Genomic DNA, 72,089 nt, shown 5'->3' on the forward strand with positions numbered 1-72,089 from the left:
TTATAGATTATAAATTATATATATATATATTATTTTTATATTTTAAGTGGGTAGTAGGTATATGTCAATTATTCTATGTAATATAACAATAGTTTTAGGATTAAAAGTATTAAATTTTAAAATATAATTACGAACAAAAATAACAAGGAAAAATACTATAGAATTATTCCTCTATCCGTAACTTTTATCTATTTTTTTTTAAATTAATTTGATTGTTTGAATAACCTAGCTGTTAATTAACCAGTATAAACAAATAAGGCAAAATTCCCCACATCGAAACAATTTTCAATTAATCATCATTTTGTCCAAAAATAAAATACCCGGTTATTCTTGTTCTTGTTCTTCTTCCCCTTTTCTACCCTTTTCAAAATTGGGCCACATGAAAGCGTAACTGTCCCTGGAGTTTTTTCTTTCTGACCTCCAACATGGTACACCTTCATTCTTTCCTCCTACGTTGTTGATGCGCATAAAAAATTGACATTTTTTTATTTAATTTTAATTTTTAGGATAAAATCAGTGGCGGAGACAAGTACAACATTGAAACCGCGGAAATCTTGGCAAACGAGGCTCAGGTTCGGATGCAATTCCCAAGTTCATATTTTTTGCATACCCTTTAGCTCATTCATCTTGTTTCTGTGCTGTTCAGCATTTACCGGTTGCGGAGGCCACACCCATATACGAGCAGCTTCTGCTATTGTTTCCAACTGCTGTAAGTGTTCTTATTGAGTACTTTGGTGGTTGTTATTGGAATCAATTTATGGTTTTGATTGTGTATTGTGATTTAAATTATGTCGCTTCTTCTGTGCTATGGGACTGATTTTTGCTGATACTTGTTTGTGCCCAGGCCAAGTTTTGGAGGCAATATGTGGAGGCACATATGGCTACTAATAATGATGATGCTACAAAACAGATATTTAGTCGGTGTTTGTTGCATTGTCTTCAGATTCCTCTATGGTATATTATTTGCTTAATCTTGTTTATGGCATTGGCTTATGTACTTTTTTTTTACTGTCTCTTTTGGATGATTTTCAGCTGGGGGTGGGGATAGAGAGGTTTCTGGGAAGTGTACAGGCTACGAAATTACTGCTTTTGTATAGCTGCATTTCTGTTTCATCAACTAATATTAGTAAACTTATTTTCAGATGGGTATCTTGTAAGGTTTTATTGGTTTGCTTACTTGAGGGCACCTATCCAATTGTTATTCATAGATATTCTTGCAAGGGTATCTTTAAAATATGGGACATTTTACTTATAACAGTTAGAAATTGTTCAAAGTAGAAGAGAGTTTTCAGGAAGAAAAGTAATCTGATTTTATTTCTTAAAGATCAGAGGTTACACTGCAATATTTATAGGATCAGTACATTGTCATAGTGACAGCTGTAGTTAGTTGAGTAACTGACTTAACAGCGTATGTGTAACTGACTTAACTACTTTGCTAACAACTGAGTGCCCAAGAGATAGTGAATAACTGCTCTTCGAATACAGTATTCACACAGAAATAGTTAAATCATAGAAGGTCTTGAAAAATACTCAATTCTCTGAATGTGACCCATCTTCTCTATCCTAAGTTATGTTTGATGTTAAATTTGTATAAGATTGCTTTTCTTGTGAAAATGGATGAAGCAGCCTGTTTATTTGGCTGGTCTTTTGGTACATGCAAATGATGTTTTTGTTTCAATCTATCCTTTGGTATATAGGCGGTGCTACATTCGTTTCATTAGAAAGGTCAATGACAAGAAGGGCATGGAGGGTCAGGAAGAGACAAGAAAAGCTTTTGAGTTTATGCTTAACTGTGTTGGTAAGTTGTTTTTCTTTGTCCTGTGCGAATTATCTTAGTTGTTTTGTTGGATTGAAGTAGCAACTATTTCGGAAATGAGGGAAACTCACAAGATGATTTGTTCATCCGAGAAGCAACTAGTGAAGACTTTGGTGAAAAGAAGATTGATTAGAAATAAAGGCCCCTAGTTGGAGAAGTGGACACTAAAATTGGTCTGTTGGATGGGTAGAGAAAGACAAAAGATATTTGGAGACACAAATACACAAATATATTGCTTTTAGTTGTTTGATTGGAAACATGCTTTCTAGTGGAGCTTCTTTGATATAAACCCACTTGTCTGTCATCATCCAATAATTTAAGCTGTTAGGTAATTGGTTTCTAACTTGATATTAGAGTTCTATACCAAATATCTATAGTTCAATCATTGTTGCGCCCATTCTACTAAATTAAACTTGGATTTCAGCACATAGTAGGGTTAGTCCATGCATTGCCCATGCTTCAAGGTCAAAGAGTTGTTGTTTGACATTGTATTAGGGCTTCAATGGTTGTGTGGTCTAGAATTTGATACTTGTTACCTCTATTCATTTTGTATGTGGATTTCAATGTAGGGTTGGGCTGTTTATTGTCTGCAATTCAAGCCTAAGGGGCTTTGTACGAGGAGTGTTACATAGGAAACCATTTATGTGCCTTGAAGCCATGACATATGCTTTTGTGATAACTGGAAATTATATGTAGATTGCATATATATATATATATATTTAAATATAGGAAACTATGAAAATAGAAGTTTTAAAAAATATTTAATGGAAGATTGTTTTATTGGTGAAATATTATTTGTATTTGTTAAAATGTAATGTTATTTTTGATTATTTTTCTTTTGTGTACTCAACTTTAGGGTTGGGTTTTAGGCAAATGCCTTGCCTCTTCTTTGTATACTATATATACATCAATAAAAGTCCAACAATGTAGGTTTAATACACTAATTTTTTAGTCGTCTCATCTGTTCAAGTTGGTATCAGAATGAGTACGATCCTGCTCTGTCTTCTTCGCTGCTCAAGGAGTGCGACCCAACCTCAGTAGTTGTGCTACCAACCGATCAGCCATGTGCCGATGCACAAGTATCCTGTTTGTGGCGTGTGTCCTCCACATGCTGTCTTCCAATCATCAGAGTCTCTCAACGACACCTTCGTTTGATTCATCTAACTCTTTTGTATTTGTTTCTGACTTCCTTTTACGGTTCTAATGTGCCTTTGTGTTGGGGCACATGCACTCTCACAATTTTTAGGGTTTCTCTTCTTTATCTCAGGTTTGGTCATTGTTCTTCCTCTTTGAAATGGCTTCAATAGGTTCTGGTCCTTTCTTCTCGGCTACTCCGACCATTACAAGTGCAAGGCTTAATTGGAAGAATTATTTGTCTTGGTTTGCCGCCGTAGAATTATGGTTTATTGGTCAAGGATACCATGATTACTTAGAAACAAAAATTAGCACTATTTCTGAGGCAGACAGATCCCAGTGGCAAAATATTGATTTCCAACTATGTGCTGTTTTATGGCGATCAGTTGAGTATGATGTTTTAGAGATGCACAATCCGTCAAAATACGTTTCCCTTTTCGGAAGAATGTACAAGAAATTTTTGCTAACGATATCAATGTCTCTTTGATGCAATTGAAAGAGTAACTTCTATCAACTAGACCAACCATAATATGATCTCACATTTGGCAAAGGCTAGGGTTGCAGTAGAAGTTGAAAGATTCCTAGTGACAGACTCATTAGAGGATCTTAACAAGAAACTGGATAGATATTATATGGTTTTGATTGTGAGAAGCTTACATTCAGATTTTGATCACCTTCATGATCAAGTTATAGTTGGTGACCAAATCCCTTCTTTGGATGGTTTAATGACTAAAGTTTTTCTAGTGCCTAATCTGAAGAAAGATGACAATCAAATTGAACTTATTGAAAGTCTGCAATGGCAGTCCCTTGTGGAAAAGGAGGAGTTGGTTGGACTATACGAGGAGGACGTGGTGGTAGAAGTGGGTGTCCTCAATGCTCATATTGCAAGAGAATGGGTCATACCTAAAAATTTTGTTTTTGCTTCCATGGTTTTCTAGATAAAGCTACTCATTGTTTTTGCTTCCATGGTTTTCTAGATAAAGCTACTCAAGTGGAAAGAAATAGATGAAATATATTTCTGAGATCTCTTACAAATGTGATTACAGTCTCTATTTATAGACTCTTTTACAACCTAATTAAAGAAAGAAATAATAGGCAATGAAAGCCGAAATAATGAGTGTTTAAAGCTGTACAAATCAAATAAAATCAAATCACTAACAAATCTGTTCTAATAAATATAAAATGGAATCTGCACTTAATTATAACATAATTCTCCTGATTATGCAACACTCCCCCTCAAGTTGGTGAATGTATATCTATCATTCCCAACTTGCAAGTAAGATCTTTGAATTGTTTTGTGGGAAGTCCCTTAGTAAACATATCTGCCAATTGGAGTCTTGAAGGGATGTACTCAGTGGCTATAAGACCATCATCCAACTTCTCTTTAATAAAGTGTCGGTCTATCTCTACGTGCTTTGTTCGATCATGTTGAACCGGATTGTGTGCAATACTGATAGTGGACTTATTATCACATGCCAAACCCATAGGAGCTTCATATTTTATTTTTAGGTCATCAAGTATGATCGTCATCCATAAGAGTTCACACACCCCTTGAGCCATGGCTCTAAATTCTGCCTCTGCACTTGATCTTGCAACTACATTTTGCTTCGTGCTCCTCCATGTCACCAGATTTCCACCCAAGAACATGCAGTAGCCTGTGGTGGATCTCCTATCAACAATCGATCCTGCATAGTCAGCATCAGTATATACTTTCATGGATAAGTTTTCCCCCTTTTTGAATAGCAATCCTTTTCCTGGAGAGGCTTTTAAGTACTGAATAATTTTATCTACTGCCTGCAAGTGTCTTTCTCTTGGATCATGCATAAATTGACTAACCACACTAACTGCATAGGCTATATCTGGCCTAGTGTGTGAAAGATAAATGAGTTTTCCCACAAGTCTTTGATATTGTGTCTTCTCCACTTTTGGGTTTTCCTCATCATTCCCAATCCTATGATTTTGCTCTATTGGCACTCTAGTGGGCTTACAACCCAACTTACCAATCTCTTTGAGAAGATCAAGGATGTGTTTCCTTTGAGAAATAAAGATGTCCTGTCTTGAGTAAGCAACCTCTATCCCAAGGAAGTACTTCAGCTTCCCAAGATCCTTCATTTCAAATTGAGCAGCTAGTCTCTCCCTCAAATTTTGTTTTTCAATCTCATCATCACCTGTAATAATCATATCATCTACATAGACCAAAAGTAGAGTGAGTTTACCATTATGAGAATGTTTTATAAACAGAGTATGGTCACCTTGGCTTTGTCGGTACCCCAAAGATACCATAGCTTGAGTAAACCTTCCAAACCAAGCACGAGGTGATTGTTTAAGACCATATAGGGCCTTCTTAAGTCTGCACGCCTTATTCCCTTCATTAATAATACCATAACCAGGTGGAATCTCCATGTCTACTTCTTCCTCCAAGCTTCCATGCAAGAAGGCATTTTTAACATCAAATTGATGCATTGCCCAACCAAAGTGTGCTGCCAGGGAGAGAATAATCCTGACGGTATTCATTTTTGCCACTGGAGCAAAAGTCTCCTCATAATCGATCCCATAGGTTTGAGTGTACCCTTTTGCAACCAACCTTGCTTTATACCGATCGAGTGTGCCATCAGACTTATACTTAACTGTGTATATCCACCTACAACCCACTGCTTTCTTATCTTTTGGTCTCTCTACAATCTCCCAAGTCTCATTCCTTTCTAACGCGCTCATTTCTTCATTCATGGCTCGAATCCAGTTCTCATCTTTTAAGGCTTCTTGTACCGATGAAGGGATTTTGATAGAATCAATAGCTGAAAGAAAACTCTGGTGCTGCATAGAAAGTTTTTCTGTAGACACAAATTGGGATATAGGATATTTGGCACAAGATCTTTTTTCTTTCCTCAAGGCAATAGGTAAATCATTCAGGGTAGGTTCAAAAGCAGTATTTAAGGTGTCCTCAAGAGTCTCACTGGTATGAGTTCTTACCTCCGGTTCAGACAATTGAAGTTGCTGTTCGACCAGGACGGGTTCTTGTTGCCTTCGCTGATATTGTTTTCCAAAATATTTGTCTTCATTATTCTTCTCTGGTAATGATGTTGGTGCAGGGTCTTTGTCATCCTCCCTAAGAACGAAATCCTGCAACAAAGGAAAAGGTGGCAACTCAAGGTCCTCAGCTTCTTGAATACTCTCCCCCTGAAGCTGAGAACTAGGAAAGAAAGACTCTGTTTCGTGGAAGGTGACATCTTTGGAAATATACACTTTACGACTTTGAGGATGATAACATTTGTACCCCTTTTTGTTGGGGGCATAACCGACGAAGACACATTTGATGGCACGAGGATCTAACTTACCCCCGATAAGGACTATGAACATGGACAAAAGCAGGACAACTAAAGACACGATTCTGAAGACTATTCAACATGGGAATAGAAGGATAGAATGTGGTCATAACCTGAATAGGAGTAACACCCTCTAAAACCCGAGAGGGTAATTTATTAATCAAATAAGTGGCAGTCAGGACTGCTTCCCCCAGTAAGATCTAGGAACAGATGTTTGGAAAAGTAAAGCTCGAGTAACCTCAAGGAGATGACGATTTTTCCTTTCAGCAACTCCATTTTGTTGAGGAGTGTCCACACAGGTGAATTCATGAACAACTCCATTTTCCTCAAGGAACTTGGAAAGGTTTTGGTTCACATATTCTCTTCCATTATCAGAACACAATCTCTTAATTGGACTTTCAAATTTTGTTTGAATCATTCTGTAAAACTTTACAAACAAGTGAAAAACTTCAGACTTATCTTTCATGAGGAATATCCAAGTAACCCGAGTACAATCATCAATAAATGAAACAAACCATTTTGCACCCGAGATATTACCATTGGGAGGAAAAGTTGTCCGATGGTGTTTAGCAAACTGACAAACATCACAATGAAATGACTCAGCAGACACTTTTGTAAATAAAACAGGAAATAAGGACTTTAGGGTACTAAATGGAGGATGACCAAGACGTCTGTGTTGAAGCCATATCTGAGAGGATGACCAAGATTCACGACCTTGCTGAAGATTAGAAGTGTGTGCCTGTAGTCTAGCAGCCTTTTTACTTTCTTCATGCTGTAAATAATATAACCCGCCCTGCTCTTTAGCAATTCCAATAGTCTTCCCCGTGGCAAGATCCTGAAAAACACAATGGGAAGGGAAAAATACCACTGCACAATTTAAATCTTGGGTAATCTTTTGAATAGACAAGAGGTTATTGGATAGTTTGGGAACATGAAGCACATTTTTTAAAGGAAATGAAGGTTGAAGGTGAATGTTACCACAACCATTAGTGGGGGTAGTGGAACCATCAGCAACAGTAATGTAGTGTAGGATGAAAAAAAAGAGGAATGAGGTGTCATATGATCAGTAGCACCAGAGTCTATAATCCAGATATTTTCAGTACTAGAAGCATTAAAGGATAAAAAACTAGAACTCTTACCACTCATAGTAAAGGAACAATAGCTAGATGGCTTACTAAGGGAGTCCATGAGAGTTCAAAACCAACTTTTTTCAGATTGGCAAAATTTGATCCTGTTCACCGGAAAAATTTTCCGGTGGCGGTTTCCGGCGGCCGGCGGCGGTTTCCGGCGAGCAGTGGCAGTTCCGGCGAGCGGTGCAGTTTCCGGCGAGCGACGACAGTGGTGGTCGGCGGTGGTCAATGGCGGTGGCAGTAACGGTCAATGGTGCAAGGTGGTGGTGGTGGTTAATGGAGAAAGGATAAGGAAAATAAAAAGTTGCAGCAATGAAGGCTGTCCAAAAAAAAAAAATAATTGCAGCAATGAAGGCTGTCAAGGAAAATGATTACAGCAATGAAGGCTGTCAAGGAAAATGATTACAGCAATGAAGGCTAAAAAAAAATTGCAGAAGCAGAGTCTCCTAGATCAGGAGCTCTGATACCAAGTGGAAAGAAATAGATGAAATATATTTCTGAGATTTCTTACAAATGTGATTACAGTCTCTATTTATAGACTGTTTTACAACCTAATTAAAGAAAGAAATAATAGGCAATGAAAGCCAGAAATAATGAGTGTTTAAAGCTGTACAAATCAAATAAAATCAAATCACTAACAAATCTGTCCTAATAAATATAAAATGGAATCTGCACTTAATTATAACATAATTCTCCTGATTATGCAACATAAAGCTACTCATGTGTCTAAATCTGAAAAATCATAATCTAAACATTTTGATAGAGTACCAAGAATTTTTGAGGTAAAAGTTTGAGAAATCAATCAATCAAGGTCAACCGTATTCAATGCTAAGTGTGTCAATTGCATGCTTTTCTCAATCTGTGGAGGGTCATAATCTATGGATTCTTGATTCAGGTGCCTCATACCATATCTTCATTTTCTTCTATTTCTTACCGAAAATTTCCTCATCTTGTTATTGTTGCCAGTGGATCCAAAGAGGCATCTCAAGGAGTTGGCTAAGTTTCTTTATCTCCTTCTCTAAATTTAAATTCTGTCTTGTTAGTTCCTCATTGTCCTTACAATTTAATTTCTTTGAGTCAAGTGACTCTTTCTTTAAGCTATTTTGTGACCTGTACTACTAATTCCTTTGTTATAAAGGAACATGATATGGGTCGTTTGATTGGAGAAGGACATGATTCACGTGGTCTTTATTATTTAAAACGTGAGTCTTTCAATATCTTGTTTTGCAACTCTAGCCCCAAAACTTTTGCATGATTGTTTAGGTCACCCAAGTTTGTCAAAATTGAAGATCATGATTCCTAGTTTCAAACACATTCAAGCTTTCGATTGTGAATCTTGTCAGTTAGGAAAACATGTTAGGTCTTCTTTTCTTAAAGAGTCTGAAACATGATGTAATTTTGTTTTCTTTCTAATATTCATTATGATATTTGGGGACAAGTCGTCTCATTCTTTTGGTTTAAATTATTTTGTAGCCTTTTTGATGAATTCTCTTGATGTACTTGGGTTTATTTAATGAAAGACAAATATGAAATTATTATTCATATTTATGTCTTTCTTCAATGGAATTAAAATCCAATTTGGGAAGACAATTAAAATTCTCTCAATTAATAATGTTAAAGAATATTTTTATGGTGCGTTTTCTTCATTCTTATCGTCCGAGGGAATACTAATGTTGAACTTGCATGCTTTCTAATGTTGAACACTGATGTTCTTGTTCATAATTGGCGAGATGCAGTTTTCCCTGCATTTTTCCTAATCAATAGGATGCCTTGTGCCTCTATTGAAAATAATGTTCCTCACTCTATAATTTTTCTAAATGAACCGCTATATGATGTCTCTCCCCGTATGTTTGGGTATACTTGTTTTTGTTCATAATGTCTCTCCAAGTCTTGATAAGCTTTCTGCAAAGGCCGTTAAGTGTGTCTTCTTGGGATATTCTTCCTCTTTTTAGTGGTCCTTCCTGTGATCCATTGATTATTTCTTCTTCCTCTCAAACATAAGGTCATAGTGTAGATGACATTCTTCCAACACCTCATCTCATACCAGCGTCGGGCACAAATCACTCCATCCTTGCTTGAAGATACCCGTGACTTAGATCCTCCACCACTAGATTCCCATACCATTGATCCTTCATCCTCATCACCTTCTCTTGATTGTGATCATATTTGGTTTGATGCTCTTAGAAAATCTATTTGCTCTACTTGTAATCGTTTGTCTCTTCCGTATTCCTCTTGTGTTTTCTCCCTGTCCACCATTATTGTTCCTAACAATATTATTCTTGTGTTCACAAAGAAGGAACTTGATTACACTGGATGGTGACAAGGGGTGATTGATGAAATGCATGCACTAGAACAAAGTGGTACTTGGGAGCCTGTACCTCTTCCTCCTGGTACAAAGCTTGTGGGTTGTAGATGGGTTTATGTTGTTTAGGTAGGTCATACTAGTGAAGTAGATCGTCTCAAAGCTTGTCTAGTAACCTAGGGATACACTTAGATTTATGGTCTCAAACTGTTGTGATACTTTTTCTCTTGTGTCTAAGATCAATAATGTTCGTGTTTTTCTTGCTATGGCTCCATTTGCCACTGGCCTCTACACTAGCTTAACATTAAGAATGCCTTTCTTCAAGGTGATATGGAGGGGGAGATTTACATGGAGCAACCTCTTGGATTTGTTGCTTAGGGGGAGTCTGGTTTAGTTTGTAAATTACATCGGTCTCTCTATGACTTGAAGCAATCACCTCAAGCCTAGTTTGGTAAATCTAGTCATACTGTGCAGATTTTTGGATTGAAATAGAGTGAGGCAGATCATTGTACTTCTTATGGAAAGTGTGTTTGTCTTATGGTCTATGTTGAGGATATTGTCATTATAGTAAATGATATCCTTAGAATTAGTCAATTAAAAAAGCATTTATTCAATCACTTTCAGACCAAAGATATGGGCTATCTAAAAGATTTCCTTGGTATTTAAGTCACACAATCAGAAAAAGGTGTTATCATTTCACAAAGAAATATGTTCTTGATATTTTGGAGGAGCCATGCATGGAAAATTGCAAGCCTATTGATAGTCCTATGGACTCAAATCATAAGTTAATGAGAGACCAAGGTAAACTTTTCTCAAATCCAGAGAGATATAGAAGGTTGGTTGGAAAACTATCTTACTATAACAAGACTTGATCTTTCTTATTCAATGGGAGTTGTGAGTCAATTTATGCAAATCCCCACATTGATCACTGGCATGTTGTGATTCACATTCTCAAAGTTGTAAAAGGGAACTCGGGACATGGAATGTTATATGAGAACAAGTGAAGTACTCAAGTCTTAGGGTATTGTGATGTAGAATGGGCTAATTGTCCCATTGATCGGAGATCTACCACAAGATATTGTCTATTAGTTGAAGGGAACCTTGTATCTTGGAAAAGTAAGAAATAAAGTGTAATTGCTCGATCTAGTGCAAAAGTTGAATATCAATCTATGGCCCTCTACATGTGAACATGTGTGGAATAAGCAACTCCTTCAAGAGTTGAAATTTTGTGAAAATGAGCAAATGAAGTTGTATTGTGACAACCAGGCAGCTCTTCATGTTGCCTTCAATATGGTGTTTCATGAGAGAACTAAACATATAGATATTGATTAGCATTTTGTTAGAGGGAAGCTGCTGTCCAAGGATCTTATTATTGAGTTTGTTAGCTCTAATGAGCAACTTGCAAACATTCTAATTAAATCTGTAAGAGGACCTAAGATTCAATTTATATGTTCCAATGCATATGATCTATATGCTGAGTTTGAGGGGAAGTGTTGGAATATAATGTTATTGTTGATTATTTTTCTTGTGTACCCAACATTAGGGTTAGGGATGCCTTGCCTTTTCTTTGTATCCTATATATGCATCAATAAAAGTCCAACATTGTAGGTTGAATACACTATTTCTTTCAGTTCTCTCATCTGTACAAGTGTATTATTTTTTGTGTGCAAATATTTCATTTTAATGTTGACTGAAAGAAATTTGAGTATTAAGGAAACTAAAAATCTTTCTTGGTTGAATAGATAATTAAGGGGAAAAATATTGATTTGATATATAAACTCAGAAGACATGTGCCATAAGCTCTCGAAAGACACATGACTACTTGTAAAGAATAGTACATAAAAAGGCTTCTTGTTGTTTAGAGTAACGACTTTAATATGAGTTGATTGGTTCATGTCAGAGCCTATTGGCAATGACAAATCTGTGTTGCATATTCCACCTTATCAGATAAGGCTTTGTTGCTGCTTTTGAATGTTAAATGTATTGTTGAATATGTCAGTGGCTTTTGTGTTTTTACTGATCGGTGCATGTCTGAAATCCTATTTATTGCAGAGTTCAAAGTAAAAGAAAATATGAATCTTAAAAGATTGATTGAAGTTTAACTGGTCTGATGTAGGCATGGGGCTATTGGGGAATTGCATAAATTTTGAATTTTAAGAAATTATTGTTAATTTTATAATTTTTCTTAATAAGAATACTATAATTGTAAATTTCTTGTGTAATTTGATGAACCATTTGGTAGATCTATTCACTAGAAATTTTAAATTCTTTAGTCTAGTTGAAGCCAATTTCTTATATAAATAGTTGTGTCCTAGTTAATGCTTAACCTTCTGACTTAGATTTCACTTATATTTTATGTTTGAAAGCCTTCTGCTACTAAATTTTTTGCCAGAACTCACTATTAATGCTAAAATTCACTATTTTCAGTTGATGTTATTTGTTAATTTCGAGGGAAAGGGGAGGATGTCTGTTATATATATGTATGAATAAATGTATCTATTCTTTATATATATACATATATACCTTGACACTTAATGATGTGATAACAGGAGCAGACATAGCATCTGGTCCAGTGTGGATGGAGTACATAGCCTTTCTAAAATCATTGCCGGTTTGTTTGGTTAACCTTTTGTGTTTTCTGCAATTCTTGGTGCATAATTAGGTATTATTTTATATATTTTGGGGTCAAATTCAATGATCTCTTTCAGGCTATAAACGGTCAAGAAGAGTCACACCGGATGACTACTGTGAGGAAAGTCTATCAGAAGGCTATTGTTACTCCTACACATCACATTGAACAACTTTGGAAGGACTATGAAAACTTTGAAAATTCTGTTAGTCGTCAGTTGGTAAGATATTGATTATGGTAAAATGCTTGCTCTGCTAATTTGTATTAATTAGTCTTTAGTTCTTCTTTGGTTGCATGCAATTTGATGAGGTGTTCTGCAGGCTAAAGGACTAATATCTGAATATCAACCCAAATATAATAGTGCTAGGGCAGTTTACCGGGAGAGGAAGAAGTATGTTGATGAAATTGATTGGAATATGCTTGCTGTACCACCAAGTGGATCCTACAAGGTAACTTTCTTTTTCTTATCAGCAATAATTGTTGCAGGATTGTTGCGTAATTAAGGAAATAATTATTCCATAATTAGTGCAGATTCTGTTTTCTATTTATTGGGACAAATTTGATATCTTTTGGAGATTTGAGGTGATTTTGTTTAGCTTTAATTACCTATTATTTATTTTCTTAATTAGGTTTGTAAATAACCTATAAATTCAGACTTTCACATTTGTAAAAACATTCAGAAATACATACAATCTTTTTCTTTCAACTAGGATAATTTCCCATATTAAAGCATGCAACTATGGATCTCTAAAATATGTAATTTGGGTGATGAAAGTATAGGAAAGAGGGCTTTGCCTTTTGAAATGTTGATAAAATAGCAACTTGATGTTCTTTTTGTCTTTTGATATTGATTTCATGGTCCTGTCTGCAGTAGTTGGGTGTGTTTGAGTTTCAATCATTGACATATAGGCCTGTCTTGTGCTGAAATTCAATTTTATTTCGAAGAACAGAGGTGATAAGGATTTAGTTCTAGACCACTTGGTTAGAAAGTATCTTAGATCATTCCATGAACTAACTATTCTAAAACAAGGTGTTAAGTGAAGCTACATACATGATCTATGCTTGTTATGTGTCTAAAATCATGATTAGTTTTAATTCTGAGTTACTTCTGACAGGAAGAAATGCAGTGGATTGCATGGAAGAGGCTTTTATCTTTTGAAAAGTAAGAAGCATGTTTTTTTTTTTTTCTTTTTCAGCAATTGGCTTGTATTATATAAACATTTTCACTAATTTTTTTTATTAGATCAAACTGATGAAGAGATTGAGGCAAAGTACTGAATTTATCTAGGATTTAGGGTTTCTTTTGCAGCAATTTGCTTTTATTTAATCTGCATTTTCACTGATAAATTTTTTTATTAGATCTTTGCCGCTTGATTGCTTTCTATTTAATGTGCATTTTCACTGATAATTTTTTTTTATTAGATCTTTGCCGCCTGATATTTGATCAAACTGAAGAAGCAATTTAGACAAAGTATTGAATTTATACTGTTGCATAATTAGGAGATAATTATTCCATAATTAGTGCAGTTTCTGTTTTCTATTTATTAGGACAGATTTAATATCTTTTGGAGATTAGATTTGATTGATATAGCTTTAATTACCTATTATTTCATGCTTCAATTGCCTATTATTTCTTTCCTTAATTAGGTTGTAAATAGTCTATAAATTTAGACTCTAACTCACATTTGTATAGACATTCAGAAATACATTCAATCTTTTTCTTTCAACTTACATAATCACTATATAAGAAAATTATTTCTTTTGTTTTGTCTATTGAAATTTTCATTGTAAATGATTTGTTACAGTTTTTCCTTTGTGCATGCTCATACTTGTATGATTACACCTATACGAATGTAGGAGAAACATGTGATGTGCATAAAACTTTTTGTTGTTGTAACGTATAATTCATATTGTAATTATGATAGTAGACCAGTGGTTAAGAGAGTGTATGTATGGGTTAATAGACGGGAAACACAACTGTAACTGAATAGCTCACAAATCCCATCTCACCACCTATGATGAATCCATACCAGCAAATGAATGTTAACAATGGATATAGATTAATGTTCAATGGTGCTATGTTTCAAATGCACTATCCACAACTCATTCAAACTTATTTTCCTTCCTCATAAGACATGTGCATTAGTTTGGAGTGAGGCTCATGCCTTCTATACCGATGACACCCAATGTCTTTATAGTGTATGCCAAGAAATTTTGACATTGTTTGCTCCACGACGATTTGATGACCCATGTCTATTGTCTTGGGCAAATTCATGTTGCCTTACATGATGTTAATGAGCTTTAGATATGAAGAAGGAACTTGAGAACTACATTACTTTTTTTATGACTTTACCCCTGTATGCTTGCCTCGAGTATGCTACTTAATGTGCTCCAAATGTAAAGAAGGCTATTGATGCAGTACTTTTTTATGCTTTAGTCTTTTATGCTTGCCTCATGATGAGTATGTTGCCACATGTGACTTGAAAGGATTAATCTTAATGAAAGAAGATTTTTTTATTCAATTGAATTATTTGAAACATTATATCAACCTCTATATATAGAGATCTCTAGAATCTTCCTACAATTTCTAACAACTCACGACGCACTTGTGCCGAGACAAATATCATGCCAAAGATAAAAAAAGGCTCTAATATCATGCCAACGATCATAAAGCTTAACTTGTTAAGTGGGGCTTCTAGAATGGTCTTGTATGTTAACTAAATATTTCATTTCTATTCTCTTGATCAAAAGTTTTAAATGCATTTGTTATAAAATAAAGATGTAAAACCATTCTTTAGACTCCATTTAGGATTTAAATGTTATAAGCTTCTAGGTGTCATCTTTGGCCAAACTTATGATTTGGAATGACGGCAACATGGATATAGTGCCTTTGGTCATTATGTCTTTATATCCTCTTCTTGGTATATGTTATGATGCTTAATTAGTATTTTCTATCTAACTTAATCGTTATTTTTATTTCAGAGGAAATCCACAGAGAATAGATACCGCTTCCTCCAACAAACGAATTATATTTACTTATGAGCAGGTATCAGGAAATATATTTTATTGTTTTTTAATTTCTTATCCTTTAGTTGAAAGAAATAGATGGATTGTATTTTTGAGATGTGTTTACAATTGTGATTATATTTGAATTTATACACTATTTACGACCTAATTAAGGAAAGAAATAATAGTTAATTAAAGCTATACAAATCAAATCAAATAACTAAAAGATATCAAATCTGTCCTAATAAATAGAGAATGAAATCTACACTTAATTACGGAATAATTCTCCTGATTATGCAACACTCCCCCAAGCTGGTGAATGTATATCTATCATTCCCAGCTTGCAAGTAAGATCTTTGAATTGTTTTGTGGGAAGTCCCTTAGTAAAGATATTTGCCAATTGGAGTCTTGAAGGGATGTACTACTACTCGGTGACTATAAGACCATTATCCAACTTCTCCTTAATGAAGTGTCGGTCTATCTCTACATGCTTTGTTCGATCATGTTGTACTGGATTGTGTGCAATATTGATGGCAGACGTATTATCACTCGCCAAACTCATAGGAGCTTCATATTTTATTTTGAGGTCATCAAGTATGATCTTCATCCATAATAGTTCACAAACCCCTTGAGCCATGACTTTAAATTCTGCCTTTGCACTGGATATTGCAACTACATTTTGTTTCTTGCTCCTCCATGTCTCCAGATTTCCACCCAAGAACATGCAATAGCCTATAGTGGATCTCCTATCAACAATTGATCCTGCATAGTCAGCATCCATATATACTTTCATGGATAAGTTTTCTCCTTTTTTGAATAACAATCCTTTCCCTGGAGAGGCTTTTAAGTACTGAATAATTCTATTTACTGCCTGCAAGTGTCTTTCTCTTGGATTATGCATAAATTGGCTAGCCACACTGACTGCATAGGCTATGTTTGGCCTACTATGTGATAGATAAATGAGTTTTTCCACAAGTCTTTGATATTGTGTCTTCTCCACCTTTGGGTTTTCCTCATCATTCCCAATCCTATGATTTTTCTCTATTAGCACTCTAGTGGTCTTACCACCCAACTTACCAGTCTCTTTTAGAAGATCAAAGATGTATTTCCTTTGAGAAATAAAGATGCCTTGTCTAGAGTAAACAACCTCTATCCCAAGGATGTACTTCAACTTTCCAAGATCCTTCATCTCAAATTGAGCAGCCAGTCTCTCCCTCAAAGTTTGTTTTTCAATCTTATCATCACCTGCAATAATCATATCATCTACATAGACCAAAAGTAGAATGAGTTTACTATTTTGAGAATGTTTTATAAACAGAGTATGGTCACCTTGGCTTTGTTGGTACCCAAAGATACCATAGCTTGAGTAAACCTTCCAAACCAAGCATGATGTGATTGTTTAAGACCATATAGGCCCTTCTTAAGTCTGCACACCTTATTTCCCTTCATTAATAGCACCATAACCAGGTGGAATCTCCATGCAAGAAGACATTTTTAACATCAAATTGATGCATCTCCCAACCAAAGTGCGTTGCCAGGGAGAGGAGAATTCTGACTGTATTCATTTTTGCCACTGGAGCAAAAGTCTCTTCATAATCGATCCCATAGGTTTGAGTGTATCCTTTTGAAACCATCCTAAGAATGAAATCCTGCAACAAAGGAAAAGGTGACAACTCAAGGACCTCAGCTTCTTGAATACTTTCCCTCTGAAGATGAGAACTAGGAAAGAAAGACTTTGTTTCATGGAAGGTGACATCTTTAGAAACATAGACTTTACGACTTTGAGGGTGATAACATTTGTACCCCTTTTTGTTGGAGGCATAACCGATGAAGACACATTTGATGGCTCGAGGGTCTAACTTACCCCAATAAGGACTATGAACATGGACAAAAATAGGACAACCAAAGACACGACTTTGAAGACTAGTCATAATGGGAATATAAGGATAGAATGTGGTCATAATCTGAACATGGATAACACCCTCTAGAACCCAAAAGGGTAATCTATTGATCAAATAAGTGGCAGTTAGGACTGCTTCCCCGATAAGATCTAGGAACAAACGTTTGGAAGAGTAAAGCTCTAGTAACCTCATGGAGATGACGATTTTTCCTTTCAGCAACCCCATTTTGTTGAGGAGTGTCCACACAAGTTAATTCATGAACAACTCCATTTTCCTTAAGGAACTTGAAAAGGTTTTGGTTCACATATTCTCTTCCATTATCTGAACGCAATCTCTTAATTGGACTTTCAAATTGTGTTTGAACCCTTCAATAAAAATTTACAAACAAGTGAAAAACTTCATACTTATCTTTCATGATGAACATCCAGGTAACCCGAGTACAGTCATCAATAAATGAAACAAACTATTTTGCACCCGAGATATTACGATAGGTGAAGGTCCCTACACATAATGAATAAGATCGAAAGGTTTAGAACTTCTATTATTATTCAGAAGAAAAGTTGTTCTATGGTGTTTAGCAAACTAACAAACATCACGATGAAAAGACTCAACCGATAATTTTGTAAATAAAATAGGAAATAAGGACTTTAGGGTGATAAAAGGAGGATGACCAAGACGTCTGTGTTGAAGTCATATTTGAGAGGATGTCCAAGATTTAGGGCCTTGTTGAAGATTAGAAGTGTGTGCCTGCAGTCTAACACACTTTTTATTTTCTTCCTACTGTAAGTAATATAACCCACTCTGCTCTTTAGCAATTCCAATTGTCCTCCCCTTGGTAAGATCTTGGAAAACACAATGGGAATGAAAAAATACCACTGCACGATTTAAATCTTAGGTAATCTTATGAATAGATAAGAGGTTATTAGATAGTTTAGGAACGTGAAACACATTTTTTAAAGGAAAGGAAGGTTGAAGGTGGATGTTACCACAACCAGTATTAATTACGGAATAATTCTCCTGATTATGCAACACCTTTAATATTATAATTTTACTTTTTTGTGCAGAATAACGTAGTTAGTTTTACTTGATAAAAAATAAGAGAAAATTTATTCGAGAGCTTGTACAAAGTCTCTCTTAGGTTATCATATTTATATAGAAATTGTAGATTAATCTAAGATTCAATGAATATGAGAAAAGAGTAGAAAACAAGACACCTCTAGGACCTTAGTTAGGGATAAATACAATTCAAAACAACTTCTTAGTAAGCCTATTCTAAGGCTATTCTTAGCCTATTTTGACAATCCTGCTCAAGGTAGAACATGGAGATTGAAGGTTCCAAACTTGGAACGAATAAATTCAATCCAAGGTCGTCTCAAGGATTTGACAAAGTTATGATAAATTTCCTTGAAGCACAACTTTTCTTGAGTAAAATGATAGTCAATTTCTTAGTGTTTGGTCCTCTCATGCAACACAGGATTGGAAGCAATGTGGAAAGCTGCTTGATTATCCCAATACATCATTTGCAGAATCTCACAAAATATTAGTTCTTGGAGGAACTGTTTTACCCACACAAGTTCTTTTAGCTAAGAGATTCTAGAAGCATCATTTTTTTTATATCTATGTCATCAACATATAGTAAACACATCTGACAAGTGAGGTTGACCCTAGCGATTATGTAAAAGCGATTATGCAGAACAAGAAACAAATGAATTAGTTCCAAAGTAGTTTCTGCCTTTAGGATCAGTGGGGTTGGCCATTGTTCAGAGAGAGACTCCAGATTCAGTCGTCACCAAAGCAAACAACGAATGTGGTGGACGGTTGCCGGTCAATGTTTTCTTCACCGAACAAGACAAGGACAAGTAGAGCAGGATAAACCACTCTCTGATACCAACTTGAGAAATATAGAAAGAGAGAAAATATATTTTGGAGAGGTTGCCTAAAGTCTCTGTTAGGTTCTCATATGTATATAGAAACTTTTGACTCATGAGATACAATGAAGCGAGAAAAGAGTAGTAAACAAGGAGAGGAACCTCTAGAACCCTAGGTACAACTCAAAATAGCTTTTCAATAAATCCTTTTCCAAGCCTATTCTAACAATTTTAAATAGTATTGGCTTGTTTGCCATACTAAAATATTTGCTGGATTAGTGAAGCAAACCATTAAGGATTGTCCTGTCAAGAGACATCAATATCTTTTTATTAAATTCATATGTAGTAAGTTCATCCCGGCCTATTTGAGGGAACTTTTTTCACAAACACTTATAGAGAGAAAAACAAGAAGGAAAAATGAAATTAATTTTTCCATTTCTTAAAATTAGCATATGCATGAGTTAAAAGTAAGATTTTGGAGAAGCTAATATGGAATACCTTGCTGCATTTATTTGTTCTATTGTTTATGAAATATCTTACTATTGCTATTTTATTCAGTGTCTGATGTATATGTACCATTATCCTGATATATGGTATGACTATGCTACATGGCATGCAAAAGGTGGTTCCATAGATGCTGCAATCAAAGTATTTCAAAGGGCTCTGAAGGCTCTCCCTGGTTTGTAGTGTTTTCTTTCGCTAGCTCTGCTGAATTTTCAGTTATTGTAACTTGTAAGTGAATGTATATTATATTTTGTGTTCGGAACATTCTTTTGATTTTCTTCTGTCGGAAAATAGTTAAGTCATGATATGATACACTCACAATAAAGAAATTTGTCATCTATAGTGTGAAATTCCATGTTTACCAATGAAATTCAGATTTTTTTATTTATTTCCTGATACTTATCCTTGGATTCTGAACATTTCTTGTGTTGAGTTATCTTGATATCTGGTGCAAACTTTATCTTAATTAAGGCTTATATGTTTCTTTTGGGTAGTATGTAACTCTTAACTATGCAATAACATGCCTTACTTTAGACTTTAATGGTATTTTTTTCTTGCATATCTTTGCTCAATCATTTTATTTGTGAACAGATTCAGAAATGCTGCGATATGCTTATGCAGAGCTAGAGGAGTCTCGTGGCGCAATTCAGGTATTGTATGTGTGTTGCAAAACGTACAGTGATTAATGTCATTGAGTATTATTGGAGGTTATGAATCATTGCAAAGATTGAGTCACATTGTACATAGTTTAATTCTTCGTATTGTTCTTGTTGATGTAAAATTTATTTGTTTATTATTTTTCTTGGCTTTTAAATCTTTAACTAAATTATTTCCTTGTTTTTTTGTTTTATGTCAGGCTGCAAAGAAAATATATGAAAGCCTTTTGGGAGATGGTGTCAATGCAACCACACTTGCTCATATTCAAGTACATCTTATGCTTTTAGTGCTCAATAGTAGTGTTGGATACTTCGTACATGGATATATGTTAATCAATTTGTCTTCTGATATTATGTTTTGAAAATCATTGAACAAGTCATAAAGTACGGCTGCATGACATTGTCAGGAATTTAAATGCTTTGCTTGTTCAAATTCTTGGTCTGATTCTTTGAAAGTTTACAGTTGCTTATATATTTTTTTCTATTGTATTTTATCCTGAATAGACATTCATCCATGGAAATCACGTCTGTAGAAAACATAAATTTTTATTTTTCTCTCCGCTTTAGCTTCCTTAGTTGACAATGTTAAGGGATTTGTACAGATTTTAATGCTTTTTTGATAAATTTTCTTGCAAAAAAAGGTGACATCTTTTTCATTCTACAGTTCATACGTTTTCTTAGAAGAACTGAAGGTGTTGAAGCTGCTAGGAAGTACTTTCTGGATGCTCGAAAATCCCCAAGCTGTACTTATCATGTTTATGTTGCTTACGCTACAATGGCATTTTGTCTTGACAAGGATCCAAAGGTTCATACTATTCCCTTTTTATTTTTGTTGACAAATGTATTTTAGACAGGTAGTACAATTATTTATTAACATACAATCTTGTTTGATACTAATGATTCTGCTAGATGTATACCTTGAAATGTATTTTGTGTTTGGAATGGTTGAATATGTTGATCTACATATATGGAAGTGCAAGCGTTTGTAGGTATACTTAGATAACAAAATGCCTTTTGTTGTTAGTGTGATTGGCTCTCAAAATGAAGTAATTATCTTACAATAAGGAAAATGGCCAAGAGTTGCCTTTCTTGCCCATTCGATCCATTGAGATTTAACAAAATAACGTAAATATCTTTTGAGTCCTATATTTTAAAGTTTTTACTTCTAGCTAATAAAATGGCTCAATACTTTATAAATACTCTTGCAAGTTTGTCATTAATTTTATATCAATTGTTTCCTAATTATGCCTTGAATTGATTTTGCAATACATCTGTCCAGGATGAGATTTAATAAAATTTGAATTATGATAAGATCATTGGTAATAGGCTATTTATTGCTTCCTGATTTTTCTCCCTGATTGTGGCAGATTTGGTTTCTTCTTGGAGACTAATTTTGTCCATAAATCAGGGTCTGTATCATTGAAAAGGAATGGAGAAATTCAATATTTCCTTCTCTGTTTTGATAAGTAATAATAAGTATAATTTCTTTATCGGATTATCCATGCAGATGGCTCATAATGTTTTTGAAGCAGGACTAAAACGCTTTATGCATGAGCCTGTTTATATTCTCGAGTGAGTTCTACCTCCTAATTCTTATAACTCTTATGCTTCCTTGTTATGTGGATGCACACCTATATTTGCTTGATACTTTATCCTTTTTATGCCACAAACAAATAGTATTTTCAATATGCGTGTGCAGAAACACTTAGTATTTGAGTTGAGACCAAGTCACTCGTTATTATACTCAAGTCCTTGAGAGGTAATGTCTTTGTGACTTAAAGTCTACCACTACTGAGTGCTAATGTCCGAGGTGATGAGAAAAGCCCTTCGGCGACCTTTCAAAACGGAAATGATTTCCAATTGCTTGTTGGATTCATGACCTAACCCCTTTCCTCAAGGAAAATAGGTATCTCCAAGTCATTAAAGTTTGAAATATCATATTATAAAATTTGAAGGAGCCAAGAAAGGGTGTATTGTGAATATTTATTAAGTTCTTAATATTTGTCAAAACCTTGGTTTTGCTTTTGAAGAGTGTAGTTTTCTGCGTATTTTTGGGTTTTTTCTTTCTTGAGTAGAGTCACAATTCTTTATCTCTATAGCATTGGATTCATCTTCAATTAATGTACTAGGTGAAATATTGGATTCAAATTCAGGCTTTGCTCCTGATTTTGGTACTAAATCTATTACTAATTGAATTTTAGGACTAGGTTGAAGTTCAACATTGATGGTTTTGAAATTAGTGGAGCTAGGATAAGAATCAGTCAAGGTTAGTACTCACTAGTATTTTGCCTAATTCTTTCTGTCTAGTGTGGTTTTTCGGGTCATTCATTGCTTGCAACTTCTCTCAACTCTTCTCAGTTCTTGACTTCCATCGTTCTTGTAGGTTTCTTCATTTTTCATTCTTGAGAGGACTTCCATTGCTTGCAAACCAAGTGGTTGGTTGTTCATTGACTTCTGGACAAATGGAACTTCTTTTGGTTTTAGGCAACAATGTGTTCAAATTGTTCTATTTGACTAGGTTTTTTTAAATGATTTTCAATATATAAATGTTGATTTTCAATTTAAACAATTCAAAACAATATTCAATATATATATATTTGTGTTGATGTCTCTTGCATTTTGAAGATTGCAAGTGTCATAGTGTTTGTATCGTGTGGAATGTTCGTGTTTGCAGCTCCTCAGTTTGATCTCGTTTAGGATGTTGTTAATTCTACCTTGACCTGGATGTCATTCATTTGACTTTGGTCGGGGGTTCATTGTCTTAACATCATTTTTTATGTGATGTTGACACAATTTCATTCAATACAAAGTTGATCATGTTATTTTTCGGTTATCATTGTTTTGGGGTTAGTTTTTGTTGAAGTCAGTAAGGGTTCTTTTTCAATCGATGTTGACCAAAGTTATTTTTTAGCAAACGTAGGTCGATGTTACTTCTCGTTAAACGGTAGTTTGATTTTTCCTGACCAATGTTTAACCTATGTTAGTCAAGGTTTTTAATTGATGTTGGTGGGATTTTTTCTTGACTGGTTTTAGTCAAGGTTTTTCTTACAATGTTGATAAGGCTTACTTTTGAGTTGACACTGTTAGGATTAATTTATTTCTTGATTTAAGCTAGGTCCTAATTCTTGATCAATGTTAGTCAGGATTTTCTTGGCCAATTTGTAGTTTTGTTTTCAATTGATTTCATCCATGATTTTTTATTTGTTGTCGTCTATTAGGGTTATTTTTGTTCTTGATATTTGCAGGGGTTTCACAATCAAGGTCATTAGTGTTATTTTTTGTTCAAAGTCAGTTAAGATTTTTATTTTACACTGGATGAAGAAACTTTCATGTAACTTTCAATAGAATTGTTTTTGGCCAATGTCAGTTGGAGACTTTTCAGCTGATGTCGGTCAAAAATCTAGTCTTAACCTACAAGATTGAAAAAATTACTTGACTTGAGTGAGGCAATATAATTGTGATACACATTGGCTAAAAATGGTGTATGCTAATACCAGTCATGAAAAAACCTTGTTTACGTCAACCAAATTTTTTTGGCAAACATTGGCCGAAAGTTAGCTTCAATTAAAGATTCTATTTCTTAAAGTCTCCTAGGTAGGGATTAGCATAAGATGTGGATAGAATAGTGATAGTAAGCACGTTCAATGCATTATTGTATAATAGTGAAACTTTGAGTTGATGATGACTCTATCGTTGTATGAGTTTACCCTATCTCAATGGGATAATTTGTCTTAAAAATATCACTAATTGATATTTTTGAATTATTAAATATTGTTTAATATTGAAATAAATATTTGTTCGGTGGTAGAAATAGTGTATCCAAACAAGAAAATTAAAATTTAATAATTTTGAGTTGTCTTAGCCAAACAAAACCTTGAACTAGGGAAGGAAATACATAATTATTTTATTGATCAGAATTACACAACTACATTCTCACCATTTTTTTTGTAATTGTTGGAGATCCTACATCAACTAAAAAATTAGGACATTTCATAACACGTTAAGTGGGTGAAAACATCACCTTATAAACCGATTTTATAAAGTTGAGTTAGACTTAAAGTTCACTTCTTAATAGGATTTATACATTTGCTGCTGGGGATAGGTCTGATGGGAAGACCAAGGAAATATATGAGAAGTTGGAGGAGCCGGGAGAGAAACTGGCGAAAGCTGGGTATGTTGCAGACACGTCTTTTGTGTTGGAAGTAGTGGATGGAGATGAGAAGAGTCAAACTATAAGGTATTATAGTGAAAGGTTGGCCATTGCGTTTGGACTTATTACTTTCCTTAGGAGCGACCTATTAGAGTGATGAAGAACTTGCGTGTTTGTGGAGATTGACACACTGCAATGAAGTTTATTAGCAAGTGTACTCGAAGGGATTTATCCTATTCTTTTATTTTATTTTATTTTAATATGAATTTCATAGTATATAAGTGAGTGCAAACCTCACCTTACAAGCCGGTTTTATAAGGTTGAGTTATGCTTAAAATCCACTTCTTAATATGATATCAAAGTTATTTCGAGCCTATCTTATCGAGTGTTTGTTGGGCTTATTAGGTCACCCACTATCGGGCCACTATTATATATAAGTCCCATGCACGAGTTAGGGATTTAGGGTTTAGGGTTTTGGTGAAAAAGTTCGTTACATGAAGTCTTGTGGGGACATGGGTTGTAACTGTGTAAATAGAAGAAAACTAGTTATAGGATTAATTCCCCTTGTGCATAATAAACACATAGGGTTATGTTTATATAGAGATTATTTGTACAAAAAATATGGGTAAAGCCCATTACATTGACAATAACATTTAACACTCCCCTTGGTGCATATAAATAGTACGTACCAAGCTTATTACAAATATAATCAATTCTAGGTCTTCGTAAGGATTTAGTAAAAATATCTGCTAATTGATCATTTGAATTAACAAACTCAGTCTTGATGTCGACAAATACAATATTTTCTCAAATAAAAATGACAATCAATCTCAATATGTTTTGTTCTTTCATAAAGGACATGATTAGAGCTATTATGAAGAGCAGGTTGATTGTCACATATGTGTCATTTGAGTGACCACTCCAATTGCAACTCTTTAAGTAGCTATTTAAGCAAAATAAGTTCACAAGTAACCGAGGCCACTGTTCTATATTCTGCTTCTACACTAGATCTCGCTACAACATTTAGTTTCTTGCTCTTCCAAAAGACCAAGTAATTATCAGTGGAGACATAATATCCAAAAGTGAATCTTCTATTAAAAGGAGATCTTGCCCCATCAACATCTAAATAACAAACAATTTTAGTATAGTAGACTTATTTGTTTTAACTACTACATTATTGAATATTTTTTTATGTGAAGTAAATTCTTACGAGTTTATAGAGCTTCCATGAGTTTACACAGACTCTCGAGTTTGGTATCCTTTAGTCTAATAGTTTGCTATTTACAAACAACATTTAAAAAATGCAACAATTTGAATTGAGAATTGTTCAAATTCAATATATATTTTTTTTAAATTGTGAAATTCCCTTTGAAAACACACTATTAGGGTCTAGTTGCTTAGATTTGGTTTGTGGGGTCCATACACAGATAATTGCTTTTGCAATGTTAGAGTGTGTTATTGTGTATTTAGTGCAGACTGATTTGATATTAGTTATAAAAGGAAATTGAATATCTTATATTTGTCTCTGATTCATTCAATATTTCTATAAAACTAGCTTTGGTGTCTCATTGTGAAACGGTTTCTGGCTTATTCATTACTTTTCTTTCTCAGCAATCTTCATCACCTGAGAACATGAATATAAGTACTGAAATGAATTTTATAGTCGAGCTATCGGATTCTAGAGGACAACACAATACTTATGTAAAGATTGTTTGGGTATTAATTTAAGTTTGAAATATAAATATTTGTGTTTTGTTTCAATTAAAATTAAAACAAATACTAAAAGATAAAGAGATAAAGTAATAATAAAAGATAATGGATTAAAGTAAAAGTGAAGATAAAATAAACCATAAAAGATAGAAAGATAAAATAAACCACAAGAGATAAATATAGAAATACAGATAGAATAAACTATAAATGATAAAAGGATAAAATAAACAATAAGAGATAAAAATAAAAGAATCTGTAAAAGACGGAGATAGAAGATAAAAGTAAAAGATAAAATTGAGAGATAAAAGATAACGAGATAGAATATTATTATAAAGTGAACTTTAAGCCTAACTCAACCCCATAAAAACCGGTTCATGGGAGTGAGGTTTGCACCTACTTATATACTATGAAAGGCTCTAATCTCTAGTCGATGTGTGATCTCCAACAAATATAATAAAGGTAAAAGATAAATATAAAGATATAAATAAAAGATAAGAATAATGAAGAGGAGATAAAAGAGATAAAACTGTAAGTAGATTGTTTTTGGCATGTAGATTGAATAAATGTGATAGATAGTGAAATGTAAAAGGAATTTAAAACAGTGGTAGGTTTGAAAATGTAAATGTGTGATTCTTCAATTTCTTCAGTTGGTTAAAACTAAATCCCTGTGTCTTTCCTCTCATGCGTCCAAACCATCCATCTTGATTTTATGTTATTTTTCCTCATTAGTGGTAGACCAATCCTGTGTATAATTATTTTGTATCTTGTACTTTTTTGTGTGGCCATGCATTTCTCAATATTCTCATTTTGCTACTCTCATCTTATTTCTTTAAAGTCCACTTTTTATTATCATGTAGAACAGTACTATAAATCTTGCGTAAGTTCATTAGGTACTTTGTGACACAAATAACTCTAATGCCTTCCTCCAGTTTAGCCGTCTAAATTGTATCTTAGGTGTGACATCCTCATTTTGATTAATTATAATTTCATTCATGCCAAAAAGGATATTGGTTATTTTCATGATATATCAGATATGCTGATTTCTTGATACGAATGAATGATGACCAAAATATACGAGCTTTATTTGAGAGGGCATTAAGTTCACTTCCACCTGAAGAATCACTTGAGGTAGGCCTTGCTTCTTATTGTTTTACTCTTTGATTTTTTCTTTCTTGGAACCTTAGTAGAAATTTAATAAATTAACTTGAAGGGTTATATTTCTGCTTAAATCAGGTACGTGATACTAGATTTTAGATCTTTAGGGAAGAATATATTTATTTAGTTTTTGATGAACATTGGATGGATAGGATACCATGTTAAGAGAGAGAGAGAGAAACAAAGAGAGAAGTAGCATGTACGGGCACATGTGGCCTTTGGTGGTTGTTGGATTGGTGGCACTAGGCTGGTCCTCAGGAGATGATGCCGATGATGTGTTTTCTGGTAAAAAAAGACCAATGACGATGGCGATGAGAATATTAATGTCGGAACAAGAGAGAGAGAGAGAGAGAGAGAGAGAGAGAGAGAGAGAGAGAGAGAGAGAGAGAGAGAGAGAGGAGAGAGAGAGAGAGGAGAGAGAGAGAGAGAGAGAGAGAGAGAGAGAGAGAGAGAGAGAGAGAGAGAGAGAGAGAGAGAGAGAGAGAGACGGAGAGAGAGAGAGAGAGAGAGATGAGAGAGAGAGAGAGAGAGAGCAGAGAGAGAGAGAGAGAGAGAGAGAGAGAGAGAGAGAGAGAGAGAGAGAGAGAGAGAGAGAGAGAGAGAGAGAGAGAGAGAGAGAGAGAGAGAGAGAGAGAACAATAGATCATAGGATGTATTTCGTGACATAATATCGCTACTGAATTTATTAGGGAGAAAACATAATTACAAGAAAGTAAATTTTGAGTCTAATTCAACCTTACAAAACCTGCTTAATAAGGTGATATTTGCCCCTACTTATATATTATAATTTGACCATATCTTTTGTGGATGTAGGATCTCCAACATATAAATATAGAATCAATCAATTAATCCTAATATTCAATGTTAGCTTATATTTATAAGATTCAAACGAAATCTATGAGCCAAAACCCTAAGAGAGGCTAAGTAGAAAACCAATGAATATTGTAGTACATTTTTAGATTGAAATGCATAATTTCCCATATTATTCAACTTGTTTAATTCTATGTTAATTTTGCTTATAGTTTCTGTACTCATTCAGTAGGATAATTCTAGAGATTGTTGTTTACTAGTTTCTAATTTGTATGTAATTATTGTCAGTGTAGGTCTGGAAAAAGTTCACCCAGTTTGAGCAAACTTACGGGGATCTTGCTAGCATGCTGAAGGTTTCTTCAAATATGTTATTATACAGTATTCTCTTTGCCATCACTAGTTGTTTCTTCAGTGTGTCATGTTCATGGATTGACAATTAGCTAACATTAACCGAATAGGCATTTGGTCTAACATCCCACTGTTAGGTGCCACATCGGGACTGCTTGAGTAAAGGAGCGAAGATCGTTTCAAAGAATAAAAGTTGGTGTTATTTTCTTTTTGTTTTCCAAATCAATGCTCTATAACTGTGTCTAACAAAACTTCTTTGCCATTGTAACAACATAGACTTTGGTTCTATAACACATCTAGAAATAAGTTCTCGAGGGTGGCAAGAAAATGCTATTAAAATCATGTCCATGATATGTACCTTTTTTAAAAAAATTCTAATGAGTGTACACTTGTAGTTGCTTATGACTGTTGAATGGACCAAACATGGAAGGGCTGTAATCATCTTGTAATTTATGATTTATCCTTGTCAAACTATATAGGTTGAGCAAAGAAGGAAAGAAGCACTTTCTGGAGCTGAAGATGGAACATCATTAGAGAGTTCTCTGCAAGACATTGTATCACGGTACAGTTTCATGGATCTGTGGCCGTGTTCTTCTAATGATCTTGATCATTTAGCTCGGCAAGAGGTACAACTCAATTGTATATTTTTTGAGATAAATAAGCTTGTGGTCATGCACTAACCCTCTAATAAGCTTAAGATGTTAGGTGAATACTCAAATTGTTTTATATCTAATATAGCTCATCACTCAAACACCTTTTAAGCTTTAAGGGTATACAATACCTAGGCCCACCATATACTGTGGCATTGTCTGAAACAATGCTCTTAATTTGTTAACTGGCGGGAATGACCTGGAGGAAGTTTATAAGTATCGAGATACAAATGCAAATTTTGGACTAATGCATTTGAATAAGAAATGGGATGTTTATGTCCAAATGCCTGGTGAGTTTAATAAAATTAAAGAGAATATTCTCTGTGAGATACGAGTTTTTAATGTGTTCTGATCTCAGGCTTCTCTGCCATATTGGAAAATCCCAATAGGTAGCTCATGAGGTGATAGTTGTTCCTTTATATACATTGTTTCGTTCATATTGGTAGTTAATGTGGGATATGCCAATATTATGAAACCAGGACTGGTCTATGGTTTTACTTGCTAGTTGCAAATTGTCTACCAAGGGAAACTGGTCGACCTAGGCATTTTAATTAAAGTACTTTGATCCTTTAAAATTGAACCAACCTGTAAAAATTCCTATATTCATAATTTGCATGATCATCAAGGACATCAAATCATGAATCACCAAGTAAAAATTTTAAATCATGAATTGGTAATTGTAGGATTAAAAAATTGAAAAGTAACTTGAGGTTATCAAATAAATGATGATGAGTAGTGATAATTTTAAATTAGGTATTGAAAAAACAACTCATTATGTGTTACAAAACTGAATCATGTATGAATGATTGTGTGAAGCTTCTATATTAGAGAACTGAAAAAAGAGAAATGAATCAGCCAACTAGAGTGCAGTGTGCAGAATCAGTGAGTGAAACTGAACCGCTTTCTTTAGAGGAATGAATAAAACTAGAACATAGAGATATTAAGTGTTCAGTTGTACTCCTTCAATTTCTTTTCATATTTTAATGTCGGTAACTTTTCAATTTCTTTTACTCTAAATGGCTAAAGAAAATTTAACGAAAAGCTAAATTTTGTAATTTGTATTGTGATGTGAAATCACAATTGACTTACAATTCATTGGCTTGCCCAGTCGTAGCAATTTGTGTAATATGGATTGAAAAGATAAGATTCTAATATCATGATTGTATTAGTCTTGATCAAACCACTAATCATTACCATTTTCCTTTACTTCTTTTCCAGAATTAGCCTGCCTCTCTTGAATTCTTTTGTTTTTGTGTTCTATACAGTAATTCAATTTTCATTTCTACATCTTCAGTGGCTTACCAAAAATATCAATAAGAGAGTGGAGAAGTGTATTTTGGCTAACGGAACGATTGTTATAGGTACTGATAATATTATTATATTCATTCAAACATTTAATTTCTACGTATTATATGGTGAATGCTAAAATGTTAGTGCAGATAAGACATCTATGTCAAACATTTCAAGTACATCACCAAAGATTGTTTATCCTGATACTTCAAAGATGGTGATCTATGATCCGAAGCATACTCCTGGTACATAACTCATCCTATTCAAAATTGGATTACTTTTTGGTAATAAACCTTTTATAAATTTACGAGAATGATGTGGCTTTAATCCCACCCGCACATGCTGATTTATTTATGATTAGAGATCTAAGAAAGTGTTATCTTAATGTTGTGTGTCTAATGCAGACCACACTATGTATTTATACCAATTTACAGAATCAAATATAATAAGTTCTTCCCTAATAATCAGGAATCAATGATCCTAATTTCATGGAATTTGTAATAGCTAATGACTAATTACATTCTACCCCCCCCCCCCCCCCCCCCCCCCCCCCCCAAGCTAGAGCATATGTCATATGCATGTAGCTTGTCACAAATGTACTCAACGTGAGGACCTCTAAGGGACTTGGTGAACAACATGTCAGCCAATTGGTCACTATAATTGACTAAATTAGTTGTGATTTCTCTAGAGAGCACCTTTTCTCTCCCAAAGTAACAATCAATCCCTGTTTGGTTCTTTCTTGGAAGACCAAGTTTGATGCAATGGGAAGTGTAGCTTAATTGTCACAAATAAGTTTCATTTCATGGATGTTCCTAATTCTTAGTTGTTGTAGTGTTTGCCTAAGCTAGATAAGCTCACAAGTTGATGCTGCCATAGCACGACATTCTGCTTTTGCACTGGATCTAGCACTTATGTTTTGCTTCTTGCTTCTCCATGACATCAAGCTTCCTTTGATAAGAACAAAATATCCAAAAGTGGATCTTCTATCTGAATGAACCAAGTCAAAAGGGGAAGAACCAGTTTTATTAACTCGAGGACCGTAGGTATGATGAGTGTGTTTTTCTACCTGACAAGACTCGCATTGAAAAGCTAAATTGTGAGAAAAACAGAGAACCATATGATGAATTTTGGTTATACTAAGATGCAAGGTTGTCAAACTCGCGAGTCTACATAAACTCGACTCGTAGTGGGTTTAGGGTTTAGGGTCGTAAGAGTCTACTTTCAACCTGCACCGCGACTACCTGCAATCCGCGACCACTGCGACAAGTAGGATCTCCAACAAGGTACTATGATAACAAGTCTACCATAACCACTACCCACAATCCAACACATGATAGGAACAAACATATTGACAAGCACTTCATAAAAGATAATCTTGACATGAGAAAGGTCTAGTAGTAATAACCCATGTCTCCCCATAGGACTTTAGATAGTAGACATTTTCCCTAAAAGTAAATGAGTTTCCTCATAATTCTCTAATATTGACCCTGTAGGATCTTGTGTACTAAACTTCTTTCTAGGACAATTCCGCTCTTTCTACACAGAAGACCTTTATTCACTACAAAATTACCTTCAAGAATGTCATTTTGTTGTGGTGTAGGATCTTGTGTACTAAACTTCTTTCTAGGACAATTCCGCACTTTCTACACAACAGACCTTTATTCACTACAAAACTACCTTCAAGAATGTCATTTTGTTGTGGTGTATCGACACAAATGAGTTCATCAACAATACCATTTTTCAGAATGGACTTTAGACATGTTAGGGTTTACATATTCTCTCCAATTATCAAAACACAAATGTTTTAATTAACTTTCCTAATAGTGTATGTATTATGTGGTTGAATTTTAGAAATATAAGAAAAACCTTAGATTCTTTCATGAGGAAAATCCTTGTCATGAGTGCAATCATCAATAAAGTGACAAACCATTTGGTATGAGATGTACTAGAATTTGATGGACATCCTCATCATCAGAATGAAGGAAATCATGAGGATATTACAAGGAGAATGTGTGACACGATGATGCTTTGGAAACTAAAATAGATTACACTTGAATGACTTAACAACCACTTTTGAAAGTAAAGGACACACAGACCTGAGAATGTAGTGAAGTTAAATGAAAAATCCTCAAAGTATTGTTTCTTGTTTTAATTCATATTATTTCATTTTCCTCACTGACGAATATGGAAAAAGGTAGCTAGTTAATATGTACAACTACACCTGGACTGATGACTTTGTCTTATCCAATTTCCAGTTACAGGTTCCGGAACAAATGCATTTGATGAAATTCTGAAAGCTACACCACCTGCTTTAGTAGCATTTTTGGCAAATCTACCAGCGGTTGAAGGTAAGTTACTATTTCTTTTTGACTGATTTCTTATCCATTTTACTTTATATATTTTCTGCAATTTTATATGCAATCTGTCAACATTTGGTGAAAAGCCAACTAGGATGAGCTTTACTTATTGACTAGCCAATATGGAGAGGTAGTTTATGTTAATGCTCCTTTTTTCTTCTTTGGTTCTTTAATTTATTTCTTCTTTCATCTGTAGTGTCTATTTCCCTAACAATATTAATATTATTGAGTTTAAGTAATGCATTTCTGGAGTTTCTGCAACCATGGACCATTTCATTCTTAGATTGTCAATACATGCTATCTACTGAAACTGCCACTGAAATTTTTCCTGGAGGATTTTATTTGATAAGTTTTGACGAATCTTGTTTGAATTCTCTTAGTTTGTCTGAATGGTTCAGAAAATAATATAGTTTTGATGGATTGCAGAATGGTAGAAGTTTAGTTCTTGGTTAAGGAAAAAAAAATATACTGACCATTTTTCTGGGCTTACCCCACCACAACTACTTCTGTTTCTTTATTATTTGTATCTGAATGCAGTTGAAAAATGTTTCTGAATTTTCCAGGTCCAACACCAAATGTGGATATTGTGCTATCAATTTGTTTGCAGAGTGATCTACCAACAGGACAAAGTGCAAAAATAGGAATTTCAACACAAGTGCAAACTGGGAAAGGAGGGATTCCATCACAGTTGCCAGCAGGTTCTGCTCCTGCTACTAGTGAACTTTCTGGTTCAAGCAAGTCGCACCCTGTTCCAAGTGGCGTGTCTTTGAAACCAGGAAGTAATAGACAATATGGGAAAAGGAAGGAATCAGAAAGTATGTGCATCATCGATTTAGGATCTCATGCTTATACATATATTCTTGTTTTTTCATTTTAATTTATGTGTGCAATTTTACTAATTTAGAGTTGTGTGTATTTGAGCCATGCAGCAGGACTATTGGAAATTTCTCCTTAGATTAGTGCAGTAATAATATGCAATGTGAAAAGATAAGGATTGAGAGAGACTACACAAAGGATTTTTATAGTGGTTCATCTAATAACCTAGGCTACGTCCAGTTCTTGGTCAACATAGACAATTAAGGTTCCACCAATGCAGACCAATGCTCCAATGGTACAAGTATTATTTGGATGCACCTACTTTTAGCTAAAGAATAGTATTATTTAGAACGCTACCACACTTGACTTAGACTGAGTATTCTTTGGAACGCAACCACTATTGGCTAAACCATTTTGTTTCCACAAAGGTTGTGATCTAAAAGATCACAAGTCAGTAACTAAAATAGGGTAACGTCCTAAGACAGATACAAGATGATTAAACTCTTTTAGGTTGCTATGAAAACAAACAGTGTTCTCGCTCACACACTAAGGCTAGAGGATTGTTAAAGAGTACAAGAGCTTTAACATTCTTGTTGTGATGATTCTCATCGTCAACCTTTCTTCTTCATAGAGATCTTCTTTATACAACGCTAAGAAGAAAAGAGTCATTGCATATCCTTTTGGAACGTTGTTAGACAAACAACAATTCTTCTTTCAATTTCAACTATTGCCTGACCACATTTTAAGCTTTGAGATGCATTAAATGCCTTTACATAGAATTAATTGCACATCTCTTCTTTAAGAAACACTTTAATACACGACATCACTTACCAGACCCGAGTCAAGTAGCTTTTTCCTAAAATGGAGAAAAGTAAGGACCATGTGAGTCTAGAAGTCTTTTCAAAGCGGACGTCTTGACACATCGAAGGTGTTGTTGGCGTGGAACAACTTTAAACACGTTCTTCAAGAGATCTCGGTGTTGACATTTCAAAGCAAGATCCTCTTGAAAGTATGAAGAAGCAAATATTGCTTGTGTATGTAAAATAAACATTAAAACATTCAATATGTACTATGAATGCTTAACACTTCGTATCTAGATCATTTGCCCAACTTTTTCGCTTATTAGATGAAATTATACAAACACAAGGTACTTTGCTTTTGATCTTGTGGTTTAAAAAGACATGTTTTACACTTTATTGTAAGCATTTAATCAAAACAAACTTGGGGTTTATTGGATTTTGTTCTAACAAAAGCCTCTACAGGTATCTACTTAACTCCCCGTGAGTTTAAGCACAAGCACATAATGTTTGTCTAGGCTATACAACAATAAAATACAAGAACTTCTTGTTCTAGAGGATAACTTTGTACTGCAGAAGAATTTATGTAAAATTTCATCTTAAAACCATTTAACATTAAGTGAAATTGCCCAAAAGATATGAGTCACACTCTAATACATGAAATAGAACATGTGGGACTTCCCAACACTTCCACTACACATATGTCTGCCAAATCAAGTGAGCTTGGAATCATAAAGTTTTTCAGCTATACAATTTGAAAAATATTGGGAGGCGGATGGGAGGGAGCTTGAATTGACCATTGTGGATCAATTATTGGCTCTGATACCGTATCAGAATTAGATATGTAAAAACAGAGAAAACTTTAAAAAACAAGAACTGAATATGATTTCACTCTTAACATACAAAGGGTACACAGAAAGAGTCTAACTATAGACTAAAAAGAGGTTACACAACCATAACAGAAAAACTGAAACTAACAGCTAACATTCAGTTGAAAAACTGAATGTGTATATTGCTAATACACCAGAATAGACTATCACTACTCCAAAACTTGAGGCAGGTAATGTGAGATTTTCCAACACTTCCCTTCCACAGATACTTGCCAAACTAGGCAACCCACCAGAATAGGCTATCACTAAGGTGAGGTATAGGCTTTCATAACATGTCAGATTTCATCTTATAATCAATTTGCTTTAAGTGAAGTTGTCCAACAGATATTTCAGCTGCACTCCAAGACTTGAGGTTGGCAATGTGGGACTTCGCAACAATTTAAAAATATGAAAACTCTTTTACAAGTCATCTTGAAGTAAGATCGTGAACAAAATAAGTGAAATTGAAGAAACTAAGATGAACAGGATTGAGGTCATGTTTGTAGGTACAAAATAGGTACAAAGTCATGTTGCACGAGGAGGACAAATTAGAGCATGTAGTTGATTAAGTAATGGGAGGTAAGAATTTCATTGCCCTAGTAGCATAGAAGGATTTGAGAGTAATTTTGCAAATAACAAAAGGCAAGTAATTGGAAAAAGATAACTAAGAGGAAAAAGATTAGTTACCGGTTATATGGTTCGAGGCACTAGAAATAAGTATCTAGGGTCCAAGGGAGGAAGATTGAGAGACAAAAGGCTATGAGATTACTAAACTGAATGAAGATAGTAATAGGTGAGGCAAGATAACCCGAGGAAATCATGATACTCAATGGTGGTTAATAATGTTGGCGTAGAAGGTTTTGCAACTTGGGCAACATTAGTCGTCTTTCATTGTTCCCTAACTTTAGTGTGACATCCTACTTCAATGTGGACAAAGTGGTTACAATAATTTCTATGAGGATGACTCTTTTCCACCAGGACCCTTGCTAGGTTTTCAACAATAACAAAAGAACAAAAGAGGCAAGGGGTTGGCAAAAACTATGCAATGTGGAGAGTCAATTTTTTTCACTAATCATATCATAGGTGGGAACTATAAGGCCGTAATTTATCTAGTTACGCACCAGGTCAAGGTTTAGAGGAAGATCCACAAGAACATGTACCATGAAGAATTGGTTACATTGGCAGTATGTTTCAGCATCAGATTTTTATGATCAACAATCAAACTATGAAGCCTACCTAGATACATCGAGATGTTCATATTCTCAAGTTTGATGAAGAACATAATGGTCACTATATTGTAAAAGCGGTTGACATAGTTGGTGTAGACCTCCTTGGCTTTATTCCATACCCCATAACATTTTGGAAAAACTTGATGTTGAGTTGATGGTTGACGGAACAGAGAACCAAAGAACAGTGAATAAAAAGGCATCAATTAGCTGCCACCGGTCTTCATCTTCAACAAGAACATTCACTGTCTAGTTGGTGAAATGGTGAACACGACCTTGTGTGCCTAACCATAGCTGGACTGCAGATGCCCGTGCAGTATAATTAGCTGATCCAGTTAATTTTTCACATAAAATCAGAAGGACATTGGTAAACGTTGCAGTCAAAAGAGGTCTTAAAGGAGGCATGTGAAAGAAGCCAAACCGAGATTGGGGGGTTCACAAGAGGTAGAAGAGGAGCACTTGGAGGGTCATAAGAGAGTGTGATGTGTCCCTGGAAGAGTCGCACTAGAGAATAGGAGGCACTGCAGTGTCCAAAAGGGATTTGCATTGGTTCGTGATAATTTTTTCACAAAGACAGAAGATGACAGACTGCATTGAAAAAAATAGAGCAAAGGGAAAGACAGCCAAAGCTCTTGATACCATATAGAAAGATTTACAGAAATTTAAGGAGCTTACACATAATCCTCCATCTTTTTGGCCATTATTTTATTGTGCCTAGATTTAACAGTGTATATTGTTCACAGTAGATGTAAACTCTAAACCACCAAGAAGTAATAATACCTAAATACTGGTTGTTAAAAATTGCATTGCCTTAGTTTTTTAATGTGTATATACTTGTACTCTTAGAGCTCTCTTTATGTTTTTACTTCAAAGTTTCCCTCCTGCTGATATTTGGTATGGTAAAAATGTTTAGGGCAAGAGGATGATGATACTACTACAGTCCAAAGTCAACCACTTCCACGAGATGCTTTCCGGATACGACAGTATCAGAAAGCTCGAGCCAGCAGTGCTTCTCAAACAGGATCAGTTTCATATGGAAGTGCATTTTCTGGCGATTTATCTGGCAGCACTGGTTGATAAAATATTTTTAAGCATTTCTTGGAGGCCCTTGTAAATTAAAAGACCTTCCATGAGCTCATATATCACTATCCTTTTGCTTATAGCTTTATATATAAGTTGTTAACATGATGTATATTCAGGGTTCATGCCTTGTCCATTGTCATGTTTCCTAAAGTTATCTGAGAAGGCAAAAGGACTATAATCTTTGCATGAGTTCAGCTTTTGGGAGGATTAATACTTCGAAAAGAACATGGACTTGCATGGAAGAATGATACTTGTCTCTAAATTGCTAGAGTAGAGATTGGTCTTCTAAAACTATGTTTCCCATGCAGGATGTAACTAGATGTTTCAAAGTAAGATTTATTATATGCATTTTTATTTTGCTATACTATTGGAGGTGTATGTAACGCGGTTGCAGACCCAAGGATTGAACTTTTAGTATCATGATTTTAGAATCTGTTGGTGTTAGAATTTGTGCCAGTTATCTATTAATTACAATTTATTTATATTTATTTTAAGAGCATGATTTGCACCATACTGTAATCTTGCATCTTGCAATTTCATTAGGACCATAGATTTGAAATTCTTTCTTTGTACAGAGCATGATGAGATGCTGAAGATTAAAACGCAATTTCTTGTATTATTCTCCATTTAAAATAGGATCCTTCCACCATTCGGCTATTTTCTTTCTACACCCCTATTTTTTTGAAAGTACCCTTACACCATACTAATTTGAACTTGCAGCCTATATCACCTTTCAAAATTTTCAAAATTACCCTCAATTCTGGATTTAAAATTCCGGAATTCAAAAAATACAATTCGAAAAATCAAAATCTAATTAAAAAAAGTAAATCCAGAATGCAAAAAAGTATTTTTAGAAAACAAAACTTAGAACACAAAATTTCGAAAATCAAAATCTCATTAAAAAAATTCTATCCAGAATGCAAAAAAGTATTTTTATAAAACAAAATTTAGAACACAAAATCTGGAATTGTATTTCGGAATTCAGAAATGTTTTAGAAATTTAAATCCGGATATTCATACTTAGGTAGTATACAAAATATCAAACCTACATATGAATATTTAGTTGAAATCTACTTACCATAGCTTGATGTTCCACTTTGATTCCATTATCTTCACCTTTAACACCAACATTCATTCGTGAAGATAATGGTGTGACATTTGATAAAGTGCAACCATCAAGTATCTAATTGCTCATTTGAAGGTAGTTGGATATTCAATCAAATCAAATGATGTATTTTTTTTTTGTATCCATACTATTGAGTAATACATTCAGACAAGTGCATATATGTTTGATTGTGCCCAATCGAAATGCGAAATCAAAGAGATCTACTCAATTGATCAAACTACTTCATTGTTTTTTAAAATAATGTTCAAGGTTAATTTCATTTTTCAATACTTTTCATTCTTCTGAAGTCTTGATCCTGTAGTCAGACCAACATTCACAATTATTCAAATTAGACTTCTCAACATATCAGCTGCACTTCCTAAAAAGAGACATAACACTAGCAATCCTTGAAGCTTACACTTTTCCTTGTACATTAATGAATGCAAATACCAAAGAAAGATGTCAAGTTCTTGACATTGTTGTATAGAAAAGAAACAGTAGTGTATAGAGGTATAGTATAAGCTGAAAATGATTTAAAAATGTAACCTATCCAATAATCTAAGCTAAATTGAATGTATATATATACTTATTTCTTAACTTCCCTTCTAACTGTTCATCCTTTCATAAGCAATGCAAAAAGCTTTACAAAAAGTTTTTATTTTAGGTTTCAAAACAGTTACTCCAAAGTCACTTTATTGAACCTAGGTTTAGGTCGAGTTAAATCAAATAAACAAGATTTAGAATAAAAAAAGGTCGAGATTATATGAAAACAGACAGATTTAAATTCAAGTTTTATCAAAAAATAATTGTTACATATCTAAAACAAAATTATAATGATAATGGTTATGCATGCCTAGAACAAAGGTAAAATCTACCAGAAGTAACCCAATACAAGCATCAAATGTCCAGCTTACCACAATGAATCACTTTTGCCCATAAACATTCAAGCCAAATCCCACATGTTATCACTTTGGTACCTTCAAAATATTAACTTTTTGCTTCAAACCTGAAAATACTTACTATCATTACCTAACTCCTTCAAAAATTTGTACAACACTAAATTAGTCTTTCTGTTAATCTACTTTGTTGCTTAGGTAGATTTGCCATGTGGATGCTTAAGAGGCATTTACTTGGCTACATAAGCACTTAATGTGCTAAATTAGGCTCCATTACATAGGTTTTTATAGATTAGAGGGTGAGAAAGAGACCATCACAGTGAGATTTTTAATATTCAAATAAAATAATAACGCACTCACTACAAGAAAATCATTAAATAGAAACCAATTTTAGAAATAAAAAAAAATTAGTTGCTATATTGACTAAATTAAAAATTATTTTAGAAATTAAAAAAAAAATTGGTTTTTAAATTAGTTTCTATTATTGATAAATAATTCCTACATTGGTATCTAATTAGCTATCAATGTTTTTACTACCAAATTTAGAATATAAATAATTGGTAGTTAAAATCTTGATAGCTAATTAGATACTAATTTAGAAATTATTTATCAGTAATAAAAATTAATTTAGAAATCAACAATTTTTTTAGTCTCTTGAATAATTTCTAATTTAATCACTATAATAACTAATTATTTTTTGTCTCTAAAATTGGTTTCTATTTATTTTTTGTCTCTAAAATTGGTTTCTATTTAGTGATTTTCTGTAATGAGAAATTTGATTAATGAAAGTAACTCCTTTGCATTTTATATTTTATCTGTCATAGTTAACTTTTGGAATGAATGGCATAAACTATTATTTATGTAGCAACGCAATTACTATGCTGAGGCAGCTAGCGAAATGAATAGTATAATTGTATAAACTAATTGTAAGAAAACTATTTGAATTTTGATTAGAGAAATGTTAGAAGAGTAAGAAAGTGAAATAAATTGGAAAGTAGACTTTAAATAGCTATCCATTGCTTCTGTAGTTTTAATGTTGTTGCTACCATCATAGTTTATCACGTAACCCATAAAAAAGGAAAATCCAGTATTTATTGAAATAGAAAACGTAAACAAGTTGTGAAGATTGAAGCACACTACTCCTTAAGAGCTAGTGCAAACTAATAAAAATTAAACAAAGCATTTTAAACCAATGGAGCATTGGACTCAATTGTCTAATGGCTCCAATGTTATTTTGATACCTTGTGGTCTAACAACAATTATTTTTGGCCATAGGAGGAGGATCAAATTGAAGCTCTACATCACTCTCAGTTTCAATCTCCACCTCAACAAAAGTAGGAGCATCGTCAACAACAACAGGGAGTGACCAAAATTATATCAGAAAGAACCAATTCAAAATTTTAGACAATGTGCCTAATCAGAAAATTAAAACAACAGAAACTTAACACAATACTTTAAAATACAACATTAGGAACTCATAGATTATTCACCTGATTCCACCTCACACCTGATTCCAACATGCATAATAGGGTAGAAGTTGATTTATGCATAATAGGTTCACCGATTCAAAGATGCATAGAGGATACTTATAAGTTAGGTTTCAAACTCACACCAACAAAGTCCAGAGATTGATGATGAATGTACCTTTTTGAGAAGGAATTTGGAGGAGAAGAACGTCTCATTTAGGGATTCTGTGGGTGTAAAATTGTGTTAAATACTTCTGATTACTTATTTCAAATGATTTGTGTTCCAGTACGTCAATATAGTCTCACGTCGCTCAGAAGTCGAGGCTAAGGACAGTTTATAAATTCTTTCCTCCTCCAACTCGCCGATGCGCCTTTTAAGGACAAAATCGTGGTGGAGTACCAACCTCCAAACCGGACAATATCTCAGATGCGGTGATTGATCTCTCGGACTTGAGGTCAAAACAATGGCGCCCACCATGGGTCGAAAAGGTTCCTTAACCCTTCAACTAGGGGGAATCCTCCCCTTAGACCTCGACTGAAGGACTTATTCCGGTACGCCAATATAGTGTGCACATTGCTCAGGAGTCGAGGCTAAGGGCAGTTTACAAACTCCTTCCTTCCACAATCCTCCGAGTTTTAAGGGAAAAACCGTGATGGAGCACCGACCTCCAAAGCCAACAATACCTCGGATGTGGTGATTGACCCTAGCAATACTATCTTTCGAACTTGAGGTCAGAACAATCTCCTTTTCATTTTTTTTTACATTAAATAAGATAGTGCAACTAAGCTGACATAAATATCCATTTTAACATTGTGTAGCTCATAGCGATGCTAACCAAATAAAATATAATTTATTTGTATCAGCTAAGCCTCCACCTAAATATACGACACTTAATTTAATTTCTAAATTTTAAACAAATTGTAGTGTGGGTTGAACCTACGCTTAATGCTTACTTTTTTATTCCATGCATCCATAGCTTGTGTCCCTTATGTGGACACTATCTTATCATTATTATTTTTTCCTTCTTATAATTTTTAGCATGAGTTTAACGTTTTTTCTAGTCGACGCTATTCTTTATATTTATTTTTGTGTCTCCTTTGTGTAGGCTTAGTGGAAGCTAGTAACTTCCCTTACTTCACCGACACTTTTTTTGGAAGCTAATTTTCACTTTCCTTGTAGTGTTGAGACTATATATTGACATTTTGGGAACAATTTCTCATTTGTTGTGTGTTCAATTCTTTGCATTGAATCGAGCATATTAATCTAGATCGTTGGATGTGAGGTGGCACTCTATTATGTGTTCATAACTCTGTTTTAGATCAATGTGTTGTGTCATTATAAAAAATGTTAACAGTGGATAGTAATGGCAAACAAGTCTTCATTTAGTGTGTGAGTGAATTCCATGTGTTGATTGTTATGGATTTCATCTGTAACATTTCTCATGAGGTGGTGTTCTATAAAAGGTTGACAATGGACATTAATGGGGGAACAAGTCCTCATTCAGTGTGTAAATAATTATATTCATGTATAAATTGTACACCTCATAAGTTATGATTACTCGTTCTTGAAATGTCAAATTACAAAACATAGTTCATTTTATTACCGCAAGACTAGATGAGAATATCAAATGGTTTGGCTAGTGATAACTTATTTGTTGTAGTTTTTCATTTGCATGACACAAACAATAGAGGACATATACTTTCAATCCACATCTCCTAAAGTTGTATGAATCTCTTATGATTACTCATTTTTAACTTTGACTTAAAAGGTATGCACTACCCTTCAAACTTCATGGTGATGCAAAACTGAATAAGTTATTATTATCGTCATCATTATGTATGATGTTAGTGGGATACTAATTAATGCAAATTCATCCCATATGAATAATTAGATATTGAATTTTGTTTCAATACTCTCATGAAATTTAAAGATCGACCAGATATTCAACAAAACATACTTCCCACTATATTTAGCAAGTCTGTTGAAGAAACTATATTGCTTATGCATGGACCAATAAATAATATACGAACTAATTGCAATAATTTCTTTGGTGATTTTAAGTAGTTTATGCTTATGTCATTATTATTAATTTTATCCTTCTAGTTTGAAAAATATATGTACGGCTTCTTTATGATTTGTGATATTAATGAGTAAGAAAGTTGTGTTAGTTTAAATTTAGCACATGACATAGGTAGTTCTTAAAATAACTCTAAAATGTGTATTAAACTACAACATAATAATTGTTATTTTTCAAATCAAAATTTAACATATTTTGACCTTCATACAATGCTACAACTCCATAATTTCATTTAGAAAAACAACATAATAATAACATAAATCAATTTCATGGAATTCTCATCAACTATAACAAACAGTACTATAATACCTTTATTGATGGTTGATAATGTCATGAGTTAATTCAATTCAACACACTTAGTAACTTCAATTACAATTTTTATTAACTTCAATTCATGAGTCAGAATATGGTTTTTCATTGCATAAATGTTCTATATAGGTCAATGTTCAACATAGTATACACATACGGTTGCAAGTGGATCCAGGAGCAGTATTGGATTCCTTTAAGATTGTCAAATAATTGGATTGTTATAATAATGATTGTTTCTTTCGAAAATCTATTTTATACCACTCATTTATCATAACACATGCCTAACTTGATGATCTCCTATACATGTAAGCACTCAGTATTGCAAGGAAACATCCAATCAATTCACTCAATAGTTGATGTTCTAAACATGATTTCTACAACTTTTACTATGTTGGTCTATTACAATAGGTTGATATTGACAAACTAAAAATGGTTTACGTATTATGTCAGTGCACACACTGCTTGGGTTAGGATCATTAATACAACGATGATATTAAAAATGAAGCAATCAATCATAAATCAATCCAATAGTCTAACAAACAAGTTGTATGTTGTCAACTTGTACTACATTATACTATATACATCTCTGACAACATATCTTTATATCGTTCATGCATGATTGATTGAAATGAAGATGTAGAAATCTTTTTCAATGACAACAAAAAAAGTGTTGCATGTGGAAGTGGAGCCAATAACTTATATCCGTGAACACAACACACCCAATATCTTCCATGACTTTTTATGAAATGGAAATTTTTTTCAACTATTGTTTAAAATTGAAGTGATGTTCTCTACCACAAATTTCAAATTTCCAGTTGTGTATTTCCCTTTAATATTCAAATTGTGTTTCTTATCATAAAATTAAATGTCCCTTAAATAAGACACATGGTCTGAACAAAATTGTTTTCCCAAACCACAATAACTAAGCTACAAAAATAATATATCAGATGACGACAAGTCCAATGTCAAAACCTTATAATAACAGCTTGAATGTCACCTATTAACTCATGTGAAGGTTATCTAAGTCTTATGTCACAAATGACCTTCCCAAACACTATCACTTTGCACAAAAATTCCTTCTTACTTTACACCTTCATACCATCACCGCCACCGCCACTGTCACCAACAAAAAAAAGTTGTTGGAATTCAATATACATCCTTAAAATCTTTCACTGACGATGAGTATGACATCCTCATCCAACATGCAAATGACAATGACGAAAATATATAAATCCTTATAAAACAAAACCTACTTCATCATCATTTATCCCAAGTCTGTATCCCTCCATAGCACTTCTTGACATATACCACCTTTGTTCACGAGCATGTTGAATTCGGCATGTGTTTGTAGATTTTGGTCATGTGCATGATATCCAACGGAACATTATTAAAGAGAATGTGATTCAACAACAAAGAAAAAATTTGTTGAACATACTTAACAATTCCACGTAATGAACCACTACACTTTCACAACCACACATTCCAACCAAACAAAATTAAAAGTGCAATGCATTCATTTGCATTCCAATTGGAAATGTCAAACAATCTTATATACTAATGAACATTAGGAGATTTGAAAGTCAGAAAAAAAACTACACCTACACACCTCTAATTTCACAATATCACAATAGAGTGGAATTACACATAATTTCGTAACATACAACTAATATTGTAATTTTGACCTATCTGTAAGAATTACAACAACTAAACATATAAAGTACATTATGAAATATAAAAGCTTGGCAAAACAGCAAAATATTAAAAATATGTACTGTAATTGAGAAAAATTATTCTATAAATTATCCAACCTATTGCAATATATTAGACTTTATTCTCAATTTCAAATACTGAATGACTACACAATCAAGTATTCATTAATTACAAAATGTAGGATATAATCTACTTAAAAAAAACTATTACAAACCTTCAAATCTTATAATATAAAAATTAAATTCAGCTATTAAACCTAAGGATATCTTCTTATATTATTTCCCAGAAAACATATTTATTAAGAAAAAGATTAATTAAAATTTTATTTAAAGTAAAAATTACATCCATTAAAAATTTTAAAAATATAAATATCAATCAATTTAATATTTAGATGATAAATAAATAAAAAATATTTTTTCTAAAATTTAAAATAATAAATATCAGAATAAATTATTTACTTCTCTTTAACTCCTGATCCGTTTCTTGTCTCCTCAATTATTTTTCATTATTACAGTGTCTATACATTAAAAAAATTACAATTTGATAGAATCTTTAATTTTCTTTGTTGGTTATTTTTCTAACTTTTATCCAATTAAACTGTACATTCAACACATTTATTTAAAATTAAGATAAAAAATAATTGATTAAAATACAAAAATAATGTACATAAAAATATTTTATTAAAATTATAAATTATATAATAATTCCATGGCCACATCATAACAAGTTGACCCCAAATTCACAGTTTCCTGTAGTTATCTGTTCGAGTTTCCCAAGAAAACAATGTGGCAAGTTTCATCCACAAACGTGTCACGCACACAGAAAAGAACGAACACAAAGATCATTTTCCCCACAAACAAGATAAATACCATTTTTTTTTCTTCTGAAAACCAAAATCCTCTAATTAATAGCATGCTCACGCGAACATTTCCATAGTTTCAGCCAAAACCAGATAATCTTGTGACATTATCCTCACTTCTAGGCTTATAAATACACTTTTTTCACGTTCTTTTCATTGTCTCAGATCACAAACAAACAAAAGACCTAAAAAAGAGAGAGAACGAAACCATGTCTGGAATCATCCACAAGATTGAAGAAACCTTCGGAGGGAACAAGAAAGATGAAGAGCACAAGGGGGAACACAAAGGGGAGCACCATGGTGAGCACAAAGGGGAGCACAAAGGAGAGCACAAGCAAGAGGGGTTTATGGACAAGATGAAAGACAAGTTCCATGGTGATGAGCATGATCATAAGGGTCACAAAGAAGAGCACAAGGAAGAAGGGCTTAAGGAGAAGATGAAAGACAAGTTGCATGGTGATGAACATGACAAGGGTGAGAAGAAGAAGAAGAAGGACAAGAAGAAGAAGCATGAGCATGGACATGAAAAACATGGCCATGGTCACAGTAGCAGCAGTGACAGTGATTAGATATATATCTATATATGTATATGTTAAGGTAATCTTTGTGTTTGCCCTATTAAATTTCATAATAAAATCATCAATTTATGTGTTGCAAAATTTATAATACATTACAATAATATTTTTTAAATTACATTTTCTTTTTTATATTTATATATAATGTTTTCTCTTTATCAGTGATGCGCCAATATAATTATATTAAATCTTGAGATGATTTATTTAAAGCTGAGAAGGATATATTTAAAAACTGGATTAAAAGACTATCACATGAGGGCCATTACAATTTATTTTAATATTTTTTAGTCTTTTTGGATTAATTAAGGAAACAGTCGTTTTAATATTTATATTTGAAATTCATATTTTTTTGTCTGAAGATATTTGAAAGTCAGATGTGTTGTTGTATTAAACTTCAAATTTGAATTTTTTTAAATACAATTAGTTTTAAAGCATACCTTTGAAACCAATTTATACACCCAAATCGATACTCTCCTCTCATATTTCTATTTATTAGATTTTTTTATTTTATTTTATTTCATACACTAACCTAATGTTTTTTAACTTCAGGAATTACTGTTTACAGATTCTATATTCAGCTATGAAATGATTTAGTTTATATAAAAATTATCGAAATAGTAGATTTTTTATATTTGAAATTCCCTTCTTTAAAAAAAAAGGAGAGTGATTGGTAATTTTTTTTTTGTATATAGGGTATTATTAAAATCAAATAGTTGGTAAAAAATCTCGGATTTTGATATATTTATCCTAAATATTATTAGGTTTTAAATCATCGTTTCATACATTTATTAATTATTTTATATCAAATAAAAATAACTTAATGTAAGAACATTTCTTTTTCTTTGCAGGTGTAGGGTACCATGGCTGTAGTGAGGAGCAAGATAGCCTTCATGAAATAATGAAATAATTGTTGTAGAAAGAAAATTATGTGTGTAGATGCTGTTTTATGGTTTGGTAGGGTCCTTCTATCAAACTTGCCAAAAAGCAAAACAATGTGTTATATATTTTTATCATATTATTATCTTATAAGTTATTATTTAATTATTGCAGTCATTTTATTATTCTACATATTAATGTATATATTGATTTTAAATTTAATAAATTTTAACATATATTTGCTTATAAAATTTATTTATTTTCATATTATTTTATTTCAATTTAAGATATTATTTAAAATATTTACATGTAAAATTAAAAAAAGAACAACTCATCAAGAAATTTAAATTTAACAATGTTGCTTCTTTATAGATTCTAATATAATTAAAAACAGTCAAATGAAATGAAATTTGTAACGGTCAGAATTTTTTATTATTATTATTATTATATATTGAAAAGGATTTTTGACTCATTTAGTTTAAATACTGATTTTTTACACTATAAAAAGTTTACTAGAGATTACAAACCCTTATAAATTACATTCCTATTCTATTTTTATTTGGTAATTCTTTGTCGTTGTCATGAAATACACTAATAAATTGTTTGAATTATTTTTATTAATTTAAAAAATATTCAAAATGTAATAATTATTTTTAATAGTTTTATAATTAATAAATATATTTCGTATTTTAATTTATATTTCCTTTCGTTTAAAACATATTGAAAATAAAATAACAAAAACTTGAAAAAAATCTTTCTTTTTATTTTTTAGTTCAAGTAAAGTGTTGGATTTGGAAAGATTATTATATTTATTATAATTGCATAAGAGAATAAGAAATAAATAGAAATATGTTAATCACTAAACTGACTAACAAACATTAAAAGAAAAAGGAAATATATGTCAATATGCTTATTTTTTTCATGAGATGATATGGAAAAAAAAAGACAAGTTAAGAATGTTCTCCTATGTAAATTCCATACTTTCAACCAAATTTGAATTTATAGATCATCTTGCATCTAAATCACTAGCTTAGTTCAAATTTGAATATTTTTGTAAAAGTACACTAAATATCATCTTTGTAGAAAAGATCCACATCAAACATACTCTGAGTGTAAATTTTATTAACAACCAAGGCTATATCTCAACTAACCATGTACCTAATTACCATATTGACTATTTAGGTAATGTTTAATATAATGCATACCATCACGTAAAAAAACACAAGCATGTATTCCTCCTCAAATTCTAAAAGAGTAGTATTAGTTATAGATAGATGAATAGACGATGTTAGTGTAGTATATTAGATGCTTTATAAAAAACACATCTTTACAAAACAATCATAAGACCTTTCTAACTAGCAAAAGATGTCTGTAACCATTAACACACCATCCTATAAGGAGTTTAGTACAATAAGATTTACAAACTTTAACTTGGACTACAATATCTTTCTTCTGGAATTACCATCAATCCACATTTAACAAGTCCAAGAAATGCATGAAATTGTTCTTGGGAATGAGTTTCATGAACATATCAATGGGATTCTCCTTAGTGTTGATCTTATTCACTTCAGTCCTCTTATCAGTTTAAAGGAAGTGATATATGATGTCAATATACTTTATCTTGTCATGTTGAACATGATTCATAGCCAAACATATTCCATTCATACTATCGCATGATTGTCTTCCCTTAAGCATACACCAAAGCATCATTAAACCCTTCAAGCATATCCTTTCCTTAATCACATTTACCAACACAATCTTCCTTTGTGGTTGACAAAGGCACACAGGCACTGTTCATTGGAAAGTAGCTTTCAACTAACTAACTAAAGACCTATCAATCATGAACGTGTAGTTTTATAATGGATCATTTTACGTGTAAATCCATAACAAAGTCAGAGTTAAAAAACCCTTCCAAAGGATATTGTGAATCACCCTTGAAGATAATTGTAGTATCCTCAATCCCCTTCAAGTATCTCAGTATCCTATTCGCATTTTATTAGTGTTTCTTCTTAGGTTTGCTCACAAGCTCCTAGTAAAGAGGAAAATGAGACCTTTTGATAACTAGATATCTCCCATGGCATGTCCAAAAAGATTTTGAGGACATATTAAGAGAAAGCATATAAGATGTTTAGTTAACAAAAGCCTTTGTTTAGTCATAATTGATGGTGAATTTGTACCAGTGTGGCAAGTAAGAGAATGGTGGCAAAGTTAGGCTTGACTACTACACCCCAAGCCAATCAAATCTTTGTTGTCAAATGGAGTGATGTGACTATTAGATTCTATCTTTGTTTTAGTATTTAATTTTTAAAATGAAACGATGTAATTTTAATAAATATAATTAGGTTCTAGAACTTTATTTTCTTATTGTCCAAGTTCATGGTGTTATCCTTGAGACTATCAAATCAAAAGGTCGCGTCACTTTTGTTGATCAAGTGTGATCAAGTGCTTTGAAGAATCCAAATCCAAGGTGTTTGATGAAAGACTGGTGTTGCTGCTGTGTTTGGGTGGGATCTGGGTAGAATAAAGTGTGATCCACTACTTTGTTGAATCTAAAACTGATGTGAATTAAAATCTTTTTGAAATTAAGTGTTTTTCCAACTAAGTGAAAAAAACAACCTTTTGTTTTGTCGAATCAACTGATTCTTTTACTCTTAGAAGTTTTTTTGAAAAAGGTTGAAAGGTGTTTGGTTTGGTTAACTTAACTATCAAGCCAAAACAATCGGTTGTTTCGTGATTTCAACCGATTGTTTCTTTGAAAATCCTAACAAAATTTAATTTTGAATGGTGAATCTGTTTTAAATGTTTTCTAACTGAATACGCTCCTTCATTAATTGCTTTGATCAATCTTTGGAAAATATAAATGGTTTGTTTATGTTTTCAAATAAGTAAGAAACAGCTTTGAGAAATTCAATTTGACAGATTTGATTCTAAGATTTCAAGATTCACATCAAGCTTTGGATTTTCAAGAGAGAGTGGAATAGAATTGCAATTGTATTCAATTCAGATTGTACTCTAATTAGGTGTAATCCTTTTTGAACCCACTGTATTTCTGGTGTTGTCAAGGAGTATTGTGTGTTCTTGAGGTGTTCAAGATCAATACTCTTGGTGTGGTTTGCCAAAGGTAATGTGTTTCTTGAAGGGTTCAAGGTCACTACTGGTGGTTTGTGTTTTGTAATATGGTTTGATTGCTTAATGGATTACCCAGTGGTATTATGGGGACTGGATGTAGCTCTTGGTTTAAGAGTGAACCAGTATAAGCTGTTTGTGTGATTCTCTCTTACCCTGAATTCATTTTAGTTCTGTTTTAAGCTTAACTGATATAAACAACCGATTGTTTTTCTGTATATTGCTGCATAATTGTTTGAGTTCTTGGCTAACTTGATTTCTGTTATGGATTTATACAAAGAATTTCATTAAACCTGAAATGTTTTTCAAAAACCCCTTTTAAACAATTCACCCCCCTTTTGTTTAAGGCCATATATTCTAACAACTTCAATTGACGACAGAGACTTAATTAAAAAATATAAAAAATTTGTGCATTCAATAAAACAAATTTTTTAATAAGGGTTTAATTAAAAATATTCGAATATAAGAGGGATTTAAATAAGTTGTTTGATTTTTTTTTGGAGACACGTAAACAATGAAGATGAAAATTAACAGTCGCGTCATCCATATTAAAAAAAAATTATATTTTTCAATTAATCTTTATTGTTAGATTAATTGAAAAATATAAATTTTTTTAGTATTCAATATAACATAATTTTTTATTATAAAATCAATTGAAAATACCCAAATGAGTTACTTCAAACATAACTAAACATATTTAAAAGGAAAACTTTCACGTACATTCTCTCTTAACTTACATCCTTGTTACTCCATGATGTGACTCTTGAAAATAATTTTTTAAAATGAGTGAAGGGTGACTAATATTTTGAGTCATTGGTGAGTAATTAGTGGTGACTTATGAAATAAAGAGGTGGGAGGTTTGTGAAAGAGGCAATGAACAAAAGGAAAAAGGAAGAAGGTGAATGGTGAAGGACACAAAGGCTAATACGAGTGGACGAACATCAAATGACGGGGACAACAAAGGAAGATCAACCAAAAAGAGGAAAGAAAAGTAGTGGAAGGCATAATGCAACAACATGGACATACACTACAAAATAAATCAGTATTATTTATGGATTTTTACCCACGGATCTGAGTCCGTAGGTAAATTCAGCATTACCTACGGACAACATTACCTACGGACATTACCCACAGATTCTGAATCCGTAGGTAAATTTAGCATGACGTACCAACTATTACCCACAAATCTTATTATCTACCAACTTTTACCTACGAATCTCTATTAACTACCAACTATTATCCACGAATCTTTATTACCTACGAACTATCACTCACGCATCTCTATTATCTACTAACTATTATCATAATAATTATATACATAATATTAAAAATATTATTATAATATGAAGAATTATAAAATCATAATTAATATTTATAAATAATAATAATCATAACTAATAATTATAAATATTATTAATATTATAAAATTAATAATATTAAAATAATAATTTAAATAATATAATTAGTATTATATTAATAATATGAATAATATTAATAATAATAATAATAGTATAATGATATTAATAATATAACAAAATTAATTATTTTAGTAATAGTAACATTAATAATATAAATACTATTAACAAAAATATTAATAATATTAACACTATTTATAATATTTAATAATACTAATAATATTTAGTAATACTAATAATATTAATAATATTTCATAATATTAATAATATTAATAATATTTCATAATATTAATAATATTAATATTAATAATAAAAATAAAAATAAAAATAATAATATTAATAATATTAATAACATTAATAATAATATTAATAATATTTATTAATAATAATAATGATATTAAATATATAAATAATGTTATTAATTTTTGATTTAAATAATGATATAAATAATGATATTAAATATACAAATAGCTGCATTCGTAAATCAAGCGCTTTGATTTACAAGTGCGGTTATACAAATAGCCGCATTCGTAAATCAAAACTCTTTGATTTACAAGTGCGGCTATACAAATAGTCGCATTCGTAAATCAAAACTCTTTGATTTACAAGTGCGGCTATACAGATAGCCGCATTCGTAAATCAAAATAATTTAAAAAATGTCAGCGTTTTTTATGAAAGCGGGTAGCACAAAAGCCGCATTAAATAAAGAGTATCATTTTCTTCTTTTTGCACTAGTGTACCTAGAAAATTTTTCCGTAGATAAATTAGATTTTTCTTGTAGTGATAATGAAGACTAAGGAACAATAGAATGAAGGAGGAACAACAAAACATCAAAAGGGTGAGGGCAATGTTAAGCGTAGGGGTGGGGAGAGGTGATGAGAATCAAAAAGATGTTATCAATAGAAGAGAAAGACAAGATAAATTAGGCCTCATCCCTTTACCTCCAAGGTGTTTTCCTTCCTTATCTTTTTCATTACCCAAGGTTCCTACTTATACACCATATTGGATAAAGAATGTTAAGGATGATTTTTTCATACATTCTAGTTTTCCAAATAAAATCATTTTTAAACAATCTTTTCCAACATGGTCTGTGTATAGAACATCTTTTTCTGAACTCCCAACATTTCAAAGTGATAAGTCATGTTTGCCTATTTCTTCTTGTATTCTATTATCTAATAGCAAACTGACTTTGTTTTATGCAGGAGTACTGAATTCGTGGACGGATTCTCTCCAACTTGGGGAGTATGATGAGAATCAAAAAGATGTTATCAATAGAAGAAATGGACAAGGGCCAAAGCATTTAAAGTTCTTCTTATTAGTCTTTGCAAAAGATGAGGCCCAAGCCCAAAGCCCAAGCCCAAGCCCAAGAAGGCCCAAGCCCAAGAAGCCCAAGTCCATCCCATGAGGGACAAGGCCAAGCATTAAATAAAAGAGCATCATTTGAAATTACTCTTGTATAGTTGTAGGAGGTGTGGATATTAAATAAAGGAGTGTGAATATGTAAAATAAAGTCACATTGTCCATGTGACTTAGGAGAGTATGACTTGTTTTTGGTAGGAATTTTAAATGAGTTCATTTGAATTTTCCCACCTATTTTTCAGCACCCTCACACTATAAATAGAGGTGTGAGCTCTTGTAAAATTCAGAATTGGAAATTGAATATAGAGAAACTCTACTCAAATTGAGAGAGAATTGTGAGTTTTGGTTTCTCCTTCTTCCATAGCCTTATCTTGTGTGCCATTGGAGAGCTTCAAGTGGCGGCTTCCTTTCACTTATCTTGGAACAAGGACTCCAAGTGGCGTGATGCAGTTCCAAATTCTCATTCCAGCCGAGCTTCATTCCATAAGTGTCATTCCTTTCATCTTCTTTTGCAATTTCATTCGGTAGTTTATCATCTCTTTAGTGTTCTTCTCCTTTCCACCGATTGTTCTTGTGTTCCTTGTGCTGTTCTTCATTTTCTGTTTGGTACCTTTTGTTTTCAATTCAATTGTGTTTAGTATCTTGTTCTATGGATGTTTACAAGGAGATAACACTCTTATTGAGTTTGGATCATCATGTTGGAAGGCTATGTCTCCATTGATGACACCTCAAGCTTCCTTGATTCCATTTCTGTTTTCAGCTTGTTGTTTTGTTGATGTAATTTCGTTTTCATTGTTTAAGCACTCTTTGATCCTTGAATTGTTGTTTTCATTCTCATATAATGTTGTGTTCAAGAGTTTAAAAGTGTCTATGTTCAATCCAACTCATATCAAGAGGAATAGTAACCCATATGTGCGATTGGAAAGGGAGTAAATTGTGTGATCAACAAAATCATGCAATGTAAGTCATAAAGGGACGTCATCTACCATATCAACAATTGGCCACATTTAACCACATTGTACCATGAGTTTAGCCCACCCTCATAACATAGTTAACCACATTTTTCAACCATTTTAACCAATCAATTTTGCAGGTTTAAAATTAGTCAGTGAATCAATTACCCTTTCCCACAACCATGGTGCCAATCATAAAACTATGACATATTTATTCACTTTATTTAGCCCCAATTATATAGTGGTTATGCTCATTCTTAGGTCAGTGAATACACATTTGACAAACTAGTGACCACATGTAATCACATCTATCCACCAATGTATTATTATTGGCAATGAAGTTTAAAGACGTGAATAACAAAATTATGCAATGGAATCTAGAAAGGGATGTCTTCAACTAGACCAGTGACTAAGTAAGGCATGACCATGGGGTTGATGACATTCATAAGGATTCTGCAACTGATATGTGTATTTAACCAACCATACAACATACTTAACCACATTTCTCAATCATTTTAACTAACCAATTTGTAGGTCCAAAATCATTCATGGAATCAATAAGATTTCCCCCAACCAAGATGTCAACCATGAAAAATACCTTATCCATTCACTTTTTCCCCATTCATGCAATGCTCATGCTCATTTTTTCATTGAACATGATTTCTAAACCTAACACACATTTAATCAACTACTGACCACATGTAACCACATTTCACCATCTATTTAACCACCGTTGTCACAATGAAGTCCAAGGGTGTGGACAAAAATATTCATTCAATGAAACCATCAAAACACACATTGGAGTGCATCATTGACTAAGCAACGCATGGCCAAGAGATTGATGACCTTCATAAGAACATATGACATTTAACCCACCCCATAATAGAGTTAGCCACATTTCTAAACCATTTTAACCAATCAATTTTTAGGTTCAAAAATCAATTATTAAAACAATCATCCTCCTCCCAACCAAGGTTTCACTCATAAAAAATAACTTATCCATTCACTTTAGCCCCATTGATTTAGTGATGCTCATTCTTAGGTCACTAAACAGGATTTCCAAACCTAACTAACATTTAGGTCAGGAACAAAATAATATACTGCAAACCATGAAAAGATGTATTTGGGCTAGACCATTCACCGAGGAAGGCATCAACAAGGAATTCATGACATTCATAATGATTCTATAACTAATAATATCATTTAACCAATTACAAAACCCACTTAACCACATTTTTCAACCAATTTAGCGAAACATTTTTTTCCATCTTCACCAATGGAATCAATCACAATTGCCACAATTTTAATTTGCTTATATTTGCTAGAAACTTAATACAAAGTTATACAAAACACAAATATGAAATTTCATTCCTTTAGTCTACCAAACTTACAACTCATCTTTAGAATACCATGACAATTTAAAAAATCATAGGCTAAAACATATAAATTCATTTTTTTTCATGGTTATAACTATCCTCCAAAGTTACTTAATCGGTAACATAAAAAAGGGTTTAGGATTTAGGGTTTACCAACTTAAGGTTTACAACTCATCTTCACGATACCATCACCTTACAAACCTAATTGCCATTTAGGTCGGGGACAATGCATTGAAAACCATGAAGAGACGTATTGGGTTGGATCATTCATCGAGGAAGGCATCGACAACTGATTCATGACATTCATAGTGATTCTGGAACTGAGAAGGTTATTTAACCAATTATGAAATCCACTTAACCACATTTTGCAACCAATTTATCTAGACCTTTTTTGTCCATCTTCACTATGGAATCAATCACAATTGCCACAATTTCAATTTTTTTATAATTACTAGAAACTTAATGCAAAGCTATACAAAACACAAATATGAAATTTCATTCCTTTAGTCTACCAAACTTATAACTCATCTTCAAAATACCATGACAATTTATAAAATCATAGGCTAAAACATACAAATTCATTTTTTTCTTCATGGATATAACTATCCTCCAAAGTTACTTAATTGGTAATATAAAAATTCACTTCTTGGAGATATGATAATGTTTTAGCTTAACCATTTACTTTAGCACCAATGATGCAGTGTTCATGCTCATTCATAGGTCAACCAACATCATATCCAAACCTAACTACCATTTAACCAACTTCTGACCACATGTAACCATGACTTTAACCATTGATCTTAAGTTCATTTAACACATCCTACGCCACAATGAGCCGTACTTCATACTTAATTTAACCAAATATTTTGTTGGCACTCTTCACTGATAAAATCAATCACAGTTCTCTAAACAAACTATCAATCATAAAAAATAACTTAACCATTCAGTTTTGCACCACTAATGCAATGTACATGTTCCTTCTTAATACAATGATTACTTGTTTGAAGAAAATAATAATCATTTAACTCTTTAAACATGGTTAAAAACCATAATTTAAAACTCTGTTAACCATCTAAACTCAAGAGGAAGACAACTCCCAACCACAATCACATAGAACAACCAGACTTACACCATGGACTCTAGAAATCTTGACCTAAGAGCTTATGTTATTTATAGCCCAATGCTTATGAGTTTCAATGAAAGTATCCATTTAATCATATTACATGGTTAACCATTTTAAAACTATTTTAATCACTGACTTAATGCTTTTTAAATTCAATGGTTTAAATGTTGTTAATGATTGGAGGTGTGATCATTACCGGAGGTGGACTCGTTTACGGCAAGGTCAATCACGAGACTTTCGAGGAAAAAGACATCGAGAATAGTGGGAGAGGAGGCGGGGAGCAACACTAGGATGCCAGAACTAACACAAAAGATGGGGAGCCACACAGAAGATGTTACACGTCTATCATTTCTCTATTGAAAATACTATAACTTGTGGTGTTGAATAACTGTAAATGTAATTTGTGGGTTTTAAAATTAGAAGTTATTAGAAAATAGTAGAATGAAAGTTTGAATATGTGAAAGGTAAAAAGTTGTGAGTGGGATTTTAATTATGTTGTTAGTGGGGTTTTAAGGCCATATATAATGAACTTTTTTCTAGAAAAACTTCCTAAAGCCTATAAATAGGATGCTCTCTCAATTGTAATATGCACCACAAAAAGAAATACAATAGAGAGAAATACAAGAAGAAAAGTGTTTCTTTAGAGCAAATCCAAGTGTGAGTGGTTGTCTGTTTTTCAATTTGGTATCAAGAGCCAATGGCAAATGTGACGGGTCAAATATCGCTACCACGGTTAACGCAGGCGACCATATATGATAACTCGAGTATTCAAATGAAAGCTCTTCTCGGTTCTAAATGCATGGGAGGTGATCGAAGAAGGTTTCGAAGAACCAACAGATACCACGAGTTATACGACGACTCAAACCAAGGCATTAAAAGAGATGCGATCAAAGGATAAGACAACACTATACATGTTGTTCTGAGCGGTTGATGGGTCGGGCTTTAAGAAGATTTCCAGTGCAACTACTTCAAAAGAAGCGTGGGACATCTTAAAAAAGGTGTTCAAAGGAGCTGACCGAGTCAAGCAAATGTGTCTACAAACTCTTCGTGGCAAGTTGGAGAGCATGAAGATGATGGAGACGGAAAGTGTATCTAACTACATCACGCGAGTACAGACTATGGTGAATCAACTCAACCGAAACGGTGAAACGTTGACTGATGCACAATTGTGGAGAAGATTTTGAGAACATTAACTGACAATTTTGAGAGTATTGTGTGCGCAATAGAAGAGTTAAAGGACCTAACAACGCTCACAATGGACGAGCTCGCCGGTTCTCTCGAGCCACACGAGCAACGAAAGAAGAAGAAGGAGGAGGAAACACCCGAGCAAGCACTTCAAACCAAGGCATCAATCAAAGAAGAAAAGGTACTCTATCATCAAAATTCTCGAAGTAGAAGGCGTGGCCATGGAAATCGAGGAAACGGTTGTGGTGGTAAAGGCAACAGTCATGAAGGGTACTATAAGGAGAAGGAACAGTCAAACCAACCAAATTGGCATGGAAGAGGACATGGTCAAGGAAGAGGCGACCGATCAAATTACTCCAACATCGAGTGCTACAAATGTCACAAATATGGTCACTATGCGAAGGATTGCAACTCCGACAAATGTTATAATTGTGGTAGAGTGGGGCATTTTGCAAAAGATTGTCGATTAGATATAAAGATAGAAGAGACAACCAACCTAGCCTTGGAAGACGAAACGAATGAAGGTGTTCTCTTGATGGCTCAAGATGAAGTCAACATTAATAGTGACACTTTGTGGTACCTCAACTCGGGAGCAAGCAACCATATGTGTGGTCATGTGTTCCTATTTAAAGAGATGCAAAATATTGAAGAGGGTCGTGTGTCATTTGGAAATGCATCAAAGGTAGAGGTCAAAGGACGAGGTACAGTTTGCTACTTACAAAAAGATGGCTTAATTGGGTCACTCCAAGATGTTTATTACGTACCAGACCTCAAGACCAACATTTTGAGTATGGGGCAATTCACGAAGAAAGGTTACTCGATATTTTTGAAAGATCGACTACTGCACCTGAAGAACAATCAAGGGCGTTTGGTTGCTCGAATCGAGATGGCAAGAAATCGGAAGTACAAGTTGAATTTAAGAAGCATACGAGAAAAATGTCTGCAAGTCAACATTGAAGATAAGGCATCGCTATGGCATCTCCGTTTTGGTCACCTACATCATGGTGGTCTAAAAGAGTTGGGGAAGAATAATATGATGCACGGGCTACCCAACATGGACTACGAGGGAAAATTTTGTGAAGAATGTGTGCTCAACAAGCATGTGAGAACCTCGTTTCCAGAGAAGGCTCAATATTGAGCTAAGCAACCTCTCGAATTGATTCATACCAACATATGTGAACCAATTACTCCAGAATCCTTCAGCGGTAAAAGGCATTTCATTACTTTTATCGATGATTTCTCACGAAAAACTTTGGTTTCTAAAGGAAAAATCCGAGGCATTCGAGGTGTTCAAAAAGCTCAAGGTGATGGTCGAGAAGGCAACTGATAGACAAATCAAAGTTGTACGATCCGATAGAGGATAGAGGTGGCGAGTATACTTCGACGACTTTAATGGAGTATGGCAAGGAGCAAGGCATAAGGCGATTTCTAACCACACCGTACACTCCTCAACAAAATGTTGTGGCTGAGAGGAAGAACCGAACCATTCTCGATGTGGTTCGATCAATGCTTAAGAGAAAAAAGATGCCAAAGGAATTTTGGACGGAAGCTGTGCAATGTGCCATCCATGTGCAAAACCGATTTCCACATGTGAAGTTAGATGATCAAATACCACAAGAGGCATGGAGCGGACAAAAGTCGATAGTTTCTCATCTTAAAGTGTTTGGTAGTGTGGCTTATGCACACGTACTAGATCAACGAAAAACGAAGCTCGAAGACAAAAGCAAAAGGTATATTTTTATTGGGTATGATGAGAAGACAAAAGGATACAAGCTCCTTGAACCGATAAGCAAGAAGGTGATGGTGAGTCGTGATGTGAGAATAAATGAAGCAAGCGAGTGGGATTGGAACAATTCTTCAGAGTTTATGATTGAAGTTGGAGAATAATTCGTCATTGCATTGACAAGTATAAATTTTGAAACTACCGATGATGAAGATGAACCACGACAACCCAAAATGCGAAGTTTGCAAGATTTGTATGGTTCGACGAATGAGGTACACCTTGTATGTCTTTTGGCAGATGCTGAAAATATAAGCTTTGAAGAGGTGATGCGAGACAAGAAGTGGCAAACTGCCATGGATGAGGAGATTAAAGCGATTAACCACAATAACACATAGGAGCTAACAGAATTGCTAGAGGGAAGTAAGCCCATTTGGTGCGAAGTGGGTATTCAAGAAAAAGATGAATGCTTAAGGAGAGATAGAGAGGTACAAGGCATAACTCGTTGCGAAGGGATACAAACAAAAGGAGGGAATCGACTACGATGAGGTGTTTGCTTCCGTTGTAAGAATGAAAACAATTTGATTGCTCATTTTCGAAGTGGCACAATTTAAATGGCCGATATTTCAAATGGATGTCAAGTCGGCTTTCTTGAATGATGTGCTTTAAGAAGAAGTCTACATCGAACAACCACCCAGGTACATAAAAATCGGAGAAGAGAAGAAGGTGCTAAAATTGAAGAAGGCACTTTTCGGGTTGAAGCAAGCACCGCGGGCATGGAATACTTGTATCGATACATACTTCAAGGAGAACGGGTTCAAGCAATGTCCTTACGAGTATGCTCTTTACGTAAAGAACAGTGGAGGTAACATGATATTTGTTGTTCTTTATGTTGATGATCTCATTTTTATGAGTTACAATAATGAGATGATAGAAGAGTTTAAGGGCACAATGAGATGAGAATTTGAGGTGACAGATTTGGGATTGATGAAGTTTTTCCTTGGTTTGGAGGTTAGACAAGAAAAGACAGGTATTTTTGTATCACAGGAGACATATGCAAAAGAGATTTTGAAGAAGTACAAGATGGAAAATTGTAACCCAGTATCAATACCAATGGAACCAAGTGCAAAACTCTCAAAGTTCGATGGAGGAGAACGTGTCGATGCAAGTAGATACCGGAATTCGGTAGGAAGCCTTCGTTATCTCACATGCACGAGGTCAGATCTTTCATTAAGTGTCGACATCATAAGTCGATTCATGGAGGAACCGGTTTACTCATATTGGAAGGCGTTGAAGCGAGTCCTACGGGACATCCAAGGTATTATATCACTCAGGTTGTTCTACTCGAAAGCAGAAGATTACAAGTTGGTGGGTTACTCTGACAACGATTGGTGTGGAGACATAGATGATCGGAAAAGTACATTGGGATATGTATTCTTTATAGGCAACAAACATTTTCTTGGCTTTCAAAGAAGCAATTGATTGTGACACTATCGACGTGTGAAGCTGAATATGTGGCAACATCTTGGTGTGTATGTCATGTGATATGGCTTAGAAACTTTTTGAGCAAGATGGAGCTAAAGCAACTAGGTGCAACCGTGATTCAAGTTGACAACAATTGAGTTGGCAAAGAACCCAGTGAACCATGAAAGAAGCAAACACATTGATGTTTGTTTTTATCTGTGATCATGTGAAGAAAGGAAGTGTGGAATTGGTGCATGTGGCAAGTCAGGATCAAGTTGCGGATATCTTCACAAAACCGCTACCGAAAGTACTTTTTGAAAAATAGAAGAAGATGATTGGCATGATGGATGGTAGAAACATTTAAGTTTATGGGGGAGTTTTGTTGAATAAACTTTAAATGTAATTTATGGGCTTTAAAATTAGAAGTTACTAGAAAATAGTAGAATGAGAGTTTGCATATGAGAAAGTTCAAAAGTTGTGAATGAGATTTTAATTATGTTGTTAGTGGGGTTTTAAGGTCATAATGAGCTTCCTAAAGCCTAAAGCCTATAAATAAGACAGAAGAAGATTGTTTCTTTAAAGGCTATAAATAAGATAGAAGAAGATTGTTTCTTTAGAGAAAATCCAAAGTGTGGAGTGGTCATTATCATTAATATATTAATATATTAATGTTATACGTTAACATATTTTTTTTTTTATAGAGTTTAAACCATACCTTATAATGTAAAATAAGGGAGGGAACACTTAGATACTGATCTATGATTCTTTTCCTTGTTCAACAACTATATGTTTGAGAGTCACATAGAGTCCAAACAGGGAATAGAACAAGTCCCCATTGTTCTTTCCACCACCACTTGGCATACTCTAATTCAGCCGGCCCCTCCTACACCCTTTATCCCCATAAATAAAAAACCTACCACCAAACCTTCACTTTCATTTAATTCCTCTTGCTTGTGATTTTCCTTCCTCACCAATCCACAACAAAGAAACACAACATGGACAGGCTCATAAGGTTAGAGCCATCAAACACAGTCATAATCAGAGTAGAACCAGGCCAAAAGTGGCAAGGCAAAATCACCTTACACAACGTTATGCACACAATGCCAGTGGCCTTCTGGCTTCAACCCCTCATCAAATCCCGTTACTTAGTCAAACCCCACTCAGGTATCATCTCCCCCTTAGCTACACTCACCCTAGAAATCACCTATCATATAACCTCCACCATCACCCTCCCCCATTCCTTCCCCCACTCCAACGACTCTTTCCTCCTACACAGCGTCTTGGTCCCCGGCGCCGCCATCAGGGAACCCTCCTCCATGTTCGACGCCGTCCCCTCCGACTGGTTCAAGAAAAAGCAAGTCTTCATTGACAGCGGCATAAAGGTCATGTTTTTAGGGTCACACATTCTGGCCCAGTTGGTCTCGCTCGGGGAAAATAATGAGGTCAGGGAAGCCCTAGAGAGAAGCGACCCTTCATGGAGGATTGTGAACAGCACCGACCCACGTGGCAACACGTTGCTCCACTTGGCGATCGCGCAGGGAAGACCTGATCTCGTTCAACTGCTTCTGGAGTTCGAGGCTGATACTGAGGCAACGAACCGTTCTGGGTTGACCCCACTTGAGGCTGCAGCATCGTGTAACGAAACATTGATCGTGGAGCTTCTTCTGGCCCGCAGGGCCAACACGGAGCGAGCCGAATGGGCCGTGTTCGGGCCGATTCATCACGCGGCTAGAGGAGGACACGTGGAGGTTCTGAGACTGCTCTTGCTCAAAGGCGGCAAAGTGGACTCGCTCACGAAAGATGGCAACACTGCTTTGCACGTTGCGGTTGAGGAGCGTAGAAGAGACTGTGTTAGACTCCTTCTAGCCAACGGTGCCAGAACTGACCTTAAGAACACAACAGAAGGTAACTAATGTAGATCATTGATTATAAAAATATATAAAGAATATACTATTATCTTATGAACCTAACCCTTCAGCTTTTAATATTATAATTTGTTATGATTGTTATGTGTAACAGGTGACACCCCTTTGCACATGGCAGCAGCAGCAGGAGACGAGAGCATGGTGAAGCTTCTCCTACAAAAGGGCCGTGCCAACAAAGACATTCGAAACGCGCAAGGCAAAACCGCCTACGACGTCGCAGTGGAGAACGGCCACGAGCGCCTCTTCGACGCCCTGAGCCTGGGCGACAAGCTGTGCGCGGCTGCAAAGAAAGGCGAAGTGAGAACCATCCAGAAGCTTCTAGAGAAGGGCGCGGACCTCAACGGGAGGGACCAGCACGGTTGGACCGCGCTACACCGAGCCTCGTTCAAAGGGCGAATGGACGTGGTGAAGGTTCTGGTGGAGAGAGGGGTGGAGGTGGACGCGAAGGACGAAGAGGGGTACACGGCACTGCACTGTGCGGCGGAGGCGGGGCATGCCGACGTGACGGAGTTTTTGGTGAAGAAAGGTGCGGATGTTGAGGCGAGGACCAGTAAGGGTGTAAACGCGTTGCAGATAACAGAGTCGTTGAAGTACGTGGGGATCACGAGGGTTCTTGTTAACGGTGGGGCTAGTAGGGAAAATTCTGATAAAGTGGCTGCGTTTGGTGCAGTTGCGTTTGGGAGTAAGGTAACGGAAGTGAAGAAGAGGAGGAGTGGTGAAAGACGTAATAACAGATTGTTGAATAATGGTGCTGGTTTTGGTCGTTCAGTGGCTCTGGCTGTGCTGTAATGACAGAGATGCGCTGATAGTGATTTCGTACATTAGAATTAGGTTTTATGATCATGATAGGTTATTTTTTTTTGTTTTTACTAAAATGGAATCTTTTAAAAAAAGTTACAAAGGCAACGACTTCTACCCTGTCATACTGAAGTCGTGCCAACTTGACACGATTTTTGTTACGTCATAATATTTTATTTTATTTTTAATTTCATTGTTTATATATTAGGTAGTAAGTTATGTAATGTTAAAAATTAATTTCTTCTCATCATTAAGTGTTCGGTAAAATCATTACTTCTCAAACTATTTATTTTGCAAATTCACAACAATAATTATCTATTTATTTTTCAAATATAATAATTTTTCATTTATCTATTTATTTCCAAATTAAATAACAATTTTCTTCATTTTTAATTAATCAAATAAAAGTTATTATATTACATTACCGTCAAACATGATCCATACACGATTATCCAATTTTTTGTTCCTTAAAACTAACACTCTTAAAAAATTATGTATCAAATTAATTTTTGACATTACATAACTTACTATCCAATATATAAACAATAAAATTAAAAAAAAAAAAATAACATGACAGAAGTCGTGCCAACTTGACACGACTTCAATATGACGGGACAGAAGTCGTGCCAAGTTGGCACGATTTCAGTATGACATGGCAGAAGTCGTGCCTAATTGGAACGATTTCTGCATATGAAGTCGTGCCGATTGTTTATATTTGTAATTTTTTTTAAACAGACCCCATTTTGATAAAAACAAAAAAAAAATAACCCCATCATAACAAAAAACCTTAGAATGAGAAGGAATATTGAAACCGATTTTCGGCATTGGCTCGTTAGAATGAGAAGCATTTTGAGATCGGTTTTGGGTATTGCATGGCTATGATTTTAGCTTGGCAATGAAATTGTTAACTTATGACAAAATGTTCTTTCTTATGTTATAAACTGGTTAATATTAATGATCCTTATTATGCAGAATGATTTTTGTTGTTGTTGCAGTGCTGTTGCTGGTTGCTTGCTTTAGACTAGGTTTCAGGTTATGTTTCATTAGAAAGTAAAAATATATAAATATATTTGTTATATTTATTAAATTATATATTATTTTAGAAAAAATTATTAGTATTTAAATTATTTTTTTATTATTAATAAATAATTTTTAAATTAATTTTTAATTAATTATTAAGGTTTTAACTATCAATTATTTAAATTTTAAATTTGTCAGTTAAAACTTTGATAGTTAATATATCAATAATTTTTTTAGTTTCTAAATCTAATTTAGTTTAGTGTAACTAACTATCCTACATCCATAATAAATATTAATATTTATAATAAAAAAATTAAAAAAAAACTTCCTCAATAAAAATACAAGCAAAATACAAAATATTTTAAAATTAAAAAAATTATAAATTTTTATAAATGATTAATTTTAATAAATTTTTATAAATAATTAAAATATTAATATTTATTGAGTTATAAGAGTCAAATAAACATTTTTGTAAAAGGTTATATGTTTCTGGGTTATGTTATTTCTAAGATATTTGGTATCAATATAGATTTTTTGTGATTTTGTTGGTAACCACTAGATCAAATCGTCTAAGACAACCTACTGCAATGGTTTTGAACGTTGTAGGGCTTGCCTTCTTCAATCATGTGTTGATCAACCTACGATTGATGTTAGCTGGATAAGCATTTCGGCCTCTAGGCAATTAGGTGAAATGGAGACGTCCCTAATCATTTCTATAACCATATTCTTTACTTATGTTGATACATACAGTTAAAAGATTGGGTTCCATTTTTGTACAACTGAGTTGTTACATGGTCAACGTGGCACTAAAAATAGGAAAAATCTGAACATTTAGTGTTTATGTGTTTTAGAATCTGAAATTAGATTTTAAGAAAGGGACTGAATTTAGATTTCTTCTTCTCCTCCACTTCGTCTTCTAGTTCTTCGTAAACTATTTATTTCAAGTTCTCTGCAACCTTTATGTGCAACGGCGTTCGTCGTCGTCCTAGGTGCATCTGTTTTCAGGGTGGTTTGACGACGGTGTCCTCTTCAACATCCTCCTTTCACGGTGGTTGGGTGGCGGTGTCGTCTTCGGCATCCTGTTTTCACGATGGTTGAGTGGCGTTCTCCTCTTGGACATCCTCTTTTCAAAGGTAATACATTTATTTTTTTTCATTTGTTTATTAAGTGAAACATTGATGTTGTGTGATTTTAGTTGTTGGGTCATTCCTGTTATTTGTCCTGTGGTGACCCTTGTATGAGCCAAAACTAATTTTTTGCACAAACTGTTAAGATAAATGTATATTCGTATTTCATGTTGGGTTTACTTTGTGGGTATGTATTTCACTGTTATTGTAGTATTTTATTTCATAGTAGCAAATTAGGATACACAAAGAAAAGGGATTGGTGGACCAACTCATTTAGAGTTGTCCAAAAATCGGGACCCATTTTTTTGGAGTATGACTTGATTTTTTGTGGAAAATATTGTTGTTGGAAATATGTGTCTTGGTGTATAAATAATGTAGAGTGTTTCTTTGGAATGTTAGGTTGATGAGGTACCATAAAATTTTAAGGAAATTCTATAATGTTGACACGGATAAGAAAGATAAAAAGAAAGTGTTAGTGTTAGTGTTAGTGTTAGTGTTAATGTTGGTTGGGGAGGGGCACGGGGTGGGGAGAAAGCGGGTTAAATCAGTTTTTTATAGGCCATCAAAGTAGGATAGTGTGAAGTAACCACAATGTTCACTGAATTTAGAGGGTTGCAGTATGTGGTGACCCTAGTAGGATTATGTTGTGACCCAAATTACACTTCTTGCAAAAACACAACGAAACTTTTTATGGAAATATGAAGTGAGTGTTCATGTTTGTTGGGATAGGCATTATGTGGGGAGAAAATGTGTTAGATTAGGTATTTAGAAGGCATGAGTGTAAAGCAGTGTAAAGTGAGCAAAAATTCAGTCAACTTAGAGGGTTGCGGTATGTGGTGACCCTAGTAGGAGTATGTGGTGACCCACATTACAGTTCGTGCACAGACCTAACAGGGGAACTTTTTCTAGAAGTGTCATGTGTGTTCGTGTTGGTTAGGGAGGGACACAAGGTGGGGAGAAAGTGGGTTAAATGAGTTATTTAGAGGCTGTGAGAGTAGGACCGTGTGAATTAACCAAAAAATTCAGTCAAGTTAGAGAGTGACAGTATGTGGTGACCCTTCAGGGAATATGTGGTGACCCACTCTACATTTCCTGCACAAACACAATGAAAGTTGTTATGGAAATATGAAGTGAGTGTTCATGTTTGTTGGAATAGGAATGATGTGGGGAGTAAGTGTGTTAGATCAGGTCTTTAGAGGGCATGAGTGTAAAGCAGTGTGAAGTGAGCAAAAATTCAGTCAACTTAGAGGGTTGCGGTATGTGGTGACCCTAGTAGGAGTATGTGGTGACCCACATTACAGTTCGTGCACAGACCTAACAGCGGAACTTTTTCTAGAAGTGTCATGTGTGTTCGTGTTGGTTAGGGAGGGACACAAGGTGGGGAGAAAGTGGGTTAAATGAGTTATTTAGAGGCTGTGAGAGTAGGACCATGTGAATTAACCAAAAAATTCAGTCAAGTTAGAGAGTGACAGTATGTGGTGACCCTTCAGGGAATATGTGGTGACCCACTCTACATTTCCTGCACAAACACAATGAAAGTTGTTATGGGAATCTGAAGTGAGTGTTCATGTTTGTTGGAATGGGAATGATGTGGGGTGTAAGTGTGTTAGATCAGGTCTTTAGAGGGCATGAGTGTAAAGCAGTGTGAAGTGAGCAAAAATTCAGTCAACTTAGAGGGTTGCGGTATGTGGTGACCCTAGTAGGAGTATGTGGTGACCCACATTACAGTTCGTGCACAGACCTAACAGGGGAACTTTTTCTAGAAGTGTCATGTGTGTTCGTGTTGGTTAGGGAGGGACACAAGGTGGGGAGAAAGTGGGTTAAATGAGTTATTTAGAGGTTGTGAGAGTAGGACCGTGTGAATTAACCAAAAAATTCAGTCAAGTTAGAGAGTGACAGTATGTGGTGACCCTTCAGGGAATATGTGGTGACCCACTCTACATTTCCTGCACAAACACAATGAAAGTTGTTATGGGAATCTGAAGTGAGTGTTCATGTTTGTTGGAATGGGAATGATGTGGGGAGTAAGTGTGTTAGATCAGGTCTTTAGAGGGCATGAGTGTAAAGCAGTGTGAAGTGAGCAAAAATTCAGTCAACTTAGAGGGTTGCGGTATGTGGTGACCCTAGTAGGAGTATGTGGTGACCCACATTACAGTTCGTGCACAGACCTAACAGGGGAACTTTTTCTAGAAGTGTCATGTGTGTTCGTGTTGGTTAGGGAGGAACACAAGGTGGGGAGAAAGTGGGTTAAATGAGTTATTTAGAGGTTGTGAGAGTAGGACCGTGTGAATTAACCAAAAAATTCAGTCAAGTTAGAGAGTGACAGTATGTGGTGACCCTTCAGGGAATATGTGGTGACCCACTCTACATTTCCTGCACAAACACAATGAAAGTTGTTATGGGAATCTGAAGTGAGTGTTCATGTTTGTTGGAATGGGAATGATGTGGGGAGTAAGTGTGTTAGATCAGGTCTTTAGAGGGCATGAGTGTAAAGCAGTGTGAAGTGAGCAAAAATTCAGTCAACTTAGAGGGTTGCGGTATGTGGTGACCCTAGTAGGAGTATGTGGTGACCCACATTACAGTTCGTGCACAGACCTAACAGGGGAACTTTTTCTAGAAGTGTCATGTGTGTTCGTGTTGGTTAGGGAGGGACACAAGGTGGGGAGAAAGTGGGTTAAATGAGTTATTTAGAGGCTGTGAGAGTAGGACCGTGTGAATTAACCAAAAAATTCAGTCAAGTTAGAGAGTGACAATATGTTGTGACCCTTCAGGGAATATGTGGTGACCCACTTTACATTTCCTGCACAAACCAAGTGAAAGTTGTTATGGAAATATGAAGTGAGTGTTCATGTTTGTTGGAATGGGTATGATGTGGGGAGTAAGTGTGTTAGATCAGGTCTTTAGAGGGCATGAGTGTAAAGCAGTGTGAAGTGAGCAAAAATTCAGTCAACTTAGAGGGTTGCGGTATGTGGTGACCCTAGTAGGAGTATGTGGTGACCCACATTACAGTTCGTGCACAGACCTAACAGGGGAACTTTTTCTAGAAGTGTCATGTGTGTTCGTGTTGGTTAGGGAGGGACACAAGGTGGGGAGAAAGTGGGTTAAATGAGTTATTTAGAGGCTGTGAGAGTAGGACCATGTGAATTAACCAAAAAATTCAGTCAAGTTAGAGAGTGACAGTATGTGGTGACCCTTCAGGGAATATGTGGTGACCCACTCTACATTTCCTGCACAAACACAATGAAAGTTGTTATGGGAATCTGAAGTGAGTGTTCATGTTTGTTGGAATGGGAATGATGTGGGGTGTAAGTGTGTTAGATCAGGTCTTTAGAGGGCATGAGTGTAAAGCAGTGTGAAGTGAGCAAAAATTCAGTCAACTTAGAGGGTTGCGGTATGTGGTGACCCTAGTAGGAGTATGTGGTGACCCACATTACAGTTCGTGCACAGACCTAACAGGGGAACTTTTTCTAGAAGTGTCATGTGTGTTCGTGTTGGTTAGGGAGGGACACAAGGTGGGGAGAAAGTGGGTTAAATGAGTTATTTAGAGGTTGTGAGAGTAGGACCATGTGAATTAACCAAAAAATTCAGTCAAGTTAGAGAGTGACAGTATGTGGTGACCCTTCAGGGAATATGTGGTGACCCACTCTACATTTCCTGCACAAACACAATGAAAGTTGTTATGGGAATCTGAAGTGAGTGTTCATGTTTGTTGGAATGGGAATGATGTGGGGAGTAAGTGTGTTAGATCAGGTCTTTAGAGGGCATGAGTGTAAAGCAGTGTGAAGTGAGCAAAAATTCAGTCAACTTAGAGGGTTGCGGTATGTGGTGACCCTAGTAGGAGTATGTGGTGACCCACATTACAGTTCGTGCACAGACCTAACAGGGGAACTTTTTCTAGAAGTGTCATGTGTGTTCGTGTTGGTTAGGGAGGGACACAAGGTGGGGAGAAAGTGGGTTAAATGAGTTATTTAGAGGCTGTGAGAGTAGAACCGTGTGAATTAACCAAAAAATTCAGTCAAGTTAGAGAGTGACAATATGTTGTGACCCTTCAGGGAATATGTGGTGACCCACTTTACATTTCTTGCACAAACCAAGTGAAAGTTGTTATGGAAATATGAAGTGAGTGTTCATGTTTGTTGGAATGGGTATGATGTGGGGAGTAAGTGTGTTAGATCAGGTCTTTAGAGGGCATGAGTGTAAGGTAGTGTCAAGTGAGCAGAAATCCAGTAAACTTAGAGAATAGCATCAAATAGTGACCCTATAGGGAATATGTGGTGACCCATATTACACTTCCTGCACATAACCAGGGAAACTTTTTCTGAAAATGGGAAGTGAGTGTTCATGTTGGTTGTAGTGGGGCATGGGTTGGGGACAAAGTAGTTTAATTGAGGTGTTTAGAGCCCATGAGTGTAGAGCAGTGTGAATAGTAGTGTGAAGTGGGCACAAAATTCACTCAACTAAGAGAATATAATCAAATGGTGACCCTATAGGGAATATGTGGTGACCCACATCACTTCCTGCACATACCCAAGGAAACGTTTTTTAGAAATGGGAAGTGACTGTTCGTCTTGGTTGTAGTGGGGCATGAGTTGGGGACAAAATGGTTTAATTGAGGTTTTAGAGGCCATGAGTTTAGAGCAGTGTGAAGTGGGCACAAAATTCACCCAACTAAGAGAATATCATCAAATGGTGACCCTATATGGAATATGTGGTGACCCACATTACACTTCGTGCACAGACCCAGGGAAACTTTTTCCTCGATATGGGAAGTGAGTGTTCGTGTTGGTGAAGGGTGGGCCATGAGGTGGGGAGAAAGTGGGTTAAATGGGTTCTTTAGAACCCATGAGAGTAGGAAAGTGCGAACTAACCACAAAATTCACTCAACTTAGACAGTTGCAGAATGTGGTGACCCTAGAGGGAATATACCCACATTATAGTTCTATGACAGAGGCAGGGTAACTTTTTTTTTATAAATGTTAGGTTTGTTTTGTTATTAGTTAGGGTAGGGTGGGGAATAATATAAGGTTTTTGTCCTTCTTATGTTCCGTGTGTTGACCCAAAGTCAGTTTATTGCAGAAGCACATTTACAGAATACATTAACTGTGAACTGTTTGATTTTTTAAAGATTGATGTTCTTTAATTGTTGTTTGGTTTTGAATAGTGTATTTATTGTTGAATTTTTATGTTTTGTACGATATAATGACATCTGCAGACGTCTTACGTTAATGATAAAGACAAACTTGATGAACAAGGCATACCTGAAGAGTAAGGCGTACCCGAAGAGCAAGGCATACCTGATGAGCAAGGCATACTCGAAGAGCAACATGTACCCGAACAACAAGACGTACCCGAAGGGCAAGACGTACTCGAAGAGAAAGATGTACCCCTATAGCAAGACGTATCCGAAGACCAAGATGGGGGAGAAGAAAAAAGTAACATATTCACCCGATTGAAGCATAGAGCAAGGAAATGTGTGAAGTCGGCTGTGATGAAATCACAATGGACTAGGTATGGAAGGGGAAAAAAACAAATTTGTTAGTCATAATTGAAAGAGACTAGATAGTAATTTGAATATTTGACACCACTGAAGTGCACATCAGGTCATTTGGTTATTTGTACTATAATTTATTCCAATGTGTTATTCAGTAAATTTATTATACATGAAGATGTTTTGAAGTCATGTTTGTTATTCCGTTGCAGGTAAAAAATAATGTACTCAGTAAATTTTGACGGATGTGACAATGTATTAAGGATGGAGTTTATAAATGACATATGTACAGCTTTGTTATGTAATCTTGAACAATTGTGGTAGATGTTCAGCCACCCACATGCAATGACTGGTTGTATATGTTTGTATGACCGTATTCAAAATATTTTGTAAGATTATAGTGTACATGGTTATCCCCAAAATGCGGTAAATTTATTCTAAATCGATGTATTATGTGTGTAGTTTTAACAATGATGCATTTTCCCTTGAGACACCTGATTTCAGTATACTCAAAGGCAAACATTACTTGTATTTAAGCACTAATGCTTTTTGGCATGCACTAAATAATTTGGATTAAGCGAAAACGGTTCAGTGCTGAAGGGGTCC

General features: G+C 34.4%; 3 protein-coding genes and 2 pseudogenes across 8 annotated transcripts; all 5 read left to right on the forward strand.

Annotated features, from left to right (window-relative positions):
- Nucleotides 1-255: 255 nt before the first annotated feature.
- CSTF77 (Tetratricopeptide repeat (TPR)-like superfamily protein) lies at nucleotides 256-38,024 on the forward strand. 6 transcript variants are annotated; one of them, XR_016520379.1, is made up of 24 exons: nucleotides 276-428; nucleotides 507-572; nucleotides 647-709; nucleotides 845-954; nucleotides 1,698-1,798; nucleotides 12,255-12,316; nucleotides 12,414-12,554; nucleotides 12,655-12,783; nucleotides 13,450-13,496; nucleotides 15,317-15,380; nucleotides 19,668-19,788; nucleotides 20,205-20,263; nucleotides 20,470-20,538; nucleotides 20,934-21,074; nucleotides 21,637-21,678; nucleotides 21,777-21,841; nucleotides 27,161-27,257; nucleotides 28,383-28,447; nucleotides 28,922-29,068; nucleotides 30,387-30,453; nucleotides 30,532-30,627; nucleotides 32,638-32,730; nucleotides 33,303-33,554; nucleotides 37,361-38,024. XR_016520379.1 is itself a non-coding variant. In XM_068645954.2 (23 exons), the coding sequence occupies exons 1-23, from the start codon at nucleotides 426-428 to the stop codon at nucleotides 37,522-37,524; spliced, it is 2,217 nt and encodes a 738-aa protein (XP_068502055.1). In that variant the 5' UTR covers nucleotides 256-425; the 3' UTR covers nucleotides 37,525-38,024. The 6 variants fall into 6 exon arrangements, 3 of the variants coding, with proteins under 3 accessions (XP_068502055.1, XP_090157356.1, XP_090157355.1); XR_016520378.1 differs by having other exon boundaries at nucleotides 28,388-28,447; XM_068645954.2 differs by lacking the exon at nucleotides 21,637-21,678 and having other exon boundaries at nucleotides 256-428; nucleotides 28,388-28,447.
- Nucleotides 2,987-3,985, forward strand: LOC150027868 (uncharacterized; annotated as a pseudogene).
- Nucleotides 10,311-11,132, forward strand: LOC150027869 (secreted RxLR effector protein 161-like; annotated as a pseudogene).
- A 7,807-nt stretch (nucleotides 38,025-45,831) lies between the features above and the next one.
- LOC137837100 (uncharacterized) lies at nucleotides 45,832-47,569 on the forward strand. Its single transcript, XM_068645955.2, has 2 exons — nucleotides 45,832-46,550; nucleotides 47,377-47,569. The coding sequence occupies exon 1, from the start codon at nucleotides 46,163-46,165 to the stop codon at nucleotides 46,520-46,522; it is 360 nt and encodes a 119-aa protein (XP_068502056.1). The 5' UTR covers nucleotides 45,832-46,162; the 3' UTR covers nucleotides 46,523-46,550; nucleotides 47,377-47,569.
- A 14,487-nt stretch (nucleotides 47,570-62,056) lies between these two features.
- LOC137836402 (protein VAPYRIN) lies at nucleotides 62,057-64,052 on the forward strand. The gene is made up of 2 exons (XM_068645127.2): nucleotides 62,057-63,030; nucleotides 63,145-64,052. The coding sequence occupies exons 1-2, from the start codon at nucleotides 62,121-62,123 to the stop codon at nucleotides 63,837-63,839; spliced, it is 1,605 nt and encodes a 534-aa protein (XP_068501228.2). The 5' UTR covers nucleotides 62,057-62,120; the 3' UTR covers nucleotides 63,840-64,052.
- The last annotated feature ends 8,037 nt before the right edge of the window (nucleotides 64,053-72,089 follow it).

This window comes from Phaseolus vulgaris, chromosome 4, assembly GCF_051622355.1.
Source record: "Phaseolus vulgaris cultivar YP4 chromosome 4, ASM5162235v1, whole genome shotgun sequence".
In the NCBI taxonomy this organism is placed as follows: Eukaryota; Viridiplantae; Streptophyta; class Magnoliopsida; order Fabales; family Fabaceae; genus Phaseolus; species Phaseolus vulgaris.

What these genes read in the sequence shown, in the direction of transcription:
- CSTF77 (XM_068645954.2), top strand. An exon ending in TGCTATTGTTTCCAACTGCT is followed by an intron (nt 710 to 844) that starts GTAAGTGTTCTT and finishes GTTTGTGCCCAG; the next exon opens with GCCAAGTTTTGGAGGCAATA. An exon ending in GAGCCTGTTTATATTCTCGA is followed by an intron (nt 21,842 to 27,160) that starts GTGAGTTCTACC and finishes ATGATATATCAG; the next exon opens with ATATGCTGATTTCTTGATAC.
- LOC137837100 (XM_068645955.2), top strand. Translation starts at nt 46,163, where the DNA reads ATGTCTGGAATCATCCACAAGATTGAAGAAACCTTCGGAGGGAACAAG.
- LOC137836402 (XM_068645127.2), top strand. Translation starts at nt 62,121, where the DNA reads ATGGACAGGCTCATAAGGTTAGAGCCATCAAACACAGTCATAATCAGA. An exon ending in CCTTAAGAACACAACAGAAG is followed by an intron (nt 63,031 to 63,144) that starts GTAACTAATGTA and finishes TATGTGTAACAG; the next exon opens with GTGACACCCCTTTGCACATG.